The sequence below is a fragment of the Triticum urartu genome, chromosome 3 (genome assembly GCF_003073215.2).
Source record: "Triticum urartu cultivar G1812 chromosome 3, Tu2.1, whole genome shotgun sequence".
NCBI classification, from domain to species: Eukaryota; Viridiplantae; Streptophyta; class Magnoliopsida; order Poales; family Poaceae; genus Triticum; species Triticum urartu.
Window position 1 is genome coordinate 16,967,366 of NC_053024.1, and position 72,089 is coordinate 17,039,454.

Here is a 72,089-nt window from a genome sequence, read left to right on the forward strand (position 1 = left end):
TCCATATTTAATCACAAGATAATGGAGGATGGCCGTTCCTTACACAGTAAAATATCCAGATGAATGAAGTTCCCTATTTTGGGCTCAACCTAGCTACGTGGTTGAATATGCATGACATGGTTCCTGCACTATGCATATGGTGTACTAACATGGTCTCCATACAATACAGGCACGTCCGATCTGGATACATTGTCATTCTTGTAGACTCTCTTGTGATTTACTACATGCCACTTAGTAATTGAAATTGTCGACGGGAGTATTTGCTCGTCAATGTGTTGTAGGAGTACTTTCTGAAGAACTCCTTGGAAGTTCTCAATATATAGTAATTCAAATTGTTGGGTTAATTATTTTCAATATCTTTTTGTATGATGGTTACTATGAATTGACCTAACAAACATTCAAACAAAGTGATCAAATTAATCATATTTTCCTGATTAAATTTCATCTATAACCTAGTTAATTCCAAGCAAGCATTCATAAGTTTTGTGATTCTAATGTTGGACGGATGAAGTTTCTACTTTGATCACACCTCTAAATGTAACTGATAAAACACTTATTATAAATAAATAAAGAGGAGGTTAAAATAACACTAAGCCCAGCCACCGCGGGGACGCTGCCCCCTTGCCTAGCTCCCCCGTCATAGAGGAAGACCACCACCGCCCCGGCGCAACCGCCGCTGCACCCTGTCGCGACACTGCCAACCTCCGCCGCGGACTCCCCGATCCACAAGCACTCCCTGATCCACAAGCGGGCCGCCACCAGAGGCGAGAGAACAAGGGCCTGCCGCCGCCAACTCTGGCCGGGCTTTGCCCGGAGGAGAATGCCGGCAACGGCAAGGGAGGCAGTGGAGGGAGAGGGGTGGGAGGCCGGGGGCGCTGACGCCAACCGTGTCACCCACGGGAGGCAGTGACGCGGGGGCCCGGAGGGGATTTTTTTAATCTTCTCATAATTGTCTCTTTGAAAGTGCAATTTGTAGAACCCTTTTTATCTTTCGCCTATCAGCGTATTGGCTGAGAGTCAACATGGCAACTTTATATGCAAGGCATATATAGCGGCCACATCTACTGTTGTTGCATAATCTTTCTCCATATATTTTACTGTAGCAGCTTGAGCAACACTACAACATGGAAACATCTTGAACAAAGAAAATAATATGGACACGCTATATAAAAGGGCTAGAGATGATGTTAAAGATAAACCATTATATAAAGTATTGCCATCTCTATATAACAGAGGGCGTAAAGAAGGTTTTTTTTCTCTGCTATGGAGAAGCCAACCATATCAATAACTCTGAGATTACTTGCCATGCATTTTTTCCTTCAATGCGATTTCCACAAGTGACACTACATATACTCAACTCTGGATCATGACTTGGTGACATCTCTAATAACCTAGCTTGGGATTCTCAAGGAAACAGTCTGGTTTGGTGACCAGCTGCCCGTATACACGCAGGGAAAGAATTTAACCTCTGCAAGCGGACATGGCCAACAGAAATAGTTGCTGTTTAGAACCGTATCAGCTGTGACAAAGCGGTTTCTGGTTCCCTTTTAGCCTGATCTGGTGGCCTGCAAGCCAACCAACCAAAAACCACTACCTCCAAAAGAGAAATCTTTTAGCAGCATGATGCATGCCTCCCATGAGTATTTCCAACGCCCCAAAACGGGAATCTTGACAGGGTCCTCTTGAAACCACCTTCACTTTCGGACTTCCATCAGAGAGATGTTTCTGCCACTTGGATTTAGTAGCTCTAAAATTTCCACATGGATTTAGTAGCTCTAAAATTTGTAATTTCCATCAGAATGGACCCTCAGCTTTTCTGGTTCCTGTGAATGAATTAAGCCAGCAAAGAAAACAAATTTGTGTCAGCATTATTACTGGCTATTCAGTAACACAGTAACAAATGAGATTCTACATGTATAAATATAATAAATAAATAAAATTAGGAAATAGTACATAAAATACAGCGGTAACATCTTGCATATACTTACGAATTTGCCTGCGTGTCTATAAAAATAAGCACATCTAACGTTTTCTGTCTTCTTGCATTGTTCCTTTACTTATGTACTGCAGTTGCTCAGATACAGCTCCTGTAGGGAAGCTGGCAGGCCCTTTTCTGGCAATGTCGAAAATGAACAATGTCGTTGTTGGCAAAAGTTTTGTAGATGTGATAACTGCGTGTTTACTTTTAACAAAATGTTCAGTTCTCACAGAAATTTATCATACGAAAACAACATACTATAAAGAAACTTCTCTGTAGGCAACCACATGCTATAAAGTTGATAATCTGTAGACAAGCTATAAATCATCAAGATTGCTAATACAAGTATTTATAACTGACTTCTCCATAGTTTTCCTGCAAGCTCCCCTTCCTCATCACCTTCTCCACTGCTTGACGTAGTTGGACAAGGCACACTGAACATAAGTCGGTTCAAGACCGAGCATCTTTTCAACAGAACACTGCTTGACTGCTTCTAGTGTTCCCTCTCTGATGTTAATGGCAAGCATCCATGAAACCACAGGCCGGATGTCCAGTCTAGCCATGATGTAGACAACATCGTCGTCACACAAGCTCAGAGTGGGCCCACCATGAACCACCTTATCCCAGCTCAACTTCTTGCCACCCGATACCTTAGGGTAACTTGAACCCGTGACAGGCACGTTTTCAGCCTTGACAGTGAACCTCTTGTGCCACTTGTCTGGGTAGATCCCCCTGTTCCATGTGGTGACTGTCCAGCCTTGACCAATGACTCCTTTCTCATTGCAGGTCTCGCTACGCCGACAAGATTTCAGCTCAACAAACCTAATCACGCCATTGCTTATAGCGACGTCGCGGAACGGCCGTGCGTAGATATTGTCAACTCCCATGCCGAACCACGACACCAGATCGCAAGGTATCGGAACAGGCCAATGTTTTAAATAGCGGGCTATGGCATTTAGCGGCGACCCTTAAAAACAGCTATAGCTGGGCTATAGCGGCAAATTGTACATGAAATCATTTAGTGCAACACCCTCAAACAGCTATAGCGGAGCTATAGCGGGGCTATAGCCGGCTATTTAAAACTATGGAACAGGCCATTGTATCAAACGCGTTTTCGGATGCTGGTCAAGTACTTTGCATAGAAGAATGCCATGCCAATGATTAACCCAGCCGAGTGTTTCCCCTCCGGCGAAGATCACGAGGGTGCCTTCGTGCTGCATTATTACCTCGTGATTGTGGTCCTTGGACACCTGGAGGCTGTGCCACTGCCACTTGGAGGTATCCGATCGATACACATTGAGGTTGTACAACATGTTGCTAGAGTCGTTGGCGTATCGCAACGATTTTGATCGCGAGGGGAAGACCACGGCGTAGTCTTTGTTATTGGTATCGGCGCCGCCGAGGGGCATGACGCCAACCATCGTGATGTAGTCGGGGCAGAGGTAGGTGGCGGGGAGAAGATGGAGAGACGGAGCCCCTGGACCTACCCTGTAGACGAAGAAATCGTTGTACTCGCCGGGTCCGCCGAATTGAGAACCACGGGATCTCCGCCGTAGAGATGGAGCCCCTGGACCTGGCCTAGAGCCGCGGGTGAAGGGGACGACGGGAAGGACAAACGCGTCCGCTGAGCTCAGAACCACGGGATCTCCGCAGTGGCGGCTCTTCGCAAGGCTGGGGCAGTGGACGAAGCAGCGAGAGACGCCAGGCGGGTCCGCCAGTTCGAAGGTCACCTTGATGTCGCTCCCTTCGCTGGTGACACCGTGTGCAGTGGTCGCGTTGTCGCGGTCGCCGATGTGGCACTTGGCGTCGGTGAGCACCAAGGGCGTCGGCCCGAGCGCCTGGAAGCGGCGGCGGCAGGGAGGCCCGACATGGCAGTGCGCCTGGAAATGGCGGGCGGGCGGTGGCGGCAGGACGGCGATTGGAATTGGGGGTTGATAGCGACAATGCGTTTGATTCGTGACAATTGATGGTATCGTCCGCCTATCCTAGCTAGCTATATTTTAGGGCGACGTGTGTTCACCCAGAGCCCCGTTGCGACCGCAATGCTGTTCTTGAAGGACCTTACCTGGTGCGATTGACTCTGGTCTGTTTCCTTGTCGTGTTTTATTAGTTGTACTCGGAATCATGTTCGGAATCGTGTTATTTTAGCGAGTCATGTTCGGAGTCGGTTACGAGCATAGTCCCTCGTCCCCATGTGTGCGTGATTCAGGTCGACTCTTCCTTAGGTGTCCATCACCGGCAAGACGATTTTTGTAAGCACCCTCACCGGCAAGACGATTTCCCTTAAGGCCGATCCATCAGATACCATCTACATTGTCAAGGCGAAGATCCAAGATCAGTAGCGCCTCACCTTCAATGGGAGCAGCTGGACGACGGCCGCATGCTGGCCGATACGGCATCCACAGTCGATCCACTCTTGATCTCCGCCTTCACCCGCTCCATGAGAAGATGCAGATCTATGTGGTCAATACACTAACGGGGAGGGCTATGAACCTTGCGATCACGAGCTTAGATACTGTCGACAATGTTAAGGCAACGATTCAGCACGAGCACGGCTTTCCCAAGGACCAGCAATGCCTCATCTTTGCCAACAGACAGCTCGGCGACAATGAAGGCAGCAGCACCCTGATGATGTCAACATCCGCAATGATGTCACCCTCCTCCTCCTCCGAGAGGGAGGATGAACATCTACGTGAAGACGTTGCAAGGAAAATTCTATAATCTTGAGGTCGGGATCGCAGATATCATCTATAATGTCAAGGAGAAGATCTGGGCTACGGAAGGCATTCACCCAGACTTGCAGCGCGTCATATTTAATCACAAGATAATGGAGGATGGACGAAGTTCTCTATTTTGAGCTCAACCTACGGGTTGAATATGCATGATATGGTTACTGGCTTACTGCACTATGCATGTGGGGTACTGACATGGTCTTCATGCAATACATGCATGTGCGATCTGGATATTTGTCATTCTTATAGACTCTCTTGTGTTGTATTACATGCCACTTAGTAACTGAAATTGTTTGATGGGAGTATTGCTCATTAATGTGTTGTGGGAGTACTTGCTGAAGCACTCCTTGGAAGTTAATTTAAATTGTTGGGTTAATTATTTTCAATATCTTTTCCATGGCTCGATCTCAGCCAGCCATGAGTCATATACTTGCCTAACAAGCATTCAACCAAGAGATCAAATCAAGTAGTTTAAATGGTTGGGTTAATTCTGAGCAAGCCTGCAAAAGTTTTGTGATTCTAGTGTTTGGACCGATGAAGTTCCTGCTTAGATCACTCCTCTTCCTGTAACTGATGAAGCACTTACATTATAAATAAATAAAGAGGAAGTTTAAGTGTCAAAAAAAAGTCACGGACAGATAGACAAAGCTTTTAGGCCGGCCGATAGCGGTGACATGCCTGACATACTGGCAAGAAATAACACAAGCTCAGCCAAAACGTTTAGGCTGAATAACACTGGCGGGGTAGAGCACGCGGTTCACATTAGTTTATCAACTTTTGAAGGGTAACATCCAAATGTGTAGAACCTTTGAAGCCAGGCAAGGATAGTTTGCCGAATCAAACAAGATTTAAGATAGTTATGTACCACTACCAAGTTCACTGAACCATTACATACACGCAAGCTTCAAGCCAATCCTCCTAAACGTAGCAAAGTTAACAAAGGGCATCTAAATGTGCAGCGAAAAAATTTGTGTCCTCGTCATCAGCAGCACAATATGTGTTCGATTTTAGCAGCAATAATGCATCCACTTTAGTTATCTTTGGCCTATTGGCATATTGGCTACAGTCAACATGGCAACTCTTGTATGCAAGGCATACATAGCAGCCACATCTACTGCTGCTGCTTAATCTTTCTCGACATATTTTACTGTAGCAGCTTGAGCAATACTACAACATGCAAGCCTCTTCAACAAAGAAAATAGTATGGACAAGCTATATAAAAGAGCTAGAAATGATGTTAAAAGATAAACCATTATATAAAGCATTGCCATCTCTATATAACAGAGTGTGCAGAAGGTTGGCTTTCTCTGCTATGGACAAGCCCAACTTATCAGTAACTCTGAGATTTACTTGCCTTGGAAAAAAAATCTTCAAGATTTCCACAACCGACACAATCTATACTCAGCTCTGGATGATGACTTGGTGACGTCTCCAATAACCTTAGCTTGGGATTCTCAAGGAAACAATCTGGTTTGGTGACCACCTACCCATGTGCACGCAGGGAAAGAATTTAACCTTTGCAACACCTCTTCTTTTGCAGTTCTGGTTCCCTTCTAGCCAGATTTGATGGCCTGCAAGCCAACCAACCAAAAATCACTACCTCCAAAAGAGAAATCTTTTAGCAGCGTGATGCATGCCTCCCATGAGTGTTTCCAACGCCACAAAACAGGAATCTTGACAGGGTCCTCTTGAAACCACCTTCACTTCCGGACTTTCATCAGAGAGATGTTTCTGCACTTTGCATGAAACAAACAACAAATCACCACATGGATTTAGTAGCTCGAAAATTTGTCATTTCCATCAGAATGGACCCTCATCTTTTCTGATTGAATTAAGCCAGCAAACAAAAAACAAATTTGGGTCAGCATTATTACGGGCTATTAGTAAAACAGTAACAAAGATTCTATATGAATAAATACAATAAATAAATAAATAAAATTAGGAAATAGTACTCATGAATACTTATGAATTTGCCCGCATGTCTATCAACATAAACACATCTAATGTTTTTGGACTTCTTGCATTGTTCCTTTAGTTCTGTAACTGCACTTGCTCACATGCAACTCCTGTACGGAAGCTGGCAGACCATTTTCTGGCAATGATAGAATGCCTGGACAAGCCTTGATCGATAATCTCTTGACAGAGGAAAGAAGATGCAGCTCCTTAGGCAGCGATAGGAGATCTAGCTTCAAGCGAAACCTCCTAAGAGCATCTCCAACAGCCGTACAAAAATTTTCTACCCAATAAAAATTATAGCGCGCCACTGTAGCACTTTTAATGCGCCGAGACCAACATTGCTTTAGACTAGCCACAATGGGTAGTAACATAGACTAGTAACATGTATATATTACTTGTCTATGTTACTACCTCTACAGTGGGGAGTAACATACGTGTGGTAACATGCAACACTTTATTTATTAGGCTATAGACTCATCTTGCCTTGATATGTGTGATGTTACTCATACTAGTAGTAACTAGCTATGTTACCATTTTTCTTTCTTTCTTCATGTATTGCTTGTCACATTATCTATTTTATCTAGATATGTCTGATGTTACTATCTATGTTACTCCCACTGTGGGTAGTCTTAGCAGACGCACAAAAACGCGCGCCCAAAAAAGTACGTAGTGCAAATTGTGAAGCGCATGCAATCGGGAGCCCAAAATATGCTGCACGCGATAGTGTTTTTCAGCGCGTGCCCAAAACTTTTTAGCGCCCGCAATATTTTACAGCATCTGTTGGAGCTGTTCGGCGCCTAAAAAAATAATTTTTTAGCGCGCAGAGCTCTTTTTGGGCGCCTGTTGGAATGCTCTAAACATAGCAAAGTTAACAAAGGGCATCTCAATGTATTCATTCCTGTGAGAAATCTCTTTGTCTGTCCAGCAAAGAAAAATTCTGTCCACATTTGTAGGGTAAGTTAATAGCTCTAGAAAACATTCTTTGATATGTTTTACAAAGACGGTACTAGTAGAAGAGAAAGCCTTGCAGCATAAATTGGAATCCAAATTAATGTCCATAATCACTTGACCCAACTAGTAAGTAGGCTTGCATATCCACTCCTCAAACCAAATGAGTTTAAGCACATCTTTTTCTTTAATATCTATACACTTGCATTTGCAGAGGCTGGGGTAAACCCCCTTTTTGAAAGAAAAAAATCTATACACTTGCAAACCTACAACCCAACAAGGCCATGAAAGGTTATTGTGTAATAGTTTTCTTCATCCAGCAGCATAATAGGTGTCCGATTTATCAGCAACAATACATCCAGTTTACATACCTTTGGCCTATGGGCATATTGGCTATGGTCGGTGAGCAGAGTCAACACGAAACACACTCGAGGAAGGACACAGTAGGATTTTTGCGACGTGTTCAACCAACGTCATTTTTGCTTTCTTCCGTTTATACACGAATAACAACTGGCTGCCAATGATCCGTTGATCGCGCCATCCCACGGACTAATTGTGGCCAGGAAAAAAACTAATAAACAGAAAAAGGTAAAACCCTAGACCTATTCTGCCGCTGCGTGAACACAGCGTGCCTCTGGCCATTATTGAGAATATTCAGAGTAAGGAAAACAACCTGACATGTTCAGGCATATAAAATGATTTACAACAACAATAGACAGATAAGTGTCTACTCCAGTCTCCCCTTCCTTATCACCTTCTCTACTGCTTGAGGTAGTCGGACAAGGCACACTGAACGTAAGTCGATTCAAGACCGAGCATCTTTTCCGCAGAACACTGCCAAACCGCTTCCAATGTTCCCTCTCTGATGTTAATGGCAAGCAGGGGCGGAGCCAGGCTGGCCGCGTGCCGCGGGCCGCCTTCAAGCATTTCTCCTGGATTTGGGCCTCACGTATTAGGTAGCAGTACATTCACCAAAGGAGTTGGGCCTCACGCCCCGGGCCCAGGCCCTGGGGGCCTGGGGCCTGTCTCCGCCCCTGATGGCAAGCATCCATGCAACCGGGAGGGCGGATGTCCAGTCGAGCCATGATGTAGACAACATCATCGCCACACAAGCTCATGATGGGCCCTCCATGAACCACCTTGTCCCAGCTCAACCTCTTGCCACCCGATACCTTAGGGTAACTTGAACCTGTGACAGGCACGCTATCAGCCTCGACCATGAACTTCTTGTGCCACTTGTTTGAGCAGATACCCCTGTTCCAAGGATGGACCATCCTTGGCCAATGACACCTTTATCATTACGGGTATCGCTACGCAGACAAGATTTCAACTCGACAAAGCTGATCACCCCATTGCTTATAGCAATGTCACAGAACGGCCGTGCGTAGATATTGTCGACTCCCATGCCGAACCGCGACACCCGATTGCAAGGGGTAGGAACAGGCCATTCGAACAAATGCATGACTATATTCTGGTCGAGCACGTTGCATAGAAGAATGCCATGCCAATGATTGACCCAGCCGAGTGTTCCCCTTCCGGCGAAGATCACGCGGGTGCCTTCGTGCCGCATTATTACCTCGTGGTTGTGGTCCTTGGACACCTCGACTGCCGGGGAGAAGGCAGAGAGATGGTGCCCCTGGACCTGCCCTGTAGACAAAGAAATCGTTGTACTCCCCACGTCTGCCCAACTGAGGACCACAGGATCTCCGCCGTAGAGATGGTGCCCCTGGACCTGGCCTGTAGCCATCGGTGAAGGGGACGACGAGAAGGACGAACGCGTCTGCCGAGCTCAGAACCACGGGATCTCCCCCGTAGCAGCTCTCCGCGAGGCCGGGGCAGTGGACGAAGCAGCTAGAGACGCTGGGCGGGTCCGCGAGCTCGAAGGTCACCTTGATGTCGCTCCCTTCGCTGGTAGCGGCGTGGGCGGTGGTCGCGTTGTCACGGTCGCCGATGTGGCACTTGGCATCGGTGAGCACCCACTGGCGACGGCCCGAGCGCCTGGATGCGGCGGCGAGATCTGACATGGCGCTGCGCGAGACGTAATCACGTAAGGCGGGCGATATTGATAGCGGCGATGCGTTTGGTTCGTTACAATTGATGGTATCGTCCGCCGACCCTACGGCTGGTATAGTTTGGGGCGACGTGTACGTGTGGTGAAGTCGACTCCGGTCTGCTTCCTTGTCATGTTTTAGTTGTAATCGGAATAGGTTATTGTAGTGAGTCATGTTCCGAGTCGGGACTCGTACTGCGTCTGCAAGTTCCTCGTTCTCGTGTGTGCGTGATTCAGGTCGACCGAAGTTCTCGTACCCTTCCTTAAGTGTGAAGCTTGTCCGGCGAGTTATGTCTCCAGGATACAGATTTTTGTAAGCACTCTCACCGGCAAGGCGATCTTCCTTAAGGTCATCCATCAGATACCATGTACTTCCTCCTTTCCAAAATATAAGGCACAATTGACTTTTTATGGTCTTTGATACACAACTTTAACCACTAATATATATCAAAGTATATAGATGAAACATGTATAAATGATATCTTAATATTTGTCTTGCAAAACAACTTTTTTTATATTTATGTATATTAATTTTATAGACATATGATACATGATAAACATAGTCAAAGTTGGGCAACAAAAACCAAAAAGGGAAGGAGGGATACATTTTTTTTTGAGGGAAGGCCATCATGGCTAGCTTTACTAAAAATTAAACAGGGATTACATCATCCACAAGGTTTGGAACTAGGCAGCCCGGAGGCTCCCCCATCCAACAACTAGAAATCTTATTACAAAAACCATGATTAGCTAGCACATGCGCCGCTTGATTAGAAGAACGATAACAATGTTTAAATTTGACCTTCCCGATTGACGAAGACACGTCCACACATTCCGCAAAGATCGCCGCTGCAGCATCCCACCATCTTGTCTGTCCAGTACAATAATCAATTACCGTCAAGGAGTCAGACTCAGCTTCCACTCGAGGGAACCTCAGAGAATTTGCAAAGATTAGTCCATCACGCATAGTCATAGCCTCCGTTGTCACCACATCTGCTGCGTAAGGTATAAACCGACATTGTGCCGCCAAAAAATTACCATTACTATCTCTAAGAACAGCTGCAATGGCTCCTGCACCCTCATCCATATGGAAAGAGGCATCCACGTTTAGCTTCACAAACTTGGGTTCCGGCTTGCTCCATTTATGTTCATGTACAACGCGAATTTTTAAGTTGGCTTGATGAAAATTATTTGCAATTGCCAGGACCGAAATAGGCCATCTTGAGGGAGGTGGCGGTGATCCATCATGGGTGAGCTCACGGCGCACCCACCATAAGTACCAAGCCCCAACCGCTATCACCTGCTTTACATCCAAATTAGGCTTTATAGGGATCGGTCTGGAGTCTGCTAGGATCAGGTGTTCGAGTATGATTGAACCAGAGCGATCAATTAACTTCGCTTCTTCAACAATATCCAGTATACCCAGTCGAAGCCACAATTCCTTTGCATGTGTACAGTCAAAAAGCAGATGGCGTACATCTTCTGCGTCCTGGTGACAAATCGGACATGAGCCATTGGTACCCACATGTCTATTAGTGAGTATGGATCTTAGGGGGATAATTCCATGAAGTGCATGCCAGCAAAAAATCTGAATCTTACGTGGAACCTGCAGTTTCCACAGTGTAGGCCATACTTCCAGTAAGTTTGATCCAGCTGGGCGTGCCAATACATTTGCATGCGCCTGAAAAGATTGAATCCATTGTAAGCGGTACGCCGAACGAACTGAAAAAATACCCCTTCGATCTGGGTTCCAGGCAATAAAATCATTAAATGCATTATGATTAATTGGGATTTGCATAATCCTTCTGGCGTCGACAGGATTAAAAATAGAACGGATCAGGGGCTCGTCCCATGCTCCCGTATGAGGGTCAATGAGATCACTGACGACCGAGAGAATAGTTTGACCTCGGTTTGAGATAACCTTCCTATCCGGACTGGCTGGCACCCAAGGATCACTCCATATATTCACATTCTCTCCAGTTCCGATGCGCCATATATATCCCAACTTAAAAGTTTCTAACCCCTTCATAATACTTTGCCATGTAAATGATGCTCCGCTTTTCAGTGTTGCTTGGAGTAAATTTACATTTGGATAATATTTTGCTTTCAAAACTCGAGCACGAAGAGAATCTGGGTTGGTGATAAGTCGCCAACATTGTCTCGAGAGCATTGCCAAATTGAAAGAGTGGAGGTCCCTAAAGCCCATCCCACCTTCATTTTTTGGATAACAAAGTTTCCACCAAGTGTACCAATGCATCCTTTTGTGTTCCTCATCATCCCCCCACCAAAACTGAGCAATCAAATCAGTGATCTCTTTGCAAATCCCTTTAGGTATACTAAAGACTGACATGGCAAAAACTGGGATTGCTTGAGCTACAGATTTAATAAGAATTTCCTTGCCACCAGTGGACAATTGTTTCTCCATCCATCCTCGCAACCTTTCTTTAATTCTTTCACAAAAGTGCCTAAAACAGTCACTTCTATCTGCTCCCACCATCACCGGAAGCCCGAGATACTTGTTAGATAAAGCTTCAGTATCAATGTTTAACTGTTGGCAAATTTCAGTCCTAGATACGACAGGAGTGTTTGGACTGAAAAAGACACTAGATTTCGACAAACTCACCAATTGTCCCGAACTCTGACAGTAGGTCTCTAGAACATGCTGTAAGGAAGCTGCATTTAAAGTATCTGCTGGAAGGAGGGATACATTGTCAGGGCGAAGATCCAGAATCAGCAGCGCCTCACCTTCAATAGGAGCTGCTAGACGACGGCCGCACGCTGGCTGATTACGGCATGTACAGTGGATCCACTCTCGATCTCCGCCTTCACCCGCTCCATGAGAAGATGAAGATCCATGTGGTAGAGACACTAACGGGGAGGGTTATGAACCTTGCGATCACAAGCTCAGATATTGTCAACAATGTCAAGGCAAAGATTTAGCACGAGCACGGCTTTCCCACGAACCAGCAATGCCTCATCTATGGCAACAGACAACTTGATAACAGTGAAGGCAACAGCACCCTAGTGAGCGTCAACATCCGCACCGATGCCACCCTCCTCCTTGTCCTCCACGGCCGGTGTCCGAGTGGGAGGTTGAATATCTACGTGAAAAGGTTACAAGGAAAATTCTATAATCTTGAGGTCAGGAGCATCTATAATGTCAAGGAGAAGATCCGGGATACGGAAGGCATTCACCCGTACCTGCAATGCTCCATATTTAATCTCAAGATAATGAAGGATGGCCGTCCCTTGGCACACTAAAATATCCAGATGTATTTAGTTCCCTATTTTGGGCTCCACCTACGTGGTTGAATATGGTTACTGCACTATGCATGTGGTGTACTCACATGGTCTTCAGACAATACAGGCACGTGCAATCTGGATATTTTGTCATTCTTGTAGACTCTTGTGATTTACTACATGCCACTTAGTAATTGAAATTGTCAATGGGAGTATTGCTCGTTAATGTGTTGTGGGAGTACTTTTAGAAGAACTCCTTGGAAGTTCTCAATATAATTCAAATTGATGGGTTAATTATTTTTAGTATCTTTTTGTATGATGATTACTATGAATTGACCTAACAAACATTCAAACAAGAGATCAAATTAATAATATTTTCCTAATTAAATTTCATCTATAATCTAGTTAATTCCGAGCAAGCATGCAAAAGTTTTGTGATTCTAGTGTTTGGATGGTGAACTTTCTGCTTTGATCACATCTCAAAATGTAACTGATGAAACACTCATTATAAAGAAATAAAGAGGAGGTTTAAATAACACCATGCCCAGCCGCCGCAGGGGACGCCGCCCCCTTGCTTAGCTCCCCCGTCGCAAAGGAAGACCGCCGCCCGGGCGCAGCCGCCGCAGCACCCCGTCGCGACCCTGCCAACCCCCGCAACGGACTCCCCGATCCACAAGCAGGCCACCACCAGAGGTGAGAGAACAAAGTCCCGCCGCCGCCAGCTCTGGCCGGGCTTTGCCCAGAGGAAAACGCCGGCGACAACAAGGGAGGCAGTGGAGGGAGAGGGGTGGGAGGCCGGGGGCGCTGCCGCCACCCGTGTCGCCCAGGGGAGGCAGCGACGCGGGGCCCGGAGGGGATTTTTTTTAATCTTCTCATAATTGTCTCTTCGAAAGTGCAATTTGTAGAACCTTTATTACGTTTGGCCTATCAGCGTATTGGCTAGAGTCAACATGGCAACTCTTGTATGCAAGGCATAGATAGTGGCCACATCTATGTTGCATAATCTTTCTCCACATATTTTACTGTAGCAGCTTGAGCAACACTACAACATGGAAACAACTTGAACAAAGAAAATAATATGGACAAGCTATATAAAAGGGCTAAAAATGATGTTAAGGATAAACCACTATATAAAGTATTGCCATGTCTATATAACAGAGGGCGCACAGAAGGTTTTTTTTTTTTCCTCTGCTATGGACAAGCCAACCTTATCAGTAACTTAGGATTACTTGCCATGCATTTTTTTTTCTTCAATGCGATTTCCACAACCGACACCATCTATACTCAGCTCTGGATGATGACTTGGTGACGTCTCCAATAACCTTAGCTTGGGATTCTCAAGGAAACAATCTGGTTTGGTCACCACCTACCCATGTGCACGCAGGGAAAGAATTTAACCTTTGCAACACCTCATCTTTTGCAGTTCTGGTTCCCTTCTAGCCAGATTTGATGGCCTGCAAGCCAACCAACCAAAAATCAATACCTCCAAACGAGAAATCTTTTAGCAGCCTGATGCATGCCTCCCATGAGTATTTACAACGCCACAAAAAGAGGAATCTAGACAGGGTCCTCTTGAAACCACCTTCACTTCCGGACTTTTATCAGAGAGATGTTTCTGCCACCTGGCATGGAACAAACAACAAATCACCACATGGATTTAGTAGCTCGAAAAATTGTAATTTCCGTCAGAATGGACCCTCATCTTTTCTGGTTCCTATGAATGAGTTAAGCCAGCAAAAAAAAGGGTCAGCATTATTACTGGCTATTCAGTAAGACAGTAACAAATAAGATTCTACATGTATAAATAAAATAAATAAATAAAATTAGGGAATAATACCTAACATTCAGCCGAAACATCTTGCATATGAATTTGCTGCGTGTCTATCAACATAAACACATACGGTCACTTTGCTTGTAGTCAGACGTATCCTGCACTGATGTGGCATGTCAGGGTGGCTATGCCCACTGTCAATGATTGGGAACAGCTTGAAGGAGGCACGCATGTTTCTATTTTACAGAAACACCCCCCTTTCTGTATTTAATTAAGTAGCAGCCCCTCAATAATACATACACATGTGTGTACAACTTAATCGCAAAGAGAATAATAAAAAAAGATTTGAGGGGATTTGAACTCTAGACATCGTATACACACATGCACTAGCTACATACTCGTGACTGTAAAGAGATGTGCCTTCTTTAATATAGACGCAGATTCTTTTTAGATTCCATTTTTCCCCCACGTTCAGCCAGAAAACCGGTTCCAAAAAATCTCACCTTTTTGGCCAAAAAATTTCAAATGAAATTCAAATTTGAAAAATCGCAAGTTCAATTCATTGTCGTTCTGATATTGTATGCATACGAGAGATATCTATTTGACATGGTTTCTGTCATTTAAATTAAAAAATTCAGGCAATAACATATTTTTCCGGGGACCACAAAAATTTCTGGTAACCAATCTGTTATCAGAAATTCGGTCCGGGAGAAAAAACCTGAATACGAGTAATTTTCATTGCCAAATATAAAATTTATTGTTTATCTTTTAGACAATTATAGGTACTTGGTGTAGTGGTTATCTCCTGCGGTTTCACACTTGAGGTCGACGAATGGAATCCATCGGGCCCCTTTTTTCCCTGCGGAATTATCCATGCGCCCAAGTTACAAATTTTGTGTTGACGCACTGACAGGTGGGCACTGTGTAGATTAGTCTAGTGACCTGGTTAGGCTAGCCTGTTGTTAGTATCACACTGACTAGTGGCCCCACCCTTAAATTACCAGTTAGACATGTGTGTCTATTTATCTGATTAACCTGGACAAACTTGACATGTTTTTCTTTTTGAGAATAACTTGACGTGCTTTTGTGTGTAATCAAATAGATTTTAGTTGTGCATGTACAACATCAAGCAGCACTGGTGGGATGGATGATTGTTTAATTAACAGGTTGTTGGTTCGAACCCTATCTACCCCATCTTTTTTTCATTATATTTGACGTCTTTTATCGTCATTAAATAAATTACGTAGGGATTTTCTGAAATGAAAAACGGCGTGCTAGGGTCACCCAATGCCTTGCACTCCTAGTCACTGGCAGGTGGGACTCCGTCAGGCTGGCGCGCCATGTGGGCAGGCCATACGGCTAGATACAAGCGAAGTGACCGTATTTGCACGATAACGCAAGTTGGATAACCAGAAATCCGTGTTTTCAATGTTTAGCACCAAACTGAACATTGAGCGCAAGTTCTATGACTCCCGATGATATTACCTCTTTTTTTCTTTTTCTGGGATCGCAATTTTTGGTGCGGCCGGCGAGAAAGTTTGTTTCAACGAACCATTGTTTTTGCTGGAAGCATCAAGCATCTTTGCTGGAACTAGTGATTTCCATAGATGCGAGTACAAAAGCATTTTTTTTCTTTTTTGCTGGGATCGCGATTTTTGGTGCGGCCGGCGAGAAATTTTGTTCAACTAGCCATTTTTTTTGTTGGAACCATATATAGTGGTTTTCGCGAGTTACTTCATCGCCTCCATCAACGTTGCAACCGGGGGGCGCCACCGGTGGAGTGCCGTCACCGGTGAGCAGCGGTGCCGTAGCCGGTGATGGCTACCCACGACTGCAAAGGTCGAGGAGGAAGGGGGGGCTGCTACCGGCAGCTTAAAAAGGCGATCAGCGACGGCGGCTACTGACGATGACGAGGCAAGTCGGTGGGAGGCGACCGGCGAGGAACGACTGTCTGGAAGGTGGGCGGAGCTGTGTGGTGACGAGAGGAAGACAACGAAGAGGGAGGGATGCATGCGGCAGGGGATGAAGTGATTTGTGGATAAGGATCTCATGGCCCAGTTGAACGGAATCGAATGGATAAGGCGCGGCCGGCCGAAATTTTCGAATAGATGATTTTTCATATAAAAAACTTTTTCATCCGAGTTAGTATGCAAAAGTTATGCCCATTTTTACAAATTTCAGAGAGATTTTGCAAATAAAGTCAAAATTCACATTTGCAAATTTTCCCAACAACTAGACCACATATCACATGGGAAATTTATTTTCTTTTATTTTTTTGACATTTCCATCATTTTCTTTTATTTTTTTTAAAATTGAAAAGGCGATCAGGGGGGTGGGTGGGTAGAGTTTGAAAACGGGACCTTTAGTACCGGTTCGTGGCACGAACCGGGACTAAAGGTCTCAACCCCATTAGTCCCGGTTCGTGCCTCAAACCGGGACTAAAGGTCTAATCTTTAGTCCCGGTTTGAGGCACGAACCGGGACCAATGGTTGTGGGCCAGGAGCGAGGCCCATTGGTCCCGGTTCATCCCACCAACCGGGACCAAAAGATCCAGATGAACCGGGACCAATGGCCCACGTGGCCCGGCCGGCCCCCTGGGCTCACGAACCGGGACCAATGCCCCCATTGGTTCCGGTTCTGGACTAAACCGGGACTAATGGGCTGACTCGGCCTGGACCAAAGCCCTGTTTTCTACTAGTGTACTTGTGTAATGATAATAACGCCAAGCCAATAAGAGTCAGGAGTTTTGATATTCATGTTATGTTAATTTCTGGTAACTCATCTCAAGTCATAAAGAAAGATAAGAAGCACATGCAACCCTATCATTGTTGAGGAATAAACTTGTTGTTTCATCCCAATAAAACTCAGTAAGAAGCATATGCTATAAAGTTGCTAATATGTAGGGAAGCTATAAATCATCAAGATTGCGGATATAAGTATTTAGAACTGACTTCTCCGCAAGGTCGCCTTTCCCATCACCTTCTCCGTTGCTTGAGGTAGTCGGACAAGGCACACCGAACATATGTCGGTTCAAGACTGGGCATCTTTTCAGCAGAATACTTCTTGACCGCTTTCAGTGTTCCCTCTCTAATGTTAATGGCAAGCATCCATGCAACCGCGGGGCGGATATCCAGTCTAGCCATGATGTAGACAACATCGTCGTCACACAAGCTAAGAGTGGGCGCACAGTGAACCACCTTATCCCAGCTCAACCTCTTGCCACCTGATAAGCTAGGGTAACTTGAACCTGTGACAGGCATGTCATCAGCCTTGGCAATGAACCTCTTGTGCCACTTCTTTGAGCAAATCTCCCTGTTCCATGTGGTCGCCGTCCAGCATTGGCCAATGACCCCTTTCTCATTGCGGCTATCACTACGCCAAGAAGATTTCAGCTCGACGAACCTGATAAGGCCATTGCTTATAACAACGTCACGAAACGACCGTTCGGAGATATTGTCAACTCCCTTGCCAAACCGCGACACCAGATTGCAAGGGACCGGAACAGGCCATTGGATGAAATGCATGACCGGACGGTGGTCTAACACGTTGCACAAAAGAATGCCATGCCAATGATTGACCCAGCCGAGTGTTCCCCTTCCGGCGAAGATCACGCGGGTGCCTTGGTGCCGCATTATTACCTCGTGATTGTGGTACTTGGTCGTGTGCTCGGCGATGCTGACCACCTGGTTGCGCCACGGCCACCCAGAGATATCGGAGCGATACACATCGAGGCTGGTATAGTAGCTGTTGCAACGCGGGAAGACCACAACGTAGTCTTTGCTATCGAGATCGGCGCCGCCAAGGGGCACAACGCCGGCCAGCATGATGTATTCGGGGCAGCGGCAGTGGGCGGTGCCGCGGAGAAGGCGGAGAGATGGAGCCCCCGGGCCTGCCCTGTAGACAAATAAATCCTTGTGCTCCCTGCACCCGTAGCGGTCGGTGAACGGGACGACGAGAAGGACGAACGCGTCCGCGGAGCTCACAACCACGGGATCTCCGCCGTAGCGGCTCTCCGCCATGTCGGGGCAGTGGACAAAGCAGCGAGAGACGGCCGGCGGGTTCGCGAGCTCGAAGGTCACCTTGATGCCGCGCCCTTGACTCGTGACGCCGTGGGCGGTGGTCGCGTTGTCACGGTCGCCGATGTGGCATTTTGAGTCGGTGAGCACCCATGGGCGACGGGCACAGCGCCTGAGCTGGTCCGACATGGCGGCGGGACGGGGACAGAAGGCGAGCCGGCGGGCAGCAGCGGCGATTGGAATCGATCCCGAATCGGCGATGAGGGTTTTTTTTTTAGTTGCGGCGATGAGGGTAGCAAAATATGGGCCGGCTAGACAGCACGACACGGCCCATTTAATTAATTTACAAGAAGAATTATTATTAGGGCGTGTTTTAGTTGTACTCGGGACAGGTTGTTTCAGAGAGTCCAGCTCGGAATCAGACCTACCCACGTTCTCTTATTGCATCAATATAAGCGGCCGATACCCTCATGCTCTCGTGTGTTCCTGATTCAGGAAGATCGCAGGTTTTCATATAGCTTTCCTGAGCCAAACTAGTCCGGCGAATAAAGGATGCAGATTCTCGTGGACACTGTCGCCGGCGAGACGATCTCCCTCAAGGTCGATCCATCAGACACCATCTACATCGTCAAGGCGAAGATCAAGGACAAGCAGCACCTTACCTTCAAGGGGGAGCAGCTGGACGACGGCCGCACGCTGGCCGACTACGGCGTCCGTGACGGATCCACTCTTGGCCTCCATCTCCATCCGCTCCATGAGAAGATGCAAATCCATGTGGTCGAGACACTGACTGGCAGGGCCATGAACCTTGCAGTCACGACCTCAGATACAGTCGACAATGTCAAGGCCAAGATTCACAAGTGGCACGGTTTTCCCAAGGATCAACAGTGCCTCATCTTCGCCAACAGACAGCTCGACGACGACGAAGAAGAAGGCAGGACCCTGGCGGGCCTCAACATCCGCAACGACGCCACCCTCCTCCTCGTCCTACACAGCCGGTGTCCGAGAGGGATGATGAAGATCTACGTCAAGACACTACGGCAAAATTTCTATAATCTTGAGGTGAGGAGCACAGATACCGTTTATAATGTCAAGGAGAAGATTTGGGCTGCGGAAGGCATTCCCCCGTGCCAGCAGAGCCTCATATTTGACGGCAAGAAAATGAAGGATGACCGTACCTTGGCACACTATAATATCCAGATGTATGAAGTTCTCTATTTTGTGCTCAACCTACGTGGTTGAATATTCATGGCATCATTTTTGCACCATGGGGTGCACTGCCGTGGTCTTCTTCGTACAGTACAGGCTTGTGTGATCTGAATATTTTGTCAATCTTGTAGACTGTCTTGTCATATATTACATGCCACTTAGTAATTGAAGCTGTGCCCTGGCGAGTATTTGCTGAAGCACTCTTTGGAAGTTCCCTATATATAGTAATTTAAATTGTTAGGTTAATGCTTTTCAGTTTCATTTTATGTGCTGGCCACGAAGAACTGGTCTATCACTTGGCATTGTTGATAACCAATAATATATGCCTGTGTGCAGTGACGCGTGTGCATGATGCCAGTTTATTAGACTACGCATTTCGTTGTGGTAGCTGTCTTGATTGCGATCAGCTTAGTCCTTTTCTTTTTTGCGGGTGATTAGCTTACTTTCAATCCGAGCTAATTTATGACGCACGAGCATACGATAGCTCGATCGGACAATATAACAATACAATAGTGCGACAAATCACATGGCAATACATGAAAGAGAACAAAGACCATTCCGCACCTCTATCCCCGGCCATGACTCATAGACTTATCCAACAAGCATTCAAACAAGAAAAGCAATAAAAATAGTTCCATTTCCATCTAGGAGTTGCAAAAATTCTATGTCTCGAGATCTCAACGCACTCCTATATATACATGAAGCTGCTGTGGTGCGCTTTCGCCAACAAAAGCAGAGGCATCTATACAAAGCAGATTATGTACTTATAAATCGTTGGAAGTAGCTAGTCATGAAGAGCAGCAGCTGATGGTGATCATGGTCCTCCAAGCCGTTGTGGTCATGGGGATCTTCATCCTCCCGATATGTGCTATTGTGATGTGCATGCAACGTCCGGTGGTGAGGGCCAGGCAATCCACATCAACCCCGGCAAACTGCGATGCTGCACCAGCAACAACTCCTCCTTCTCGGGCCTTTACACCTGCGACATATGTGACCGACCGTGCAAGAACCACTAGATGAAAGCAGCTAAGAAGCGGCACCCTAGCTGCCACTGTGTGATTTGATATGTGCTACTGTGCACAGTTCACATGTTTGCAAGGATTGGAATTGGATGATGTAGATCGATGTTACGGGCGAAACAGTAAGTCGTTGTTCACGTGTGTGTTGACACGATAAAAGTGGTTTTAGATGCTGCTGGTTGGTTATAAAGACACAATAAAAGTGCACCCATATCACGTCAATCTCCGCAATTTTGGTTTTAAATACTGGTGGGATAATTGTCTAATTCCTTTAGGCTTGAGTCACAATGTTGTGGAAGTTAGTTGATGTGCTGAATCTCTGAAATGTTTCTTTTGCCACGCTAGGTCGATCATTTCTTGTGACTGCAACCAGTACTGACTGCAAAAAGCATCTTTTCTCCCACGACAACATTTTGCATTATTTTAGAGAGCTAGTATTAATCTGTCACAAGTCAGAGTATGAAATATTGTCTGCATATCAAACACAGATCGTTCTGCAAGTTCCTTAGCTGTTTATGCTAATTAACAAGTTCCTTAGCTGTTCCACGTATTAACTCTTTAGACAGGCATATTTTCTTTAGCATACATACAGAGAATTATATAGTGCATGTATAGTGGGCGCTTACACACAAAGCATCAACCAAACACTATGATAACACCGACGGCTTCAATGCAAGGTACTATCCAACAAAATCCACCTTCTTATACCACTCTGGCGCATTTGTTGACTCTGGATTAGCTTACAAATCTCTGATATCGGACTGCCTGTCACAAACAATATTGCACCAGTAGCTCCGATCATCTTAGTATTGTTGTTGTCGCCTTGTTGGCAGCACTCTTTCTAAGTACTCTTTTAGACAAGTCGTTCCAATCTACAGTATTCTTTCTAAGCTTGACAAGTTGCTCTGCTACTTCTGCCATCTCAGGTCAGCCATCTTGATGTTCTTTTAGACACTTCATTGCTAGCTTGCCAATTTCTTCCAAGATCAGGATGTTTTCTTCTGTTACAATCTCTTCATCAAACATTGACCTTCCACTCTGTTCTGTCTCATATATATGGCGGAACTCGATGACGAGGCTGCCACTTTGACCATATACTAATTGTTTCCTCGATATGAGTTCTAGGAGAACAACTCCAAAGCTATAGACATCACTCTTTGGTGTTAATAGGCCCGTGTTCCTGAACACCGGGTCCATGTAACCCTCGCACCCAACCACCTTCTGAGCAATTTTTTCCCCTAATTTAAGCAATTTAGATAGCCCAAAATCTGAAATTTTTGGTATTAACTTGTCATTGAGAAGTATGTTGTCTGGTTTCACATCACCATGCCGTATGTCCTGAGAATGCATATACCTTAATCCTTTGGCAGACCCAATTGCAATGTCCAATCGTGACTCCGTTGAGAGTTTTTGCCTTTTGTTGATGTGGAGTATGTCTCTTAGGCTCCCATTGGCAGCAAACTCATACACCAACATTGGAACATCCAACTGGAGGCAACAACCCATGAGCTTCAGAACATTAGGGTGGTTCATTTTCAATTGGATCATCACTTCTTCAGTAAATTCCTCTATTCTCTCTTCATCTACCTTGATAAAAGATTTAACTGCCACCACCGTTTCACTTGCATCAGGTAGAGTTCCTTTGTACACTTTACCAAAGAATCCATTACCCAAACACTTCGAATAATTCTTTGTGATTTTATTTAGGTCCTTCTCTGTGAAAATGGTCAGGTCTGTGACCCTTTTAAGTATGTTGCCCCCGTTCATTTCAAAATTTTCAGCAAGTTTCTTCTTCTGGTGCATTATGTATACCAAGAGTAGCCCAACAACCAAGAAGAACACACCCAAGCCGATGCCTGCAATAGATCATCTAGAGTTACTTGTAGAAATTTTGTAGAGTTAATTGCACTAGGAGTACATGAACTGTTGCGGTACATGAACTGTTTCTCAGCAACTTGTGTTTTGGGTTCATTTTCACCGAAAATCAGCCCGGGCATGACAACCGGGGCACAATGTTTTCTCACGAAAGATCCCTCTCCATTTTAGCATATTACAGCCATACTCCCTCCGTCTCTAAATAGATAGCGTATAACTGAGTCAAAAAGTCAAGGCTTTCTAAGTTCGACAAAATTATGAAGATAAACAATACCAAATCAATATTCATATACACACCATTAGATATGTTTTCATAATGTATTTATTTAGTATGGTAGTTGCCAATAGTTTCTTCTGTATATTTGGTCAAACATAGATTTTTTTTTCGAAAAGGAGGACACCCCCGGCCTCCATCAGGACGATGCATGCAGCCGGTCAAACTTAGAAATAGTTAACCCTTTAACAGAATTTATATGCCATCTATGTAGGAGTGAATTATAGAAAATATCGACATTGAAGACTAGGGTTGTAGGAACCACACTTCTACAGTTTTGTGCCAAAAACCACGCCTAATTTTTTACAGATAACACTAGTTCGCGGCTTAGACCGTTTTAAGCATGATTATGATAGGTGGGTCCCGTGAATGATGACGTGGCATAACTGTTCAAGCTAGACGTCGTTAGACAGGAGAAGTTAGACAGGAGATTTGTAAGAATTCATGAAACGGTCCCTGCAATTTTACAAGGACATCCTTGGTCAAAATCCGAATAAGCAATCGGCCCCGTCGTATGCATCCTCGTCTCTCCTTCCCCGAGGTTGCCGTCATTCGCCATGGGAAGATGCTTCTGTTGCTGTAGCAGAGAGAATGGGAATTGAATATTCATCTATATCTGCACGGAATCGAATCGCATACACCATTGCACGGAAATTGACGTGCACATTCATCTATATCTGTAACATTAATAAGCGAATCAACTATAAGCTAATGAATGTTCAAATTTGACCAATTATTAGCGGAAACTAGTATGTTATAAGAACATATGGTGATTATATTTGAAAGTAATTTTAAATGATACCACTTTTGTGTGCATTTTTTGTTCTAAAGGGTACTCCCTCCGCATATAAGCTTTGTCTTAAGTCGAACTTTGTAAAGGACCGAAATTATAGAAAAAAAATATCACATTCATAAATTAAACAATCACATTTATAACACCCAAAAGCAGAACGAATTAAGCAATCGCTTTCCAAACGCGCCACAAGCAGAAAGAGAATCTTACTTGTTCTCAGAAAAAAAAACTTACTTGTGCATCCATTGGCAAGATACGGGTTTCCCTCGTAGCCTAGAGTGCAGTTGCAGAAATATCCGGGGCCATTGGCGGAGTCGACGCACTCGCTGTGGTTGCTGACGCAGGTGTACTTATGCCCCGGCATGTTGCTGGCCGCCTCGGCGCACGACAAGGGACTGCCGCCGCTGTCACGGATGGCCCAGTCTAGCAGCAGCGGCCATTTGTTGCTAAGCATCATATTGAGGTCCGCCACATGGAAGGTGTAGTAGCCTTTCTCCACGATGAAAGCGTAGTCGCAGGGGCAGAACTCCTGGTTGGCGTGCAACCAATTGCCATCGTTGGCGAACCGCATCGTGTTGTCCGTCAGGTCCGGCGGAATGTCGATGTGGCAGCAGCCGACTCCGGCGCAGGCGCCGTCATGGAGGTCCATGGAGTCGTTGGCATAGGCGACACATCCGGCGTAGTAGCTGAACTGGTGACGGCCTCCCGGGCCGCTGTTGGTCATGCTGAGGGTGTTGCAGCCAAGGACGAAGAGCTCGTTCCGAGTGTTGGAGATGCGGTAGACACCGGCCTTGTTGAAGTCCACGTCACCTTCGTGCTTCTTGGTGGGTTCACCTTTGAGGTTGTAGCACTGGTATGCCATCGGCAGCATCACCTTGGCCTCCGGGCGCGGTGTCACGGCCAGGCTTAGCACCTGTATCTTTGTAGACTGGCTGCTACTTTTCCGAAGAAATGTCATATTGTTGTTGATGCAGATGATCTCGAAGCCCTCCCGGAAGCAGCCTTGGCCGATGCCAAACGGGTAGGGGACCTCGACGCCGCCACAGCTCGGTTGGCAGCCTGACTCCAAGGTCAGGCTCTTCGGCATCTCCGGCGGCTTCGGGGTGGTCGCGAGTGCCGCAAGAAGCAGCGCCAAGAATTTTCTCCACATTATGTTTATGCTTTGTTTCACAATAAGCTAATTGCAGCTGCTAGGTTAGCTTGCATCGCATGGTTGGGGTTCCAGCGTTTAAGTAAGGTGTAATGCCGTGTACGTAGGGTAATGACGTGATAGTCAAAGTGGAGGGGCCCGCAAATGTTAATTGCTTTCTCAGACTGTCTTACTAATCCCTCCATTCCGGTTTACCTATCTTATGTGGGTCCCTAAATTAGGCCACGTTGTATATCACCAAATTTATACCATTAAAGATAATATGCCATTTGAAGTTTCTAATGGTAGAACTTTTATGATATATAACTCTTAGTATTACATTGGTCAAGTTAAAGTATATACTACAAGTAATATCATGGTAAGTACCTGAAGGTTGACGCGGCAGTCCACCCAGGTCACTGTCAATGGTGAAGCCTGGCTTGTCTGTTTAGTTCACAAAATCAGGACCAGAGAGTAGAGATAGTGTTCCTCCTTTTTCATTCGTTGAACCAGATATCGCTACTGTTCAACCGAGGAGGACATATACAAGTCTATGCGTAACAATTCTGCATAGATATAACCGGAAATTGGATATTACTCTGCCGGACCGTCTATTTAACAAAAAATAACATTTTGCCAGTCACTTTGCTTCCCGTTTGTCTATCTGCACCTAACCGTGCACCGCGTCGCCGCCCCGCCCTCCCCTCAACCTCCCCCTACCGCCTTTGCTGCCCATCGCTGCGCCCATCCCTCTAAGCCCCACACCACCAGTGAAAACCTCTTGATATCCCTTGCACCCCCTCCCCCACCCTCTAAGATAGATAATGTGGTTGTGTCTTCCCCCTAAGATAGATAGTGAGGCCATGACTCCTCTTTGAAATAGATAGTTGGGCTGTTCTTGTCCGGCGAGGTTGGGAAGAAGGAAGAAGGAAGGAAGAAGCGACTGATGCAACATAAAATTTCAAGTACCTAAGAAATAGCAAAACCGTTACTCTGGTCATTTCCGAGTTGTGTGTAGTCATCATTATTATTCAAACAAATCTGCAGTGTTTCTGTCCAAGATAATTGTGTACATGACTCAGTCCCTACGGGTTAGCTAGCCTTCTAACGCCACTGATTTGGCCTCTAATCTAGCTGCGCATGACTCCCTAGTCTCCTGCGTTTGTTGCACATATATTTAGGGTTAGTACTCACGCATCGTGGACATGTATAGCTTGCTCGGCCAGGCTTCCTGGCTGCTTAGTCTCAACTAGTTGGCTTCAACTAGTTGGCTAGTTGCGTTGCGAGTTGTTCTCCAAACGGTAGCAGATAGCATAATATCTTCAGCTGGAGACAAAGAGACGAGTGGAGGAATGGTGACAACACTTGGCTCCAAAACCTGCTCAGCCCGACTTCCTGATTCACTGAACGTTCTAAGTCTCAAGCATGCATTCAAAGCTCCTCGTGTTTCGAATTTTCTGCAGCTGTATTTGTCGTCTATATATCCAGTTAGGTGCCAGTGAGCTTCCTCCCTCATCAATCTCCATCCGTGTGCGACGACGACTTCATTATTCAAAGTGTTCGGCAGCAACCGGCTCTTGTCACGGTTTGACTGTCTGCTTATGCGTGCACGGTCTTCACTTGCATGGCATGTGACGTCAAGACCGTGATGTGCATCTGCTCCCATCTCCTTGGAGAGGGAGGCCTGACCCACCTTCAGTACGTTGATGACACTATTTTGATGGTGGAGGGCTTCGAAGAGGAAATTAGGAATCTGAAGTTTCTCCTCCTCTGCTTCCGGGAGATGTCCGGTCTCACTATTAACTTTGCTAAAAGTGAGGTCATGGTAATTGGATATTCCGCAGAGGAGGCCCACCTCATAGCTCACCGTCTAAATTGTCGTTTGGGATCCTCCCAACGACCTACCTCGGCATGCCGATTAGTGATGTCCGCCTTCAAGTGAAGGATCTCCGTCCCGTAGTTTCCAAGCTCCAGCACATGGTGGAGCCTCCGCAGGGGCGGCGGCTCTCCAAGGCGGCCAGGGTGGTTCTTATGAACTCCCCTTATCAGTTTACTGATGTACCTCATGAGATTCTATAGTTTGCATGAATCCCTTCATCAGAAGATCACGAAATACCTATCCCGGTTCTTCTGGGCTGGAGAAGATGGTAAGCAGAAATACCACATGGTCAAGTGGTTTGAAATCTGCAAACCCAAGGACCAAGGGGCCTTGGGGTAATCTCCTCCAAACGGATGAACATCTCGCTCCTTGCGAAATGGCTATGGCTAGTATCATTCATGTGAAATATCTTCGTGGGCAACCGCTGGTGTTCGCTACTAGAGTGGGAGGATCCCAGTTTTTGCAGTCCATAACCCAGTTGATGCCGGTCCTTCGGATTGGAACATCGATTACCATGGGATCCGGTAACAACACTCTATTTTGGGTGGATCGATGGTCCGGAGCAAGACCGTTCGCCGAGCGGTTCTTTGCGCTATTTTCGATTTGCACTCACTCTCACCTTACGGTGAGCGCTGCTTTGGATAATTTGGGCGCTATTTCTTTCCGCGGCACCTTCGGGGCGCGTGAACAGGAGCAATGGGAGGAGTTGCTAGAGTGCATAGCCTTGCACACTCCCTCCCTTCAACCGGATTCCATTGCGTGGCACCTCGACCCACGCGGCGTATTTACCACGAAATCTCTATACCACGCCATGGTAGCTACCCCGGGCCCTACCGAGCTCATGGTGCTTTGGGATATTAAACTTTCATTGAAGATCCATATCTTCTTGTGGCAATGGATGTGTGGTCGACTGCCCTCGGGCACTGAGGTTCTTAAACGTAATGGCCCGGGTGATGGCTTATGCCCTCTATGTGGAATCCCGGAAGACACCAACCACATCTTCTTCCGATGCCCGGCAGCGAGATTCCTATGGACTTGCTTCCAGGAAGTTGTGGGAGGGACTTGGTGCCATGATAACCTCCCGGACACTTTCCGGGAAATCCTTAGTTTCCCGTGTAGTAGGCGACCCTCCCTTTGGGTCGCCATGGGTGCCCTTGCCTGGACCCTCTGGAACATGCGCAACAAGCTAGTCATAGAGCACATTATCCCCTGTCGTGTGACTGACGCCGTCTTCAAATTGTGTGGATTCTTACAGCGATGGAGACCGCTTAGCAAGCGGTGCGACCTGGTCAACGTTGACGCCATCATCACGGGTCTTCGCTCCACTGCAGCTGCGATGGCTCCACCGCCCCCACCTCCTCCTCCGGAGCCGGAGTAGTAGCTGTTTCCTTAGACTGTTTTGGGGCTTGTTCTGTTGTGCCCCCAGCAAGACCTTCCCTGTTCCCCTTGCTATGACTTGTGCTTTCTTCCCTTCTTATTTTCGAACCTTGTTGTTGTCGGATGCTTGGTGATGGTGCTTTATAATATAAACTGAGGGGCAACCCTTTTTCGGTGACAATACATGTTGACTTTGATTTGATTTCCTTCTCGAATACCTGGTCTTGAGCTCCGGGGTGAAAACTCTATGTCAGATCCTAGTTGGTTATATCTGACAATGATGATATTCTTGCATCGTCATTGCTCGAATTTGCTTCGACATAATCTTTAGGGTGAAAACCTAGGATCTGGCCTTCGGTGGTTGGATCAAGAGATGGCAACGCTTGAGCAGTGTTTCTTTTCTAAAGGCGTTGCTTCAGCAGTGTTTCTTTTCTGAAGGCGTTGTTATTGGAGAACATTTCTTGTGATGTTAAGAAATGGTTTGTGTAGATATAGTCATTCCTATAGTTTTTATCACTATTTTGATAGCTTCGATTTTCCTTTCTTTTCGTCCGCATAGGCATAACTTTGCTCTTTGCCAATACAAAAAATGTTCGCAAAATAAAAAATGTTGACGAATTTGAGAACTTGTCCATGAAATTGAATTTTTAATGATAAAAAATGTCAAATTCAAAATATATTCGTGCGTTAGAAAATGATCATCAAATTGAAAAAAGTATTCATGAATTTGAAAATAAATAAGGAAACAAAAGAAAAAAGAAAAAGAAAAGAAAATGCTAAACTAGCTAAACTAAAAGAGAAAAAAACGATAGAACCACCGAAAAACGGTCTAGGAAGGTTCTGGCCCAATCTTACCTAGCGAGGCACAGAGGGGTACACATTACTGGGAGCTCCTATTTGCCGCATTCTGCGGCAAAAGGACGACCCTTCGCACAGGAAGCGCCCGACTGGGCCGGCCCGTTGGGGCAGAACAGGACCTGGCCGTCAAACCGGAAAATGCGCAAAAAAACAACGGCGCCCGCGAGGTAGGATTCGAACCATGGATCTCCAGTTATACTGCACTAACCATGCTAGATAGTACGGCTACAGTGTTTTGTTGATGAATACATAACCAAAATTATGAAACTGGGTGCAGTTTGAATATCCCGAACAATTTTGAAAATATGAACATTTTTTGTATATATATGAAAAAAATGTAAATGGAATCATTTTTCAAAAAATTCAAAAAAAATCTAAAACACGAACAATTTTTGATACTTTGAACTTTTTAAAAAAATTGCGAACATTTTTAAAATAATGAACAAATTTCCAAAACACAAACATATTTTCTAAAGCGCCAACAATTTTTGAAAAATTGCGAACATTTTTTAAAACGTGAACAATTTTTTAACTCCTGAGAAATGAAGATTTTGAAGACAATTTTTGAAACATGAACATTTTTCTAAATTTGTGGACAATTTCTTATAATGGGAACAATTTTTAAAATTCAGGACATTTATTGAAAAGTACGAAAAATTAAAAATCCTGGAAGGTTTTCGTATTTATGAACAAAACAATAAAACACAAGGATTTTTGAAAAATTGAAGAAAAAAATTTAAAATGAAAAATTAAACAGAAAGGAAAGTGAAAAAACGAAATTAAAGCAAAAGAAAAATAAACAGAAATTTGAAGAAAGGAGAGAAGAGAAAGAAAAAACAGAATAAGAAAAAAAACGAATTAGGAACCTTCTAGAAGTTTCCCAAAACCAGAAAAAACCGGCTGGGACCTCTAGAAGGTTCCCAAACCCGGTGACGGTGAAACACTTAAACGGACTGGCCCAGCTGGAACGATCCCTCGATCTCCCTTTGCGAAACCTCACAGTTTGCCGCAAAGTGCGGTGAATAGGATATTCCCACGTTACCTGACTACCCGTCGACATGTGCGAGAAATACGATCCACGTCATGTCCTGGGCACCCAGACAGAAATGGCCCACCTAGCCACACAAGGCCGTCGCAGCCAACGATGAGGCTCAGATCGAGCAAGCCCAGTGGCGATGCTCAACTCACATCTCATTTACCCCTCAAAAAAAACTCACATCTCATTTTTAGCCCTAAAAAAATCATCTTTACCCCCTTTAAAAAAAACTTACCTCTCGTTTCCCTCTCCCCAGGCGGCCGTGGCAACCCACCATGGATCAGTGCGGTGGCCGGTGGAGGGCTCCCCGTCAAGCCCTCCCCCAATCTCCACTGCGCCACCAACGGCTCAGGCGACGCACCCCCATGTTAAGGGCGCAGGCGGAGCACCGGCAACGCTACTGTAGGTGATCTCAACACCTACATATAGAGAGTTGGTTAAAACACTCTTCCTCCCCCCCCCCCCCCCGCCCCCCCCCCGGGCGCCTCTCAGGCGGCTAGGGCGGAATCCCCAATCCAGCGTCACCGGACCCCTCCCCGCCTCCTTCCCTCACCTTGCCGTCGCCGGAGGACGCCGTCGGGCTAAGCCCGCGTGGCGGACGGCGGCGGCAGGGCTTCTCTCTGCCTGGTTATGGGGTCTCACGGCGGGGAGGCTCGGCTCCTCTCTGTTGCGCTGCGTGGCTGCTTTGGCGCTGACGTGGTCTGCCTGGGCGTCGAGTCGCGTCGGCTTCACGCGCTCCTTGACGATGCTCAGCTCCTGCCGTCTCAACTTGTTGCATGCGCTGGAGGTGGTGGCCTATGGATCTGGCCAGCTGCGGCTGGATCCGGCTCTTCTGCGTCGGTGCCTCGATATGGAGGGCTTCGAGCAGCCGTTCGGCGGCTCGGCCTGGCGGATCAAGGGCGGGGTGGCAGCCCTCCCCTCCGGCTCAGGTGATTTGCGGTGGCTGTGGGCGGCTCACGGCGGTGCAGCGGGTGTGGGTGCCAGATCTGACTAGGATTGGTCTGTTCTGGCTCGCCTGCGTTTGTCGGCGACGAGGAAGGAGGTGGCCCTGTGCAGCGTTGGCGTGCTCGCTGCGTTGGGGTGCATGGACCAGTGGAGGTACTGCGTGGGAGTGGTGGTTGTGCTACGCCGGGTGAAAGCCAGGCCGGTGCTTGCCGGCCGGCAGCGACGGCGTCTGTGGGCGCCGCTATCCTCCTTGGAGGCGTCGTCGAGGAGATCTGCGCATCCTCATCTCCCGGATCAAGATCTTCAGGCGGAAGCCAAGATTCTGCTGCAGGGTCGGGCGGTGGCGGCGTCTTCAGCGTCGTTTTCCCTCTTTAGGACGCCGTCTTGAAGATCTTGGTTCCTTTGGTGCTTCCAGCAGGCTGGACGTGCACAACGTTGCGGTCAGCTAGTGTCCGTCTGGTGATGTAGGCGGTTCGGCGTTGCGACTCATGTGGCGACGACGATGGTGGCAAGCGAAGCTGGGTCGCGGCTTGTCCTTCTGATGTCGACGGTCCAGTGCGCTAATGGGTGCGCCTATGCTGGTTTCGTGCTGTGACAAAGAAGTCGGAGCTGCGGCCGGCGATGCCATTGCGGCAACGATGACTCCATGAGAGTGGTTTTCAGCGGGCAGTGCTCTCCGGATGTTGCATTGGACTAGGTCGGTGTGAGGCGTGCAACTTTCTCATGTGATGCTCTTCAGCAAAATCGGAGCTGTCAAGTCCTCGACGCTTCGGTCGATTGTTTGGCGTTTGTGGTCAGGTCGTCTGTGTGTGCCCTGTGGGGGTTGTAATCTAGGTTTTCGCCCGGTTTTTCTCTAATTAACCAGGCAACTCTCTTCTGCTTAATCAATGAAAATTGCTTAATCAATGAAAATGGCAAATCTTTTGCCTCGTTTCAAAAAAAAAAACACCTACATATAGATACCCAGAACTGCTCCATTGCGCCTTCGCTATCAAAAGCAGAGACATCTACGAAACAGACCAAAGCTTTAGAGGGTCCAGCTCGGAGTCAGGCCTACTCTTTGACCGAGCACACGTTCCCAAAGCCTTCCCGAGTAGGTGCAGCTGGTCCGGTGAGTCGAGAATGCAGATTTTGGTGAAGGCTCTCGCCAGCAAGACGATTTCCCTCAAGGTCGACCCATCAGACACCATATACATTGTCAAGGCGCAGATCCAGGAGCACATAGCAGATCAGTTATACTTAAGCCGTTAGATAGTAGCCATGCAGGGCAGCACGCTGGCGCTGATCATGGTCCTCCAGGCCGCTCTGGTCATGGGGATCTTCGTCTTCCCGGGCATGTGCAACGGGGATGTGCCTGCGTGCAACATCCGGTAGTGAGGGCGAGGCAATCGACATCAACCCGGGCAAGCTGCCATGCTGCACCTACTACAACTCCTCCTTCTCGGGCCTTTACACCTGCGACGATGTCGTGAAGAAGTGTGAACCCATCTACAAGAGCTACGATGATGTCGATGAGACGATGAGTTCAGGTGCACCGACACTTCCTCGGCACTTGCGACCGACCGTGCAAGAACTGATGCACTATGATTTGTCATATATGCTGGTGAATACACTGTATTACTAGGACAGAAGGAACAAACTGGCTGACTGAGCCTCTTATACTGCATCCTCTGCTGCTTATTTGTAATTACATCTGTTGATACTTTTGTTACAAGTTCCAAATTTTGCAGGATCATCTTGGTAAGTGTCAAGATATTTGGCTAAAACTGTAAAACAAAAGGTGAGCAAACAGTTATACAAGCCACAGACAGATAGACAATGCTTTTAGACCGGTAGCGGTGACATGCCTGGCATACTGGCAAGAAACAACAAGAGCTCAGCCAAATGTTTAGCCTGAATAACTTTTCAAGGGTAACATCCAAATGTGTAGAAATGTTTGATCATGTTCGGGACAAAGCATGTTTAACACTAAAGTTAGCTTACAACTTTTGAAGCCAGGCAAGGATAGTTTGCCGAATCATCCAAGATTTCAGATAATTATGTACCATTACCAACTTCACTGAACCATTGCACACACACTAGCTTCAAGCCAAACCTCCTAAACGTAGCAAAGTTAACAAAGGGAACCTGTCTGTTTGTGCAGCAAAGAAAAATTGTGTCCATGTTTCACGCGCAAGTCAATGAGCAGAGTCAACATGGCAACTCTTCTTTGCAAAGCAAAGAGCAACCACATCTACTGTTGTGACTTGATCTTTGTAGACACATTTTACTGGCAGCAGCACGAGCAATACTGGAACATGCCAACCTCTTGAACAAAGAAAATAATATGGACAAGCTGTATAAAATGGCTAGAAATGACGTTAAAGATAAACTTATCAAGATAAAGTATTGACATCTCTAAATAGCAAAGTGAGCACAGAAGGTTTGCTTTCTCTGCTATGGACATGCCCAACTCATCAGTAACTCTAAGATTACTTCCCTTGCATTTTTTTTCTTCAGTGCAATTTCCACAACCGACACTATCTATACTTAGCTCTGGATCATGACTTGGTGACATCTCCAATAACCTAGCTTGGGATTCTCAAGGAAACAGTCTAGTTTGGTGACCACCTACCCGTGTGCACGCAGGGAAAGAATTTAACCTTTGCAACGCCTCATCGTCTGGCGGACATGGCCAACAGAAATAGATACTGATTAGAACCCTGTCTGCTATGAGAAAGCAGGTTTCTGGTTCCCTTTTAGCCTGATCTTTTAGAAGAGAAATCTTTTAGAAGCCTGATGCAGGCCTCCCATGAGTATTGCCGAATCTGGACAGGGTCCTCATGAAACCACCTTCACTTCCGGACTTTCATCAGAGAGATGTTTCTGCCACTTGCATGAAACAAACAACAAATCACCACATGGATTTAGTAGCTCGAAAAATTGTAATTTCCATCAGAATGGACCCTCATCTTTTCTGGTTCCTGTGAATGAATTAAGCCAGCAAAAAAAAATAAACTTGGGTCAGCATTATTACTGGTTATTCAGTAACAATAAGATTCTGCGTGTATAAATACAGTAAATAAATAAATAAAATTAGGAAATAGTACCTAAAATACAGCCGTAACATCTTGCGTATACTTATGAATTTTCCTGCATGTCTATCAACATAAACACATCTAACGTTTTTCGTCTTCCTGCATTGTTCCTTTAGGTCTGTACTGCAGTTGCTCACATACAACTCCTGTAGGGAACCTGGCAGGCCCTTTTCTGGTAATGAGAGAATTCCTGGACAAGCCTTAATCGATAATCTCTTGATGGAGGAAAGAAGATGCAGCTCCTTAGGCAGCGATAGGAGATCAGTGCAATAGCAAAAATCAAGAGTATGAAGAGATGTTAGGTGACAAAGTGCTTTGTCTTGTTCTTCTGTGAAGCATCTCACATTCTTTGCCTGCAGAGAATGAGGGCATGAGAAACCATTGCATATTGAGTAGGTTTGAAACATCAATGCAAATATTATTCGTTATTACCATGAAAAACACTACATGTTGGAGAGAGGGGAGGCTCTTGCAAATTGCCGTGTTAAAGAATGAAGTGTTACCGATCTCAAGCTTTTCCAGATGCAGTAAAAAGTACAGATCCTGGTCCTGCCCATGTGATGAAGTAGGGCCGCAATTTATGGCCAAACTAGGGCATTCAAATATCCGCATGTGCTTGATACTGCAGAGGGACCCCGTACCGTCCAGAGCAGATAACCTAGAACATTTCTCGACAATCAATGTTTCTAAAGATGTGCAAGGATGAAGAGCAACAGATGTTAGCTCTGGACTCCGTGATACCGACAAGATGGACAACGAGGTGAGATTAGAAAGCATGGAGGTCAGCAACTTGTTATCCATGTGAGTAACCAGAAGGTCTTGTAGCTATGGTGGTAGGAGGGGGCAGCTGCCACTAGATTTCTCCTTTTCTGTCATTATGGAGATGAAAAACTCAGGGCATCCTGTTATGTGTAGTGTTTTGAGTGACATAAATCCAAAAAAACTTTCACTGCCCCGGAGAACCAGATCTGGGAAGTCCTCTATGCACAAATACTGAAGTCCATTTAAGAGAGCAGATGGGATTTGCAACAAGCCATCAGTTGTCCAGTGGTGGTTGTCAGATGTTGTGGAGCTCACATTCCCAGCAATCAGACCACCAATTGCCAAGGATGCTATTTTTGGACACTTTTCTAATAGTCAAGAAATAAAGGAGGGGCAATTGCAACAGCACGTCAGATAACTGCTTCCCAGTGATACCACATGCTTGGATGACAAGCTTCTTGAGCAATGGTGAGAAGATATTTTCACCTTGTTGGCCATACGGATATACAGGCAGGAAAAACCTTGGGCAGTCCATAATTACCAGCATTTCTAAGGAGATAAGCTGACAGAAAATTTCCCATGGCAGATATTCAAAATCCAGGAAGCTTGAAATTGTTAATTTCTCAAGAGCATTAAGTCTGCAGCCAGTCAAAACTAATACTAATACCTCATCCAAGGTTCTCACACTAGCACCCCCCTTGATATGCAATGCTCGCACAAGCAATCTGATGTGAGGAAATGCTCCTACTCCCTCAATAGACATTGTGAATAGAGATTTCATCTCACCAAACTGAGGTAAGTGAATAAGCTGAGGACAATTGTAGATGTTGACACGACGGAGACAACCGAAATGAAAGCCTTTGCCACTGGAAGAAGATTGTGGTGATGCAAATGACCTTAGTTTAGGGCAATCTCTTACTACAAGTTCTTCTAGACATGGAAAAAGGACATGCTTTTCAGATTCAGCCCAACCATCGCAGGACATAATTGGTACTTCTGTTGAAGCAGACAACTGAACCAAATGCAGTGTTTTAAGGAGCGGAAATTGCCCAAATGGCGGAAGTAGCTCCCATTTTGTGCAATTCTCCAGATAGATAGACTCTAAGCTGGTGAGCGGAAAATTGGAGCTCAGCCATGTTGGGGAATAAATACCTCCATAACTAGTTATATGAAGGCGCTTAAGCCCGCAATGTGGATGAAGACCCTCAAGCACCTGTGCCTCAGTTATAGAACTCACATCAAACCGGTTCTTACACCATGATAGCAGCAAATCATGGATGTATATTTTGTCTCTTAATCCAGCATTCATAGACTCCTCCCTGCTTCCCACATTCTCCAGATTGTAAATTGCAAGTGATCCTCCCAATTGTCTTAACCCGTTTAACTGTTCAATCTGAAAGTCTTTAGTCTTTCCCACTCGGAATTCCTTCAGCTCTTGGAGCAACTTTAGCCTCCCAACTCCAGCAATCTTTGCATGCAATTCACCTCGAGCAACAAAATGCCTCAGATTTACAAGATTACTCATCCCATGTGGTAAAGTAGAAAGGTGCACCCAGTATTCTACATCAAGAACCTGGAGGTGATAAAGTTGGCATATAACCTCTGGCAAGGGTGCACCGGGAACACTGGATATTAGTTCGAGGTAGCGAAGATGGATTAACTTGCTGAAGTTACAGATGAGAGAGTCTATGCTATAACTTAGTGTGGGCAACCTCAAAACGCGAAGATACCGCACTTCTTTGAATACCTTGGAAAAAGTTTCAGAAAACTCTTTGTCATACTTTCCAAATAGCATTAAGGTGCTCAAATTTTTGGTCTGCACTTTTTCACCAATGTAAGCCAGCTTTCTCTGAAAGTTATCACTGGGAGAAAAATTGCAGGCATGTGGGTTCCACTTATAGGCAGATCTTGTATTGATAGATAGGTGTCGAATAGCTGCGTGACCTGTTCCACTTCCTGAATCAAAATTGTCCATCATATGGCATTCTTCTAAAGAAACTATATGTGCCAGGTCATGAATCAGATCATGCATAGAATAGTATGTACTTTTTTGGAAAAAGCCTCGGTCCACTAAATCATTCAGGTAATGATAAGCAGTCTCCTCCATTATCTTACTTCCAGAAGAAATAAAACCTTGTGATATCCAAATGCGAACCAAGTCCAACCCATCAAACATGTGACCCTTGGGAAATAGTGCACAATAAGAAAAACACCTTTGGAGACGGAAAGGCAAGTGTGTGAAACTAAGTTTCAATGCTGGGATGATATCATCCGGCCCTTGCTGTAGCTTCCATTCATCACTTTGCAAAATTGACATCCAGTGGCCACCATCAAGGTCTCTTCTCAACAGGGCACCAACACTTTTTGCAGCTAAGGGGTAACCCTTCAACTTGTTGGCTATCCTCTTCCCAATAACCTGTAAGCTCGGATGTCCTTCATATTTCTCATCACCAAATGCACATGATTTGAACATAAGCCAAAAGTCGTCATCTTTCAGGCCATCTAAATGGATAGGGTCCATAGTAGAAATCATTTTTACAACCGAGTGATTTCTTGTTGTGACCAGGATGACATTGCCATTCATCGAACATCTTAGTGGTGCTAACAGCTTGTCCCAGCGGCTTTTATCACTGTCTTCCCACATATCATCCAAAACAAGGAGTAGCCGCTTCGACTTCAAATCCTCGTCAAGAATCTCTTGGAGTTTATTCAGGTTTGTGATTCCTTCATGCTTGCTTGCACCAGTTGATAGGCAGTCCAGCATCTCACGAGTGAGCCTTACTTCATCAAAGTCGGCAGACACCGAGATCCATATCCGCTTGCTGAAGCAACCTTGCACTCTTGCATCGCTATAAACGAGCTGCGCCAGAGTAGTTTTCCCAACACCGCCATTACCCACAATTGGAAGGACTGACAAGTTGACACCACAAGCCTCAGCGCTGACGAGCGTCTGCACAATGTGCTCCTTTACAGCGTCTCTCCCAAATATCTTTGGCTCGGTAACGTAAGCTGTTGTCCAGCCACGGCGATCCATACCAGCAGCCTGGCCACTGCAAGTGACAGCAGCGTCCAACCTCTCCATCTTGATTGCCTCACGGACATCGTCTCCAGCTTCACACATCCGCTTCAAGATGTCATCAATTCGGACGGTAGCATCCTCATCTCCACCAAGTCGCGCCCTCTTAGCGCCACGAATCTTGGAGACCACTGACTGGACGGCGGAGAGCGAGGAGGAAGTGCCATTAGCCTCGTCCGGATGGAGCTGGCGGTGGATCTGGTGGTAGAGCATTTCGTCGAGCAGGTTGTCTGCGTCGCAGGCGAGTCGGCGGAGACGGCGGAGGGAGCCGAGCAGGGCCTCGCTGCGCGCCCTGGGCACGCGCTCCTGAGCCGCGGAGAGGACGAGATGGAGGCTTTGCAGGCGGGAGCGGAGGCGGTGGACGTCGCCTCCGGGATCCGGACCGGGGCCGGCGGAGCGCGCGACGGCCCAAGCGGCGTCGATGCCGTCGCTGACGAGCTTCTCCAGGACGACCTGGACTAGCCAGGACGCTGCGCCCACGACATCCATGGGCGCGGCGGCGGCGGCGGACGAGAGAGATCCGAGGATGTAGGGATGGCGTGCAGAGCTTCAGCACCAGAGCTTATCAGTAGCAGTAGCCGAATTCGCCGTCTGGTCTGACTGTGTGAGGTACTGGGTGAAAAACTGAAAATTTCAAGGAACGGCACCGCGTTCTTTTTATCCAAACGCAGTGCATCTCCTTCCTCTGTTTAATCCCATCACCTCCTGCTCCCTTCCTTCATTAATCTGGACAGCCGGTGAGAGCCCTCCGCCACACCGTCTCTTCTATCCATGCCGGCAGGCGAGGTCGTCGGCGTCGAAGACGGCTGAGCCTATGTGCTGCAACCGGCCACGACGGGCAGCCCCGCGCACGCCCGAGGCGACGGCCTGGCCGTGCACCACCCATGCGTCCTTTGTCCTCCGGTGTTGCGCTACACCCTCCGACGAGGCTGAGCTACGAGCGGCGACCGGTCACCGGAGAAGATGTGAACCACGGTGAGATGTGCTGCAACAAACGTCGATGGAAACTGGGACCGCGTCGTGGCGTGCTGCAACCGGGGGCATTGAAGGTGCTGCGACGACGCCGACGGTGCTGGAACCGACCAGCCTTTTTGCTAGAACCGGCGACAGGAGGTGCTACAATCGTGGCAGCAAAATGTTGGAACCAGCAGGGTTTTTTTTTCTTCAACTAGCCATTGTTTTTGCTGAAACCATTAAACATTTTTGTTGGAACCAGGGATTTCCATGAATGCGTACACAAGCATTTTTTTTCGAGGTAATATCACCTGCAGTCATACAACTTACGCTCAATGTTCAGTTTGGTGCTAAAACTTTAAAAATACGAATTTGTGGTCATCTAACTTGCGTCCTTGTGCACATACGGTCACTTTGCTTGTATTCAGACGTATCCTGCGCTGATGTGGCATGTCAGGGTGGCTATGCCCACTGTCAATGACTGGGAACAGCTTGAAGGAGGCACGCATGTTTTTATTTTACAGAAACACCCCCCTTTCTGTATTTAATTAAGTAGCAGCCCCTCAATAATACATACACATGTGTGTACAACTTAATCGCAAAGAGAATAATAAAAAAAGATTTGAGGGGATTTGAACTCTAGACATAGTATACACACATGCACTAGCTACATACTCGTGACTGTAAAGAGATGTGCCTTCTTTAATATAGACGCAGATTCTTTTTAGATTCCATTTTCCCCCCACGTTCAGCCAGAAAACCGGTTCCAAAAAATCTCACCTTTTTGGCCAAAAAATTTCAAATGAAATTCAAATTTGAAAAATCGCAAGTTCAATTCATTGTCGTTCTGATATTGTATGCATACGAGAGATATCTATTTGACATGGTTTCTGTCATTTAAATTAAAAAATTCAGGCAATAACATATTTTTCCGGGGACCACAAAAATTTCTGGTAACCAATCTGTTATCAGAAATTCGGTCCGGGAGAAAAAACCTGAATACGAGTAATTTTCATTGCCAAATATAAAATTTATTGTTTATCTTTTAGACAATTATAGGTACTTGGTGTAGTGGTTAGCTCCTGCGGTTTCACACTTAAGGTCGACGACCGGAATCCATCGGGCCCCTTTTTTCCCTGCGGAATTATCCATGCGCCCAAGTTACAAATTTTGTGTTGACGCACTGACAGGTGGGCACTGTGTAGATTAGTCTAGTGACCTGGTTAGGCTAGCCTGATGTTAGTATCACACTGACTAGTGGCCCCACCCTTAAATTACCAGTTAGACATGTGTGTCTATTTATCTGATTAACCTGGACAAACTTGACATGTTTTTCTTTTTGAGAATAACTTGACGTGCTTTTGTGTGTAATCAAATAGATTTTAGTTGTGCATGTACAACATCAAGCAGCACTGGTGGGATGGATGATTGTTTAATTAACAGGTTGTTGGTTCGAACCCTATCTACCCCATCTTTTTTTCATTATATTTGACGTCTTTTATCATCATTAAATAAATTACGTAGGGATTTTCTGAAATGAAAAATGGCGTGCTAGGGTCACCCAACACCTTGCACTCCTAGTCACTGACAGGTGGGACTCCGTCAGGCTGGCGCGCCACGTGGGCAGGCCATACGGCTAGATACAAGCGAAGTGACCGTATTTGCACGATAACGCAAGTTGGATAACCACAAATCTGTATTTTCAATGTTTTAGCATCAAACCGAACATTGAGCGCAAGTTCTATGACTCCCGATGATATTACCTCTTTTTTTTCTTTTTCTGGGATTGCAATTTTTGGTGCGGCCGGCGAGAAAGTTTGTTTCAACGAACCATTGTTTTTGCTGGAAGCATCAAGCATCTTTGCTGGAACTAGTGATTTCCATAAATGCGAGTACAAAAGCATTTTTTTTTCTTTTTTGCTGGGATCGCGATTTTTGGTGAGGTCGGCGAGAAATTTTGTTCAACTAGCCATTTTTTTTGTTGGAACCATATATAGTGGTTTTCGCGAGTTACTTCGTCGCCTCCATCAACGTTGCAACCGGGGGGCCCCACCGGTGGAGTGCCGTCACCGGTGAGCAGCGGTGCCGTAGCCGGTGATGGCTACCCACGACTGCAAAGGTCGAGGAGGAAGAGGGGGGCGGGCTGCTACCGGCTGCTTAAAAAGGCGATCGGCGACGGCGGCTACGGACGATGACGAGGCAAGTCGGCAGGAGGCGACCGGCAAGGAACGACTGTCTGGAAGGTGGGCGGAGCTGTGTGGTGACGAGAGGAAGACAACGAAGAGGGAGGGACGCAATGCGGCAAGGGATGAAGTGATTTGTGAATAAGGATCTCATGGCCCAGCTGAACGGAATCGAATGGATAAGGCGCGGCCCAAATGGGCCGGCGCGCCGGTGCTTATCACTAGCCTAATGGAAAATGGAGTTGCTGGTCTCCGCCGACTGAGCCGCTGACTCTTGGTAAATGAAAGATGACCTTTTTATTTGGGTTAATTATTTATGAAGGGCTCTTTATTTAAATTATTTTTATATAAAAGTAGAGGATCGGAAAACTTAGGATGTTTTTCTATTCCTTTATGGATTGTTTGATTTTTAGGAAATCCTATATGAGAATTTCCCTAAAGATTCTTTTGCACTTCATTCGTGGAAAATTTAGCATCCACTTAAAAATAATACTTCGTTTTTGCGTTTCGTATGACATAATGAAACAAACCGAAATACTACTATAATTTGGATAAGCAATACTCAATCCGTCTGGAATTACTTGTCATAGAAATGGATCAAAATGAATGTATTTCTACTATCTCTACTACCTAAAAAGAACGTAAGGTTCCCATGTCACCTTTCTTTCCACCACCCCTTCGTCCAACCTTCCATGCATATGATAATCAATCACCTTAATTTACTTACGTTCTGAAACAATTCAATTTTAATTTACTTACCAAACTTCTAATCAAAATGTAAGGTAACTCACGATCAGAATAGTCCAATGCCACCGTGGATCCGTCGAGAACAAACAATCACATGGCATGAGCAAACAACACCAAGATGTGTTAACAAGGTTCATCGAACATGGCTATATTCTTAGGGCATTGACTATAGGCGCACCTTCCCGAATACCAAATCATACTCTCTCCATCCTAAAATAAGTTTCTCAACTTTGTGCTAACTTTAATACAAAGTTGTACTGAAATTAAGACAATTATTTTGGGACTAAAGAAGTATGATACAACGACGATAAGCCTCCAAGGTTGCACCAGTGTTGCACCATCTTCCTTGGGAAGGCTGCTGAACTGGGTAGCAAGTAGCATCAACATAAATATGCTCACGTATTTTTATGGACAGCAGCAAGTTGGCCCTGGAGAGATTAAGCGATCGATACGTACTTACGAGAGGATGCACAAGCTGTGTACGTAGGTGTGTACTACGTGTGTGCCCGGCCGGCTGGATCGATCTGCATGCATGCTACGTGCGTGCCTCTGTCGGAAAGAACTCGTGACGCTGTAAGCAGTGGACACCCAATCGATCCGTACGTACGAACGCAGCTGCCACGGCATGGTCTCGTCGGGAAGTATATGTACTTGTAGATATAAAGATAAACTTGGCCACTTCCATAACTACTAGCTACCTGCGTTATTCGAGCCATGAATGTTAAGATTTCTTTGATTTATAGGATAAGAAAATTATAGGAATAGAGAACGAGATGACATGCATCTCAAATTTTATGAATACGAAAGAAAAAAGGGATATTCTTTGGTTCACGTCATAAGACTTTTTTTATTAAATCTAGGCTAATGTTTATTCTCCTATGAAGTATGCAGGATAAAAAAAATTCTCCACAGAAATAGGATTCTATTTTTACAAACCAAAAAGCTCTGAAATTTCTTTTCAACAGATATCCTATCCTATGGAATTTCTATAAAATTCCTCTAAACCAAAAAAGGCCTAAGAAGCCAACTTGAATAAATTTGCAGGATGCTTTGGGTTTCGATTGCGCTGATTCTTGTCTTAATTAACAGGTTGTGGTCTGATGGGCACTTCGGCGGCTGCCAACCGATGAAGCGAACGTGCGTTTTCGAGTCTTGGAGTTTGGCATCTGCAATGTGACACGTCCAACTGACATTGACGCCGACACCGGATGTATATATAACTTAAGTACACGTTTCAACAAGTGATAATTCCATGATAATCATGTAATGTAATTTCATGCATAAATACATGTATAATTTCATAATGAGGTATTTTGAATATTAGTAATTTCTAGTCATTTGAATATAGTTGCAAGACACATAATTCCAAAACTTTCTCTAGGTCATAACCCGCTCCTCCTAAGCTTCGACTGCGCCGCCCTTTTTGATTTCCCTCTGCGCCGCATGGAAGGTCCAGCTGGGCTGCATCACCTCCACATGTGCAGCGTTGGAGGTCTAGCGGGACTGCCCCAAGTTCAACTGGCGGATGGGCCCCAAGAGATTCAGTATTTGGCCAGTAGCATAAAAAGATCTATTTGTTCATTCGCAAACTCCACGTTGAGAGGCATGACATTTTACAACATTTAAGGTTCCTACATATGTCTAGTAGTGCAGCAAACAAATAGCCAGCTTTTGATTTTTCAGAATCCACAGCCACAACTGATTTTTCAGGAATCCACAGGTAAAGTGATTCTTGGGAATCCGTAGCCCAACCAAAGAGGGCCTAACTGGCTGAGCGAGAACAGAAACAAGTGGCTATACAAGCTGCTTCTGAATCCCAACTCTCGGTTTGAGCAATGGCAACCAGAGGGGCCCCAGCTTGGATCTCCAAAACAAAGAACATGAAGGTGCAATGCGATGCGTCCGTCCTACAGAGCACTTGGCCCCCGAGCAGGTATCGTCACCTCCGCTGAATGCGATGCGCACAACTGCACAAGATCAATCTATCGTGTCAAAATGCAATGCTTTGTTATCGTTTTTTTTTTGCAACTTTGCAAAAGCTGGCTCAGCAGGCTACAATGTGGTTTCATTCTGGTTAATGAAACCGGGGATCACTCCATGTTTTTCTAAAAAAAAAACAATGATATACGTCACTCCGGAGCTTAGCATTAAACATGTTTATCACCTTCCATTAATTAATATCAAGCTTAATATCAATGTCGCCACTAACTAAGTGAAAGTCTTATTTTGATCCCAAACTCAAATGCACCCTGATGAACAGCAAAATTGAAATAATAGTAAAATAATTCAAAAAATCTTCATATTTTTTTGGTAAACTTTGACAAATGTTTTGTGCGCTTCACAAATTTCAGCATGAAATGAAATTCATGGAAGTTGTGGCAGAAAAAACAAAACCAGCACCCCAAAATATTTTCAAAACTAGCATTTTGGAGCATCAATTTTTTTTTGCCACGACTTCCACGAATGCATTTCATGTTGACATTTTGCAAGCATACAAAAAGTTTATCAAATTTTCAAAACTAGCATTTTTTTAGCATCAATTTTTTTGCCACGACTTTCACGAATGCATTTCATGTTGACATTTTGCAAGCATACAAAAAGTTTGTCAAATTTTATCATAATTTGTTTGAATTTAAAGTTTTTCACTATTTTTTCTATTTTTCTGCTCATTAGGGAGCATTTGAGCTCAGAAGAAGATACTCCACATCCCTAACTAACTAATTATATCCTACATAATATTATATCCTACATAATATTAGCACACAATCTATATCGTACCTGATATTAATTGCAATACAATTAGGACTCCACTACAAATCATACATGAGATTCTTTTACCATCGTAAATCAAACGGTTTCATGGCAAAATATGTTCTTCGAGGATGACAAGTTTAGTTGTCTAGCATGGCAAACTCCGTCACGGTTCTTCGTCTTTTTTTTGTCAAAAAAACTGGCGTGCTTGCAAACTAAATTTGTTATCATCGCGTAAACAAAAGTGTAAACAAATTTGCCATAGTGCTTCCATACAATTCATATCTTGACTAATATTAACAGCGTAAACAAAGTGTCACTTCAACTGGATTTAGTATTTTATATCCTTTATTTATTGTTTCAACATAGAGCCCTGGTACGCACAGCATGCAACAAACGATGTGGATCACTAGGCGGCCTTGGTGAAATTGAAGTTGCTGCAGGAGAAGCCCATGCCCGGGAGGTTCTGGGTGAAGCTGAGCGTCTTCTTGCTGTTGTCCAGCACCACCAGCTTGTTCTCCATCTGGAACCCTCCGATCACAACCGCCGGCGTCGCGCTCCCCGTGCTGCCTCCCGACCGGACGAACGCGAAGCACGCCGTGCCGCTATTCACCTGCGCCATGGAGTTGCCGCCCACCACCGTCCAGTTCGTCCCGCCCTCCAGCATCACGTCCACGTTCGGCACCAGGTACCCGAACCGCGTCGGCGCCAGCTTCGACGAGTCGTAGCACAGCTCGAATGGCGCCACCGCCGCCACCTTGGCGCTGGCACCCATGGCGCGGTCGAAGGCCGCGATGACGGGGCGGTACACGTCGCTCCGGAGCTGCGCGTAGGGGATCGTGGTGGAGAGGCCGACCACGAGCGCGCCGGAGCCGGACACGGCCACGCGCGTACCGTCTATGGCGATGCCGTTGGTGGCTGAGACGAAGTAACCAGGGTTCCCGGAGAAGGGCTGGCGGAGTGGGATGCCGTCGGAGAGGAGCGTCGTGATGGACGGCCGGTCAGCCGGGGGCGCGAGGAAGAACGGACCGCCGCCGAAGATGGCCGCGCCCACGCCGTTGCCGCTGAACCCGGTCCTGCCGTCGCTCGGGAGGCAGAGCGCGAACGAGTTGGCCACCTTCTGCGTACTGGCAACCTGCGCCGGGAACGAGGCGCTGGAGCGCGCGAGCCCCGCCACGCCGACGGCGCCGGACGGGGCCGCCGCGCAGGTGGCGGTGGCGGCGAAGGAGACTGAGGACAGAGGGTTGCTGCCGTTGGTGGAGTTGGCGGAGAGCGTGACGGTCGTCGTCTGCCCGCTGCACGGCGTCGTGATGGCCGGGGCGGAGAGGTCGAGGACCAGCGGCCGGCCGGCGCTGAGAGGCGCGGTGTAGAGCGCCGTGGACGCGCCCTTGGTAATCTTCGTGAGCAGCGGCTTGCCGCTGGTCGCCACTGTGGAGACGGCGAGCAGGAGGAGCATCAGGACTGGCTTGGACTGCCACATTTTGGCCGGTGATGTCGCCTTGGGCGCAGCTCAAGCTCGGGAGGATGGATGCTGTGATGGAAGGCATAGGTGCGTCCTATATATACCCTCGATCTCGAGAATAATCAGTTTGGCCAATGCATGTCTGGTCAACGTTTGGGGCGATCAGAGTTGCTTGGCGTATCAGAATTGCATTTTTCTACATTATCGATCACAATCATCACAGTCACAGATGATTCTCCTCTAATCCAAGATTTTGCATGCGCGCACTAATTGGTAGCATGCGTTTTTTCCTGTGTTTACATATGTGTTCTTATTCGGGTCAAATTCTTCTAGTATGATTCAGCTATAGCATTGCAAAGTGCAAACTTCCCGCCTTCCTGAGTTCGGCCGATGTGGAGATCAGATCGATGCATGCGTGTTCGGGTGAGGAATGTTGCCATGTTGCTTGAGGAATGAGGACTCTGAATTTTCTCTCCTTTGTCTATGTTATCCGGCCATGATTCGTGTTTAAAGTCGCATTCAAAGTCTAAGCTCCATGCACAGTGTCATGACATGCCTAACAATCTTGCGTGTGCGTGCACTATAACTACGAGTATGTTCCATCACATGACATGCACAAGTCGTTAAGATAGGATGCACCCGATACGATATGTATCACTCGATGTCGGTGTCGGTGTGAGTGTACGTGCCACGTCCCATTACATTGCAGTGTACATGTGGACGAGCGGCCGCTGCCGCTGGTTACCTGCGGAGCCCGACGAGGACGAGCGGCTCCTTACATGGATGTACCGCCGGTCGCTTACGACGGTGGAGATAGACGCTCGGCGGCTCCACCAAAAGTATGCGAAGGCTCTCAAGGGTATCTATCGAGCAGTCCGAGCGTAAGGCTAGGAAGAAGACGACAGAGACGGCTCAGCTCAAGCGGTAACAAGACCATGCCATCCGGCGCCTCAAGGGCCTCATCATCGTCTCCTCCTCGCTCAGCTCAAGCGATAACAGGACCAGGCCGTCCGGCGCTTCAAGGGCCTCATCATCGTTCCTCCTCCGACGACGACTCCTTGTCCGACGACTTGGACGGTCCTCCACCAGCCGCCAACGGCTACTTCATATATCCCCTAAATTCTTGGTGTGTGTCAAGATAATATAACAAAAATAAACGACCTGAATTATAGGCTAGTCAAGATAATATAACAAAAATAAACGACCTGAATGTTAAATGATCAACTATCTTGGAAATCTTGGTGTGTGTCAATTTGATTAACTAACCTACTTCATATATCCCCTAAAAAAAAGTTGATTGATGAATTGATGCATATGCGCACAATATACTGACTAATATAATTATTCAGCAGCACACAATATAGTCTAAATTTAATGGAGTCAATTTGAGCACACCTGTTAGACATATCGGTGATGCCCTCACCTTTGGTCTTGGCCACCCGCTGCTTCAACTTGTGTGTTTTGATTTGCCGCGACTTTCCGAGCGACCGGCGGCTAGTTCTTGAAGGGCTATGAACTGAGCTGTGTCTCCGGGCAGGAAATGAAGCAATTACTAAAGCAAAAAAACAAAGGAAACGAAGCAATCAAAAATGAGACAACACCACTAGCCTAGGTCTCCCTGCGGCGGCGGCGCAGATCTGTCAGTTCGTCTCGGGAAACATGGTAGATTGATCGATGGATCGGTAAGCTGTGTAGATCGGGACTAGGGCTCGGTTCAGGACATATTGAAGCAGGCCCGGCCCAGTTTGAGGGAGCCCGCGACTAGCTGCGAAAAAAGGGCCCAAAACAAATAATATACAAACATTGGCCGAAAACAGGGGGCCCCTCGAATTTGGGGCCCTGTGCAGTCGCACAACCCGCACATGCCCTTGGACGGGCCTGGCTCTAAGTACATGCTATAGTATGATTCAGTTGTAGCATAGCAAACTGTGCCCGCCTTTCAGAGTTGGACCGATGTGGCGATCAGATCGATGCATGCGTGTTCGGGTGTTCAGGGAAAGAGGAGGAGGAGGAGCTGGCTCTGATGGAGGTGGAGGAGGCGAAGCAGCCAGAGCAGCAGCTGCCAGGCTTCAACATGGAACAGGTGGAGATGGAGTTAGCCGGCGCCTAGTCCGACGAGATGGCGGAGCAGCAGGTCATCCTGGATTCCTGGAGTCCATCCAGGATGAGGTCTATATGGAGGCCAACCAGACGTTCCTCCAACAGAAGCAGGCGGCGTTCAACACGCTCTTCGCCGAACTGGACGTGGAAATAGAGGTGGAGGAGACCGGTGTGGAGCAGTCAGAGGCGCCGAATGAGCCAGAGCTACAGCTGTCGCCAATGCTGCCGGAGCCAGGCACGGGGATCGTGGACATCTCCGATGGTGAGTAGCTAGGTGATCGACTTACTACGTAGCTTATTTCATTTGCATGTCTTTGTATGGACTTAAGAATTTAATATGAAATGTCCGGATACAACAAGTAAAATTTAAGACGTGTCGAGTCATTTTCCGCGGACGCGCCCAGAAGTGTCGCGAGCATTTGAGGATCATACTAAACATATCCGGCTATAGATGTTCTAAGTATACGTGCTATTGTATGATTCAGCTGTAGCATGGCAAACTGTGCCCGACTTCATGAGCTGGACCGATGTGTCGATCAGATCGTTGCATGCGTATTCGGGTGATCACTGTTGTGATGTTGCTTGAGGAATGAAGACTCTGAATGTTCTCCCCTTTTTCCATGTTATTATCCGGCCATGATTCGCGTGGAAAGTCGCATTCAAAGCCTAAGCTCCATGCACAGTGTCATGACATAATAATCTTGCGTGTGGGTGCACTATAACTACTACGAATATGTTCAATCACATGACATGCAGCATGGGTTAAGTCGTTAAGATAGGATGCAGGAGGTGACCCGATATGTATCACTCGATGTCGGTGTCGGTGTCGATGTGAGTTGTACGTGCCACGTCCATTGCATTGCAGTGTACATGTGGAACTCGAAGACTCGAAAACGTACGTCGGCTTGGCAGCTGCTGAACCGCACACCATGCAATTGTTGAAGGAGGCATTGAAGGAGGGTCCCTCTGTTTCTGCCTACCCAGCAGGGTTGTGTTCCGGGTAGTGTTCACACAGAGCATACAAGTTTATACTGTATTGTATATTATGCGTGTGTAGTTACACTACACCTGTTTGTGTCCGTCAGTCAGATGGTTTGACTAGATCTCTCCCGGTTTGGCAGGAACGCGAGATCCATGCGTCAATCGCGCCAAGCCATTATGAACGAGCTACAGCGTCGGCGCGGCATGCCGGAGCTAGACCGCGACAGTGGCAACGTGCCATGCACGTAGTAGGTTCCTCCACCCTCGCGTTAAATCGCACGGCAGAGCAGTCGCCATCTGAGTCCGATAAGAGCGTGGTCCATGCAAGCGATGGCGGCTCAATTTCCTCGAGAGAGTTGGCCTGTTCTGCTATTATGGCGCGACGACACGGAGGTTCCCTGGCCGGTGCGGTGCGGTGCATCGATCGTGTGATCCAAGCCTGCAACTGGGGGATTCGGTTGTGCGCTCTCAGCGCTGCTTCACGAAACTCCCTCTCAGGGTACAGTGAGTTGGGCTGACTCGACTCGGCTCCGTACCGGTACAACTCATCAACCTAAGAGATCGACTGATATATTCTGATATGAGAATGTAAACATATCAGTGGTTAGAGCATCTCCAACAGGCGCTTAAAAAGAGATCCACGCACTAAATATTTTTTTAGGCGCCGCACAGCTTCAGCAGATGCTGTAGCGCTAAAAGTTTTTAGGCGCGTGCTGAAAAACGCTATTGCGCGCAGCATATTTTGGGCTTCGGAGCTTCACAATTTGCATTGTGTGCTTTTTGTGCGCGCGTTTTTGGGCGTCTGCAAAAACGATGTTAGTCTCAGCGCACTAAAAATGCTAAAGTGACACGCTATAATTTTTATTGGGCGTCAAATTTTTATGCGCCGTTGGAGATGCTTTTAGTTAGCAAAAGAGAATTAAACACACCAGAACTCGACTAGAAGTATCAAGAATGTAAACACACACAAAAATACTCTGAAACGCATGCATGCATGCATGCAAAGTCTAGCTACCAGTTAATGCACGCGTGCAAGATCTTGGATAATCTCGAATGGACTTTGAACGAGCGAGAATCATCTGTGGATGTGATCGATACCGTAGAAAATTGAAACTCTAGTTCGTTAAGCAACATTGATGGCGACAAATGTTGACTAGGCATGCGTTGGTGAATCTGATTCCTGATCGAGGGTATATATAGGACGCACGTACGTGCCATCCTTCACAGCATCGATTCCAACACAACACAGCACGAGCCGAAAATGTGGCAGTCCAAGCCAGTCCTGGTCCTCCTCCTGCTCGCCGTCTCCACGGCGGCGACCGTCGGCAAGCCGCTGCTCACGAAGGTCACCAAGGGCGTAACGTCCACCGCGCTCTACACGGCGCCGCTCAGCGCCGGCCGCCCGCTGGTCCTCGACCTCTCCGCTCCGGCCATCACGACGCCGTGCAGCGGCCAGACGACGACCGTGACACTCTCCGCCAACTCTACCGACGGCAGCAACCCGATATCCCCGGTCTCCTTCGCTGCCACCGCGACATGCGCGGCGGCCCCGTCCGGCGCCGTCGGCGTGGCGGGGCTCGCACGCTCCAGCGCATCGTTCCCGGCCCAGGTAGCGAGCACGCAGAAGGTGGCCAACTCGTTCGCGCTCTGCCTCCCGAGCAGCGGCGTGGGCGCGGCCATCTTCGGCGGCGGTCCATTCTTCCTAGCTCCCCCGGCGGACCGGCCGGCCATCACGACGCTCCTCTCCGACGGGGTCCCGCTCCGCCAGCCCTTCTCCGGGAACCCCGGCTACTTCGTCTCAGCCACCAACGGCATCGCCATCGACGGGACGCGCGTGGCCGTCTCCGGCTCCGGCGCGCTCATCGTCGGCCTCTCCACCACGATCCCCTACGCGCAACTCCGCAGCGACGTGTACCGCCCCTTCATCACGGCCTTCGACCGCGCCATGGGCTCGAGCGCGAAGGTGGCGGCCGTGGCGCCGTTCGAGCTGTGCTACGACTCGTCCAAGCTGTCGCCGACGCTGTCGGGCTACTCCGTCCCGCAGGTGGACGTGATGCTGGAGGGCGGGACGAACTTCACGGTGGTGGGCGGCAACTCCATGGCGCAGGTGAACAGCGGCACGGCGTGCTTCGCGTTCGTGCAGGCCGGAGGCGGCACTGGGGGCGCGACGCCGGCGGTGGTGATCGGGGGGTTCCAGATGGAGAACAAGCTGGTGGTGCTCGACAACGACAAGCAGACGCTCAGCTTCACCCCGTACCTCCCAGCCAGGGGGTTCTCCTGCAGCAACTTCAACTTCACCAGGGCGGGCTAGTGATCGACAATTCCACATCGGTGCATGGTTCCATGGTGTGCGTGCGTGTAAGAACTTCCATGATAGCTCGGAGTGTTGAAATGAAATAAATAAAATCGGTGGAATATTAATTAATCACCTCCGATATCACGCTGGACCAGAAGTGTAAGTTTTTGTTTTTTCGAAAAATATATTCTGTCCATCAACCATGAGTGTGACTGACTGACACGGACCGATCTCTCTTGAAAATGAGTGGAAGATGCCCATATAGTATTAGAGCACGACGCCACGGTAATTAGTTAGGCTGACAAGTGACACTGACACCTCCGCCTGATCGATCCGGGGTAACTTGCGCTCAGTTTTCAGGTTGGCGGCGACAAAACTGAGCTCGAAAGCGAGATACTAGAGCACGAACGATATTGATATGGGTGTAATTAGGTCTCAGTCGATTGAGATTTAACTAAGTTCCAGTCAAATGACATAACATGCAATAGAGAAAAAAAACTGAAGAAAAAATTTACATAAATCTCAATGTAAAATCTTATGGATATAATATCGACTGAGACTACTTTAAGTTTTAGTCGACTGAGACTTAATATGACTGTACTGATACCTTCTCCGGGCGATACTGATGTGGGAAGAATCGCGTGATAGTCTCATGTTCAAACTCGGAAGTCAACTCATTTGACTGCAGCACGTGAGTGCGTACATTCTTGTTTGGCGATGTTTACCGGTGGTGGTTTCGGTCATTCCATCGCATGTGGCCACTCACCGGTCACCGAAGGCGGCTATGACTCGCAATCTTGCTGTAAACACTGTAAGCAGACCAAAACAGGTGGAGATAAATGTGCTGGCGATTATACTCATGTGCCAGTGTCTGTTTTTTTCGGCAGAAGGAAAATGTAGCTTCTTTATTTCAGTGTCAAGGGGAAATGTACCTTTTTTTAAGTTAATAAGTGGCAAACTTTATGCTTAGAAACAACGCATCCGGACGAAATGGGCTTTTAGCTAGCTATAACTCTTTTGAGTCTTTCTTGTGGGCCTCAGGGCATCAGACAACATCGTCTTGCGAAACATGCATTAGCGCTGGGGAAGGCCCCATGTCTGGCTAGGGCTACCTGGCAATCTTAACTTCGTCTCTGTAACCGTGGTGTCTCTCTTAGTAATAAAGCATGTGTTGCCCAAAAAAATCAGACATCATATCTGTCAGTGGATTGGTGAGACCAGACCATCGATAGTGATCTGGGAGCCAGCCATCCATCCCCGTCGCCCAAACTTTCGTCTCTTTTTTTCTTCAAGTCCGCAAGCTCAAAATAACCACATGTCAAATCATTGATGATTCAAAATGTTCAAATACAAAAGTAGTTCTAATTTAAACATTACGATTCAACAAAGTTTTTAAATTAAAGTAGTTCAAACTTGAATTCAACTAGCACATATGTTGTAGTTGTCCTCTTTAACCGTCCACAAATGCTCAATCATTCTTCCTTGAGTTGTTCATGAGTTGCTCAATGCCGAATTTATTGATGCATTTAAACAAATTCATCAAACGTAGTGGGATTCTGATCTGGCAGTTGGATAGGATCGTCCATCTTCTCAAATTCAAGAGTTGTGGCAGCATCTTCATCCTCATCCTTCATGACCATATTGTGCATGATCACGCAACATGTCATCATCTCCCACAAGGTTTCTGGATCCCATTATTTAGTAGTTCCTTGAAGAATTACAAAACGGGTCTGGAGCACTCCAAATGCCCTCTCCATATCATTTCTAGATCCTCACTAGTAGAAAAAGGGCCTTTTGTCCCGATTCATAAGGGCCTTTAGTCCCGGTTCTGAAACCGGGACTAAAGGGTACTAAAGCCTCCCCCTTTAGTCCCGGTTCCTATACGAACCGGGACTAAAGGCCCTCCACGTGGCCGCTGCCTGGAGGTCCACCTTTAGTCCCGGTTGGTAACACCAACCGGTACTAAAGGAAATTTTATGATTTATTTATTTATTCAAATTTTTTATTTTCAAATTTCTGAATTATTTTAACCTAGCTCTAATCTCTAATCACCCCTCATCACTGCTCAATTTAACCTTTAATCTCTAATCACCCCTCATCATTCCAAATCATCTAACTTCCCGAACGGTCACCCATCCTCTCACTACTCCAGCCTGAGCACGCTTAACTTTCGGGTTCTATTCTCCCTCGTTTTCAAGTCTGCACTTGTTGTTTTCCTGACAATAGTAAAATGTCAATCCTATTAACTCTCAGGAATTTAGCTTGACCATGAAGTCACACATTTCACTGTTTGAGTTTGAAACTATTGTTCTAAAAAACAATAATTATTTAGTAAAACTAATATTTCTTGAATAAGTAGTTTGACCACAGTTTGACCACAGTTTGACCATAGTTTGACCAGATTTGACCAAAATTCAAAAAAAACTAAAATAATTATTTAGTAACACTAATATTTCTTGAATAAGTAGTTTGACCATTGTTTGACCATAGTTTGACCATATTTGACCAACATTCAAAAAAACTGAAATAATTATTTAGTAACACTAATATTATTGAATAATTATTTAGTAACACTAATACTTCTTGAATAAGTAGTTTGACCATAGTTTAACCAGATTTAACAAAAATTAAAAAAAAAACTAAAATTTGAGCATAACTTTTTTTCCTTTTAGAATTTGAGGATTCTAAAAATTTGCAAACAGGCCGTAGGCGATGAAAATCGGGAGCGGATTTTCGTTCTGAACATTTTGATATATTATACGTTTTTTCCGACATCGTATGCAAAAGTTATAGCCGTTTTACATTTTCCCTACATTTTTTGCAAAACATGTCCAAATTTAAGTTTTTAAATTTTCCTAACTAGTAGATGTAGTAATATAACTACCTCTCGAACGATTTTATTTTTTGAAGTTTTTATCATTTTCTTTTGATTTTTTTGAAACAAAAAAGGCAATCCACGCGGGGGGGGGGGGGGGGGGGGGGGGGGTAGAGTTTGAAAATGGGATCTTTAGTCCCGGTTTGAGACACAAACCGGGACTAAAGAGCATTGCATCCTTTAGTCCCAGTTTGTGTCTCAAACCAGGACTAAAGGTCTAATTTTTAGTCCCGGTTTGAGACACAAACCGGGACTAAAGGGCATCGCACCCTTTAGTCTCGGTTCGTGCCTCAAACCGGGACTAAAGGGCTCAGGTGAATCGGGACTAATGCCTTAGTCGCACGAACCGGGACCAATGCTCACATTAGTCCCGGTTCGTGACTGAACCGGGACTAATGGGCTGACCCGGCCTGGACCTTTGCCCCCTTTTCTACTAGTGCCTTCTCGTCTTTGGGTAAAGTGAGACCTTGTCTGGCCAATTGGCTCAGAGATGGTCTTGACAAATGTAACCCTGGAAAATATATGTCGTCAACTAGATAGTAGCTCATGTTCTATTCATGCTCATTGACAGTATATGTTGCTAGACAAAAGTTGCAGCACTTTATTGTTGCAAGGAGGAGCTTTCCCCTAAATCAGCCTAGCAAACAATGGAGAACGCTGCAGCACATTATTGTCATTATGAGACCCGGGCATGCCAATGAAAGCGTGCCAAATCCAGAGATCATGTGATGCAACTGCTTCAAGAATGATGGCTATCTTCTTCACATGGCTTTGATATTGCCCTTGTTGAGATTTTGGACAGTTCTTCCATCTCCAGTGCATGCAGTTAAGAGATTCGAGCAAACCTGGCCAGCCTCTTGCTTCGAACATTGCCAAGAGCCTCTCGGTGTCTGCGGTAGTTGGTTCTCTCAAGTACTGAGGTCCAAACACCTCGACCACAGTAGTAGAAAATCTGACCGTGGCGTCTCCGCATGTGCTCTCACACATCTGAAGGTGTTCGTCCCACGAATCTGCGGCCATGCCATATGCAAGCATCCGCAATACGGTCCTACACTTCTGGTAACCAGAGAATCCAATCCTTCCTACAACATCCTTCTTCAAGATGAAGTAGTCATCAAAGCACCAGATGCCATGATAGAGGCGATCGAAGATATTTTTTTTGCATGTGAAAGCGCCGGCAAAAATTGTTAGCAAAGAGGACATTAGGGGCAATGTAGTTGTCCATCAGCGTCTAGTGGCCCTGTGAACTATTCCAATTGAGCACTCGATACCCTTGATCGATAACTTAAAATTTAGAACATGCTCGTCCGCATGCTCCGCATCTGCAAGGCCAGCCTACATCATCATTGTTTCATCCGTGTAGTCCAACTTGTCGGATGACTCAACATAGATCTATCAAAATCCGGACTCCTCTATGCGGTACCCCTTGTGTGGCCCTTTTCTCCTAGCTCTGGAGTCCTATTGGGGTCATCCATATATGTTCCGGAAAGCTCTTGATGAGTCTGCAACTTTTGTAGCCTGACCTTTCTCATTTGAGACCGCCTTACACTTCGAAAATGTGTTGCAATGAAGTTTTGTTTTTGGACTACGCGAATAGAACTTCCCTTCAGGATAAACCTTCTAGAAAGCCTTAGACATATTGGGCTTGCATGTTGGGCTTCATGGACGTCCAGAGAATCTTCTAAGTAACAAGGGCCTATTGGTGGCATCTCTTTTATTTGAATCAGGTTTCATATCCGTCTTTCTGATAAATGAGCCTTTGTGTCGTATTTTCACCTATTTGTGCAACATAGCACTCAAACGACACTAAATGTGGAAATCGTCAAGGTTATAGGTAATAACCTAGACCCCCTTTCTAATTTGAGACCGTCTTAAACTCCGAAAATGCGTTGCAATGAAGTTTTGTTTTTGGACTGCACGAATAGAACCTCCCTTCTAGATAAACCTTCTAGAAAGCCTTAGACATATATGGTTTGCATGTTGGGCTTCATGACATCTAGAGAATCTTCTAAGTGCCATGGGCCTATTGCTGGCCTCTCTTGTATTGGAATTTGGGTTTCATCCTTCTGCTAAATGAGCCTTTTGTGTCACATTTTCACTTGTTTCTGCAACATAGCACTCAAACGACACTACATGTGGAAATAGTCAAGGTTAGAGTTAATAACACACAATTATGATGAGAATAAGGTTGTTATTGGCACATAAAATTGTTTGACGACATAGTAGGAAAAAAATTGTCCTACGATCACCCAAGAACAATAGTGCCCAAGTGGAAGGAGGGGCGCCACACAAGGGCAAGGAACCCTCTCCCCTTGCGCCGACCCTAGGGGAAGGAGGATCCCCCCTTTCCAATTCGGCCTCCGCATAGTGGGAAAGGGGGCGCCTCCCCTGCATGGGCCTATGTGGCCCAATTCTCTTTTCACCTCTTAGCCTTTTAAGGCCTATTGATATTAAATTAAATATAAAAGTCTCCTAACAATTACTAAAGCCTTTTAATATTAATTTATCATCACCAGAAACATTTTCCACCTATATATTATTTACTGGGAATACCCAGTATTTCCCAATAAACTTTGAAACCCTTTCGATGACCTCGAAACGCTTTCGGTTCCCCTCGAAACTATTTCGAATATTGACGAAAAAATTCCACAAATAAATCATCGATACTCTCATCCTACTAACACTCAACATATCGTGGTTACCTTAATCTTGTGACCCCATTGGTTCGGTAAAACATAGACATGGAAGAAACACCTTCGTTCAATAACCGATAGCAGAGCCGTAGATGTCTATATCGATCCCTATGATTATACGAATGACATTCAAGTGAATTTTTGGTCATTATGAGATGTTCCCTTCGCTTCATGTTACTTTACAAAAACTGAAGGGCAAAGACTAGGAACCTATTCTTTATCGTTTATTATTCCACACATGCATATAAGTTTTCCACTGAATCGCATATTCCAGGATCATGGTAGTTATAGAATGAAATATAAACTCTTAATTATGAAAATGGAAATATAATAATATTATATTATTGCCTCTAGGACATATTTCCAAAAAAATGGGTACTATAAACGGTGCCAACAATTGCTCGAACCTTCAGTGGAATCTATGATCGCCACCATGAATGTGTTTGTTTCTAATTGATGCGTTGGTGGGCACGATGCATTTCCACTGTTGTAGTGCCTAGTTATTGTCAAATTGTTAATATTTCATTCATGTTTATATTGCACCATCTTGAATTGTTTGGGGTAGTAAACTGAGCCATGATTTTGTTTGGGTGTAAAATAGACAAAGTGAATTGTTCGAGGGAGTAAAGTGAACCTTTTCCTTTAAATTATCAAACCTTGTTGTAAGAATAAGAGCAAACTTTTACTTTGATTTTTTACCATGCCCTGTGTTGAACCATGTGTGTATTCGTTTATCGACACGGCCAAGACCCTGAAGGATGCTATGCCAGAACTTCTACAGAGTCTTGAGAATAATTTTACTTTTAAAGACCATGGCGGTCTTCACTACTTTCTTCGGATAGAGGTCAAACATTCAGGACCTGCACTCCCTCACGAAAGGTATTCACGTGAGATTCTTGAGCGTGTCAATATGGTTAATTGCAAGTATATCAGTACTCCTATGTCTACAACTGATAAACTGTCGATTATAGATTGAGGAGAAGGACTTGGGTGAGGTGATTTTATTGGATGTAGAAGCATATGATAGATGTCCTACACTACAAAACTCGTTTCCATTTATATGGTAATGTTGACCACTTTTTGAGATTACATATACTTGGCACTTCATGCTTTTCGAGAAATAAGTTTTAGATTCCTCATCCAAAAGAAGAACAGAGTGATGAGGTAGAAAACGAGCATTATGATGCAGGAGAACTAAACCTGAAACTAGACAGAGATTCCAGAAAAAATCAGCTACTGGTGGACACTTTGGAAGAGACGATGCCATTTCTTTGAAGCTTGAAAGAACAATCCTGTGATGGCGAGCGTGGGTTGGTATGGGAAATGCATAGAAGTGTATGTTGACGAAGAAAATATGGGATCGTGCATTAGCATTATTACAGTCCGATCCTATGCTTATTTGAACAGCCTTGTCGCTTCATAACCGTGGGTAGCCTTTCCTTAAATAGTTGTGAACAAGTAGCCGGTGGCGGCAACAACTACCAGTTCACAACTTTAGTTCATACAATAATTTAGTATATATCACTAGGAGTTTCTTCACATATCTCTTATGTTTATTTATACTAAACTTCTTTATCTCACTACACCTAAACTAGTTGTTTATGTATGTTATTTTTTTCGGTGTACATTATTCAACATATCATATGGATCACTATTTTTTGATGTAGCTAAAAATATTAACGGCTCAAAAACTCGAAGGAACAATGTTTTCATATAGTTCCCTTTGTCATTGCAAATACAATTCTAGTGTGAGTTACACCAATATTTTATTTAAAATTTATCAATATCTTTTTTACTTTGGGGAATATAGGTAAAAAATCTTTTGTTACATGGGTTTCAACATAAATATGAACAAACAAATACTTTTTACATCATTTCCCTGATATCTTATAATGTGTTTCTATATAACATTTTTCCGGGGTAGGTGCCACCAATGTGTTTGTATACTTGGTATGGATGCTAATAACTTCATAAGATATATGGAGTCTACGACTACGAAGTATAGGGTGTAACAAAATAGATATTTCCAGAATGTATAAAGTGTCAATTGATACTTTGTCCTCACATCCAAGCGTATAAAGTTTCAACTACCTCCGTTCCAAAATAAGTGTCTCGACTCTAATACAACTTTATACTGAAATTATTATAAAGTCGAGGCACTTGTTTTGGGACGAAGGGAGTAGTAATTTGTCGTGCAATTTTCTCTTATGTTGTCGCTTGTTGGTGGCCCCCAGTCTTAGGATAATCTTAAGTTCAAAACGAATTTTGGCATGTATGGACAAGTGGCACTGGGAGGTCAGCCTTTTTTTACCCATGGAGAGCACCCTTACGGCAACTCTAGACGAACCCTCAAAAGGGTATAAATACTGGAAAAAAAATCTCCTTTTGATAGTTAAACCGAACCTAGCTGAACCCTCAACCAATTTAACTCCTCAAAAAATTTAAGCAGCGCGTCGGTTGCGGCCTCAAATATGAGCGGTCGCGTCCAGTTCTCGCATACAAAGAATGTTTTGCCCAGCTCGCCCGCGGCCACTTCTCAATGATATAATTCTTTCAATCAAAGCGCGTTCGTACCTCATTGCCACCAATCAGATGCGGAGCCAGAACTTTTGTGGAGCCTGGGAAAATTGAGCCTAAGTGTATAATCTAATAATCAAAATTCAGGTATTCGGATAAACAACATATAATATAGCACCAAAGTTCCGAACCACAAATACATAATAATAATTAAGTGAAACATAAACATAAAAGTCACACAAAATGTAATTTGAAAGTGAACTAATATATAATATACCAATATCAATTTCATAGACCAGATAAAATTGGGACATGACAACAAAAGTAAAGCTATCCATACCAGATGTCACCGGATGTCATTGTGCAATTTCTTCCACCATAGCCAAAAGCATCTCTCACTTGTTCATTTTTTCCAAAAAGACGTATAACTAGCCTTGAATAGAGGCAAACTCGCCATGTTGGCAAACTCCTATAAGGCACTACAAGATAAAAAATGGATTTATAATTAAAAGAAATTTAGTTGTGGATGTGAATATATTAAATTATAAAACTCGTAATAATAGAGATGGTCAGATGGAACATACCGACAGTTTGAAAATCATGAGGCAAATGCCCTTTCCGAGACTTCATTGCAGTAAATATCGAATTATATCTTTATCATCAACTGGCTTGAATAACTCCCACTCAATACATATCCCTTCTCACTAGGTCTTGAATATTAGGAGGTTACTAACAAATTTGTTTCCTCTTTCTTGGATCACGCTCAATCTTATTTGGGTTAAATTCATTGGCAATGGTAGGCGGTAGTTGTGCCTCAACTTCTATTTTCGGTTGCACACCATTGATATTTTCAGTGTTTACTCTACTAACTAAAAACCTCCTCATCTCTGAAATTTAATGATAAATTTGAAGTTAGTTGTTACACAAATAATTAAGTAAGAAAATGAGCTACAACAAGTAACAAGTTTATAGTACATAACTACTTGCATCAACTACATGTATCGTATTATCAAATATTCAGTCATACAATTTTTCATCAACTACTTGCATCAATTTTGCACACTACAGGACTGCTTGCATCAACTTTGCATATTACAGAACTACATGCATCAATTTTGCATCAACTACAAGGTCATACAATTTTTCTTTAGTCATGAATTCATGATCACCCCCAACGATTTTCCCCAAATTTCAGCCCTATCCCCTAAGCCTGGCCTTGAAGTCTCATACTATACACTGCAATGTATAATTAGCGGGGTGTGTATGTACCTCGATCCGTTCCTCCCATCCAGTACTGCTCGCATCAAGCCATCAACTAATCAACCCCTACCTTCCTGGCCTAGACCAATTATTGAGGCCTCCTTTGGTTCATAGGGTAGGAATATCATAGGAATAGGAAAATCATAGGAAGTGAGGTGGCATGCATCTCACTTCCTATAGGGAAAGAGATGTCACTTGATTCATAGGATAGGATTTTTTCCACTGAGTCTAGGCTAATGTTTTTTCCCTTTGAAATGTGAAGGATTGATTCCTATCCTACATATGAATAGGAATTTATTCCTACAAACCAAAGGGCTTCATAGGAATTTTTCCTACAAAAATCCTATCCTTTAGAACTCTTACAAGATTCCTCCAAACCAAAGGAGGCCTGAGAGTTTCAGGCTTTAGAGATGAGGAATCCCTATCCCTAATTTTGACAGAGATTTCTAACTGAAGGAAGCCGAAGCCGAAGCCGGAACAGAGGAAGGAGGAGCTGATTGGACCACCAGACGAGCCTCGGAGCCTCGCATCCGCTCGCCGCCGGCCATGCGTCTAGCCATCTAGGGATCAGTTTCAAGGCCATCCATCAGCCCCGCCCAGTCCCTGCGCTCGCTTATCAGAAACGAAGAGACAGGAGGGAGTTGCAGGTTGCAGCGATCGATTCCCACGCGCTGTTTACTTTTTTTGGTTTCGGTCCAGGCTGCAGAGTACTGACTACGTAGTTGGGCTGTGAGTCTCTGAGAAACGAAGGCCCAACCTTTTTTTGCCCAGGTAAATCAAGTTAGCAATCGGTTTTACCCTTTATTTAATCTGTCGATTGCTGCTGTTTGGAGCCAGCGAGCCCGGGCAAATGCCCAGGGTCGCGGGGCGCTACCAATCGTCCTAGCATATGAAACTATCTATGGAGGAAGATGATGGTGAGCTGGGCAGCCTTAGAGGTGGCCCAACGAAGGCATCCTCAACCTTCTTTGATGGGCAGTGATGGGCGCCAGTCGACCGGCCCAAATTTGGGCCGGTCAACGCACAGCCACCCGATCAATTCATCTGTAACTGTTGGATTTGGCCCCTCTGTGTCGTCTTCTTTCTTCCACTGCTCGATAGAAAAACAAGGGGATCACACACACACACACCACGGGCACACCACCACCACCCCTCCTCGTTGCCGTTCTAGCCGTGCCCGACGAGCTCTGGCGAGGTCCAGCTCCATGGCCGCCGGGATTACATAACCGCCGCCATTGATTCCAGGCGCAATTCATCAAGGATGAAGCTCTAAAAAGCCAGATCCAGCTCGCAGGCGCCATGATTGCAGCACCCCCAGCGTAGCCCCACCTCCGTCTCGCTGCGGTCCTTCTGCTCGCCATGGTCGTCGGCGTGCACCATTGTGCCCAGCAAAAAAATCTAAAAAAATAACAAAAATCTTCAGTGGTCGGTTGAAGCAAAATCATTATAAGGTTCCAGCAAAAAAACATCAGTTCTAGCAAAATTAACCTCAACAGAGAGAACTTCAGTGGTTGATTGTAGCAAAAAAAAGTTGCTAGTTCCAACAAAAAAACCACTGATTCCAGCAAAATAACTCGGCAGGGAGACTCGAATTGGTTCTCTTGTAGCAAACAAAAAAGAGATTGTAGCAAAAAGGAAAGCTAGTTCCAGCAAAATTCGCGCATCGGTTGTGAGGGCACGTCTGGTTCCAGCAAATCGCTGGCCGATGGCAGCAAAAACGGATGTCGGTTCCAGCAAATCGCTGGCCGATGGCAGCAAAAACGGATGTCGGTTCCAGCAAATTGATGGCCGGTTGCAGAAAAAAAACGCCCGTAGCTCACCTCCCACGGTGCGAAGACCTTTTACCGGTTGAAGCAGCGGGGTGCACCGGTTCCAGCGCTTGGATGCCCGGTTGCAGCAGAAAAGTCACCGCTGCAATGACCATGGCAGCTCGTCAGACGCGGTCCAGCAAAAACCACGGCCACCTCTGGAGCATCCAGCGGTTACTTTTTAGCTCGCCGCACCGCCCGTTGCAGCCCACATCATTTGTGGTTGAAGAACCGCGCAAGGAGGAAAGGGTGCGAGCTAAGATGCCGTCCATGGTAGACGAGAAAGAAAAGGAAGAGGATGAAAGGATAAGGCTGGGCGGTTGAGAAGGAAAAGGAGAGGGGGAATCGGTGGCTGGGACCCACCATCCTAACACATCACATGTGAAGCAGTTTAGCAGATAGTGGGCAAGCTAGGAACGTTTGATTGCCTCGATCCAACGTGTCACGCGTGACCGGCCGAAAGACTTGGCCGGTCAGCCGTCAGTAAACGTTTACCTTCTTTGATTCTCCTAGGTTTATGCAACAATGACCTTCTTCACATGTGTGATACAACTATGCTCATCATTGGCTACCTCATTTAATTTATTATGAACTAGGCTCATCAAAAAATTATTATCGCTACCATGCGTGCATCGTGTTGCGGGAATCGAGTTCAAGTTAATGTTACATGGCCTTTTGGAAGAATACATCTTTGCTTGGCAGTGCACTGCTAATGCTCTGGTGTACGTGTCAATACTCGAGCCTGTTAATGACACGTTACCTGCTTCTAGAGTTTTCTTCCTAGGCGTGGCAGTTGCATTGTTCTCCAAGTGTCGCCAAGAGTGTTCTCTATCCGCTGAAAGGATACATAAGGGACCGCTCATGCAGAGGACAGTTGTGACAAAGAGCAATGACTCTTATGTGCAAAGAAAAGATGAAGAGAAGAACGGGCGACTGGCTGCTCTACTGTGAGAGGGACAACTGCTTGACGCACATTCAAATTAGGGACTCGTAGAGACTAGTAGCTGCTAGCAACAATGAAGAGCAGGATGTAGCAGCGGCGATATTTGCGGAATGCATAGATTTGGCAACGTTGGTAGGAAAGGTCATCTTCAAGCATTGTTTTCGTGATGCAAATTATGTAGCACAAGAGCTAGCTAAGTTCAGTTTTCATAATAAGTGTGATGATAGTTAGACTAATGAGCCTCCTGGGTTCTTAATTAGCCAACTAGTAAACGATGTAAAAAAGAGCAGTACCAAGCCGATGGTGATCGTGGTTTTCTAGGCCATCCTGATCATGGGGATCTTCGCAATTGCAGCCGTGGCTAGAGGAAATGGCATTTCTTTGGTGCCAAAAAAAAGTCTATGTAGAATGCCAGTGGTCGATGTCATATCCTTTGATGCTGCGAACTGAGATAAAACCCTGGATGTTGCATTTTTCGGTTCACTTGACCACTGTGGCATCAAGAAACTAGGCACTGTGGCACCAAGAAACTAGGCAGGCGACCGACCACTGGCCAATTTCATTTCACCTGATCTTTGAAGTCCGTGTCAGGCAGATAACCAGATCTCACAACTTCACTGTATCCTTGCTCTGTCGTAGATTTGCCCAGAATACACTACGTATCGAGCTACCTATCCACTTGGCATGCACAAATACACCCCGGCAGGGCTCTCCACCATGCCCAACTTATCCGACAGTTAAGTTGAAAATGAGCAAGCAAATCTATGGTGTAAATATATTACCTATAAGCTGATAATAACATGTGAATCGCCTCCGCGTGAAGCCAGGCAGAGTGACATAAGCCCACAGGACAACCCCGGGCACCATGCAGTGTTGCAGCAGGCACGACACCTCCAACACACCCCTCTACGGTGCAACGATGTCCAACCCAAGTGATATTCACTGCTTGATCAATAATAAGCTATATATATCCTGCCACGGATCTATTAATAAAGGGAAAGCTTTGTTTTTGCCACTCTAGTTTTTGCCCACTTTATTTATGCCACTCTAGAATTTGACATTTCACTTTCGCCACTCTTAGCTTTCGACAATATAGCACTTTTGCCATTCCATGGCAAAAGCAAAATTTCCGAAGTGACAATTGTGATACATGTCAAAAGCTAAGAGTGGCAAAAGTGAAATGAAAAATTATCATTTTTGCCACGGAATGGCATTTGTGATGTATTGTCAAAAGCTAAGAGTGGCAAAAGTGAAATGTCAAATTCTAGAGTGACATAAGCAAAGTTGGCAAAAACTAGAGTAGCAAAAACAAAGTTTTCCCATTAATAAACCCAGTGATACAAGTAGCACCCCACAAAGATAAAAGTTACAACGAAGTCCCTGAGGGGCCGCAGAACCACCCCATCCACCGGAATGGGTCGACAACGCGCCGCTGCCGTCGTCTCTATGCATGATCACCGGTGAATCTCCGTAGCAGACGGGGAGTCTCTGAACATTGGTCTTGAGGTTGAGGACCAACACCCCGATGAAATAGCCGTCTCTGGCAAAGTCTCCAATAGATCTGAATGCCATGAGCTCCTGTACGGGCAGCAACAACGGCCGTCGTAGACCGTCGGAGCACCACCGCACGACCCTGAGACACTGCATGATGAGAGCAGAGCACATCTCGCTGCGACGAAAAAAGAGACAGGGGACAAAAGAACGAACAACGGGTCACCACCATCGCTGCGGTGACCACGCCCTGGCCACCAAAGCCCACCATATCGAAAGATCAAAGATTCGAGAGCATAGGTTCTTCTCTGAACAACCAAATCTGGGTAAGCACTTGGTGACCGAAGGACCTCCAGGTACTCCAGAAGTTCTGCCAGCCAACAAAGAGGTGGGCATTTCCCCCGGACAGGGCAGCATTAATCAAGTAGCTCTGAAAGTACATGGCTTGTTGACCACTGTTGTCCCTGGCCGCACAACCAAGAACAACCCAGTAGATAACACTGTCAGACACCCATATAGGCACCCTCATTATGGCCAGCAACAACAATTGGTGGTGCATCCCCAGAAGCAGGACAATCAGGTGTACCTAAGTGAGGAAGAAGGAGGTGAACAGGGGACCAAACACATAAGAAACGGAAGCACCAGTCCACATGATGCAAGGAGAGGATTCGTCAGTGTTAAACCAGCCAAGCTGAATATACTTGAATTCTCTGGAGACGATACTGAACACTGGATTCAGACCATTGAACAGTACTTTGACACATCAAGAACACCCGTGGAACAGAGAACAGAATTTGCAGTCTCGTACCTCAAGGGCACGGATGTTCAGTGGTGGAGAGGCACTGGTTTCCATGCTAATACCCTCCCCTGGCATAGATTCTGCAGATACATTGGAGATCGATTTGTAGAAAGCTCAGTTTGTGACAATGTTAAACAATTTCATGCACTATCTCAAAGTTGAACTGTGGGACAGTATATTGAACAGTTTGAAAGATCCCTCAATCTCATGAGAAGAGACAACCCAGGCCTTCCAGATGACTACTATACTAATAGTTTTATTGCTGGGCTGTCTGATTACATACAAGCACATCTGCAATGCAACAAGCCCAAAGACTTGCAAGATGCAATGTGGATGACCAGAAGGTTGGAACAAGCAGCTAATATCAAGAAACCTGCCTTCACACCACTCTCTATTAGAAGACAAGTTAACTTCGGCATACCAAAAACAATAGTTGTCCCTGCACTTAATCTTCCCCCCAACCAGGTCCTCATCCAACAAGCAAGACAAAAGGCATCTGTTTCAGATGTAAAGAACCATGGGTACCTGCCACAGGCAGATTTGCAAACTAAGTCAGAATCAGGTGCAAGCGCTTCAGGCACAAACTGAAGAGCAACCTGAAATTGTCTACATCATTGAGAGTGATGAAGATCTGGCTAAGTTCCAAGCATAGCAAGGAGAAGAGGAGCTCAAGATATCTATGCATGCCCTCATGGGTATTGCTGCAACTAGCAACACCTTCACTGTCACCCTGAAGATTGGATATGTTCATGCAACTACACTGATTGACAGTGGCAGCACATCCACCTTCATGTCACCTGACTGAAGGAAATATGCCCTAGAGGCAATAATAAAGTTATTATTTATTTCCTTATATCATGATAAATGTTTATTATTCATGCTAGAATTGTATTAACCGGAAACATAATACATGTGTGAATACATAGACAAACAGAGTGTCACTAGTATGCCTCTACTTGACTAGCTCGTTAATCAAAGATGGTTATGTTTCCTAACCATGAACAAAGAGTTGTTATTTGATTAACGAGGTCACATCATTAGTTGAATGATCTGATTGACATGACCCATTCCATTAGCTTAGCACCCGATCATTTAGTATGTTGCTATTGCTTTCTTCATGACTTATACATGTTCCTATGACTATGAGATTATGTATTATTCATGCTAGAATTGTATTAACCGGAAACATAATACATGTGAATACATAGACAAACAGTGTCACTAGTATGCCTCTACTTGACTAGCTCGTTAATCAAAGATGGTTATGTTTCCTAACCATGAACAAAGAGTTGTTATTTGATTAACGGATCACATCATTAGTGAATGATCTGATTGACCATGACCCATTCCATTAGCTTAGCACCCGATCGTTTAGTATGTTGCTATTGCTTTCTTCATGACTTATACATGTTCCTATGACTATGAGATTATGCAACTCCCGTTTGCCGGAGGAACACTTTGTGTGCTACCAAACGTCACAACGTAACTGGGTGATTATAAAGGAGCATCTACAGGTGTCTCCAAAGGTACATGTTGGGTTGGCGTATTTCGAGATTAGGATTTGTCACTCCGATTGTCGAGAGGTATCTCTGGGCCCTCTCGGTAATACACATCACATAAGCCTTGCAAGCATTACAACTAATATGTTAGTTGTGAGATGATGTATTACGGAACGAGTAAAGAGACTTGCCGGTAACGAGATTGAACTAGGTATTGGATACCGACGATCGAATCTCGAGCAAGTAACATACCGATGACAAAGGGAACAACGTATGTTGTTATGCGGTCTGACCGATAAAGATCTTCGTAGAATATGTAGGAGCCAATATGGGCATCCAGGTCCCGCTATTGGTTATTGACCGGAGACGTGTCTCGTTCATGTCTACATTGTTCTCGAACCCGTAGGGTCCGCACGCTTAAGGTTACGATGACAGTTATTATGAGTTTATGCATTTTGATGTACCGAAGGTTGTTCGGAGTCCCGGATGTGATCACGGACATGACGAGGAGTCTCGAAATGGTCGAGACTAAAGATTGATATATTGGAAGCCTATGTTTGGACATCGGAAGTGTTCCGGGTGAAATCGGGATTTTACCGGAGTACCGGGAAGGTTACCGGAACCCCCCGGAGCTAAATGGGCCATGATGGGCCTTAGTGGAAAAGAGAAGAGGCAGCCCTACATGGGCTGCGCGCCTCCCCCTTCCCCTAGTCCTATTAGGACTAGGAGAGGTGGCCGGCCCCCTCTCTCTCTTTTCCCCCTCCGCGAATCCTATTCCAACTAGGATTGGGGGGAATCCTACTCCCAGAGGGAGTAGGACTCTCCTGGCGCGCCTCCTATGGCCGGCCAGCCTCCCCCCTCTAGTCCTTTATATACTGAGGCAGAGGCACCCTAGAACACACAAGTTGATCCACGTGATCTATTCCTTAGCCGTGTGCGGTGCCCCCAGCCACCATAGTCCTCGATAATACTGTAGCGGAGTTTAGGCGAAGCCCTGCTGCTGTAGTACATCAAGATCGTCACCACGCCGTCGTGCTGACGGAACTCTTCCCCGACACTTTGCTGGATCGGAGTCCGGGGATCGTCATCGAGCTGAACGTGTGCTCGAACTCGGAGGTGCCGTAGTTTCGGTGCTTGATCGGTTGGATCGTGAAGACGTACGACTACTTCCTCTACGTCGTGTCATCGCTTCCGCAGTCGGTCTGCGTTGGGTACGTAGACAACACTCTCCCCTCTCGTTGCTATGCATCACATGATCTTGCGTGTGCGTAGGAAATTTTTTTGAAATTACTACGAAACCCAACAGTGGCATCCGAGCCTAGGTTATTTATGTTGATGTTATATGCACGAGTAGAACACAAGTGAGTTGTGGGCGATATAAGTCATACTGCCTACCAGCATGTCATACTTTGGTTCGGCGGCATTGTTGGACGAGACGACCCGGACCAACATTACGCGTACGCTTACGCGAGACCGGTTCCCCCGACGTGCTTTGCACATAGGTGGCTTGCGGGCGACTGTCTCTCCAACTTTAGTTGAACCAAGTATGGCTACGCCCGGTCCTTGCGAAGGTTGAAACGAGTCTATTTGACAAACTATCGTTGTGGTTTTGATGCGTAGGTGAGATTGGTTCTTGCTTAAGCCCGTAGCAGCCACGTAAAACTTGCAACAACAAAGTAGAGGACGTCTAACTTGTTTTTGCAGGGCATGTTGTGATGTGATATGGTCAAGACATGATGCTGAATTTTATTGTATGAGATGATCATGTTTTGTAACCGAGTTATCGGCAACTGGCAGGAGCCATATGGTTGTCGCTTTATTGTATGCAATGCAATCGCGATGTAATGCTTTACTTTATCACTAAGCGGTAGCGATAGTCGTGAAGCAACTTGGCGAGACGACAATGATGCTACGATGGAGATCAAGGTGTCACGCCGGTGACGATGGTGATCATGACGGTGCTTCGGAGATGGAGATCACAAGCACAAGATGATGATGGCCATATCATATCACTTATATTGATTGCATGTGATGTTTATCCTTTTATGCATCTTATCTTGCTTTGATTGACGGTAGCATTATAAGATGATCTCTCACTAAATTATCAAGAAGTGTTCTCCCTGAGTATGCACCGTTGCAAAGTTCTTCGTGCTGAGACACCACGTGATGATCGGGTGTGATAGGCTCTACGTTCAAATACAACGGGTGCAAAACAGTTGCACACGCGAATACTCAGGTTATACTTGACGAGCCAAGCATATACAGATATGGCCTCGGAACACGGAGACCGAAAGGTCGAGCGTGAATCATATAGTAGATATGATCAACATAGATGTTCACCAATGAAACTACTCCATCTCACGTGATGATCGGACATGGTTTAGTTGATTTGGATCACGTATCACTTAGATGATTAGAGGGATGTCTATCTAAGTGGGAGTTCTTAAGTAATATGATTAATTTGAACTTTAATTTATCATGAACTTAGTCCTGGTAGTATTGCAAATCTATGTTGTAGATCAATAGCTCGCGTTGTTGCTTTTTATTTTGATATGTTCCTAGAGAAAACTATGTTGAAAGATGTTAGTAGCAATGATGCGGATTGGATCCGTGATCTGAGGTTTATCCTCATTGCTGCACAGAAGAATTATGTCCTTGATGCACCGCTAGGTGACAACCTATTGCAGGAGCAGATGCAGACGTTATGAACGTTTGGCTAGCTCAATATGATGACTACTTGATAGTTTAGTGCACCATGCTTAACGGCTTAGAATCGGGACTTCAAAGACGTTTTGAACGTCATGGACCATATGAGATGATCCAGGAGTTGAAGTTAATATTTCAAGCAAAATACCCGAGTTGAGAGATATGAAGTCTCCAACAAGTTCTATAGCTAAAAGATGGAGGAGAATAGCTCAACTAGTGAGCATGTGCTCAGAATGTCTGAGTACTACAATCACTTGAATCAAGTGGGAGTTAATCTTCCAGATAAGATAGTGATTGACAGAGTTCTCTAGTCACTATCACCAAGTTACTAGAACTTCATGATGAACTATAATATGCAAGGGATAACGAAAACGATTCCCAAGCTCTTCGTGATGCTGAAATGACGAAGGTAGAAATCAAGAAAAACATCAAGTGTTGATGGTTGACAAGACCACTAGTTTCAAGAAAAAAAGGGAAAGAAGAGGAACTTCAAGAAGAACTGGCAAGCAAGTTGCTGCTCAAGTGAAGAAGCCCAAGTCTGATCCTAAGCCTGAACTAAGTGCTTCTACTACAAAGGGACTGGTCACTGGAAGCGGAACTACCCCAAGTGATTGGCGGATAAGAAGGATGGCAAAGTGAACATAAGTATATTTGATATACATGTTATTGATGTGTACTTTACTAGTGTTTATAGCAACCCTCAGTATTTGATACTAGTTCAGTTGCTAAGATTAGTAACTCGAAACGGGAGTTGCAGAATAAACAGAGACTAGTTAAGGGTGAAGTGACGATGTGTGTTGGAAGTGGTTCCAAGATTGATATGATCATCATCGCACACTCCCTATAATTTCGGGATTAGTGTTGAACCTAAATAAGTGTTATTTGGTGTTTGCGTTGAGCATGAATATGATTTGATCATGTTTATTGTAATACGGTTATTCATTTAAGTAAGAGAATAAATTGTTGTTCTGTTTACATGAATAAAACCTTATATGGTCACACCCAATGAAAATAGTTCGTTGGATCTCGATCGTAGTGATACACATAATCATAATATTGAAACCAAAAGATGCAAAGTTAATAATGATAGTGCAACTTATTTGTGGCACTGCCGTTTAGGTCATATTGGTGTAAAGCACATGAAGAAACTCCATGCTGATGGGCTTTTGGAATCACTTGATTATGAATCGTTGATGCTTGCAACCATGCCTCATGGGCAAGATGACTAAGACTCCGTCTTCGAACAATGGAGCGAGCAACAGATTTGTTGGAAATCATACATACTGATGTATGTGGTCCGATGAATATTGAGGCTCGCGGTATCATTATTTTCCTTCACAGATGATTTGAGCAGATATGGGTATATCTACTTGATGAAACATAAGTCTGAAACATTTGAAAAGTTCAAAGAATTTCAGAGTGAAGTGGAAAATCATCTTAACAAGAAAATAAAGTTTCTACGATCTGATCGTGGAGAGTATTTGAGTTACGAGTTTGGTCTTCATTTGAAAACAATGTGGAAATAGTTTCGCAACTCATGCCACCTGGAACACCACAGCGTAATGGTGTGTCCGAACGTCGTAACCGTACTTTATTAGATATGGTGCGATCTATGATGTCTCTTACCGATTTACCACTATCGTTTTGGGGTTATGCATTAGAGACACTGCATTCACGTTAAATAGGGCACCATCTAAAATCCGTTGAGACGACGCCTATGAACTATGGTTTGGCAAGAAACCAAGTTGTCGTTTCTAAAGTTTGGGGCTGCGATGCTTATGTGAAAAAGCTTCAACCTGATAAGCTCGAACCCAAATCGGAGAAATGTGTCTTCATAGGATATCCAAAGGAAACTATTGGATACACCTTCTATCACAGATCCGAAGGCAAGACTTTTGTTGCTAAATCGGAAACTTTCTAGAGAAGGAGTTTCTCTCGAAAGAAGTGAGTGGGAGGAAAGTAGAACTTGACGAGGTAACTGTACCTGCTCCCTTATTGGAAAGTAGTTCATCACAAAACTGTTCTCT

General features: G+C 45.6%; 3 protein-coding genes, 1 long non-coding RNA gene and 2 pseudogenes across 5 annotated transcripts; 3 read left to right on the top strand and 3 right to left on the bottom strand.

Annotated features, from left to right (window-relative positions):
- The first annotated feature begins 19,165 nt into the window (after window positions 1-19,165).
- On the top strand, window positions 19,166-20,067 carry LOC125542428 (polyubiquitin-like). Its single transcript, XM_048705471.1, has one exon. It carries the CDS (start codon window positions 19,241-19,243, stop codon window positions 19,928-19,930), a length of 690 nt encoding a protein of 229 aa, XP_048561428.1. The 5' UTR covers window positions 19,166-19,240; the 3' UTR covers window positions 19,931-20,067.
- A 1,244-nt stretch (window positions 20,068-21,311) lies between these two features.
- Window positions 21,312-25,008, bottom strand: LOC125542427 (annotated as a pseudogene).
- Window positions 24,554-25,159, top strand: LOC125542430. Of its 2 annotated transcripts, none has more exons than XR_007297916.1 (2): window positions 24,554-24,682; window positions 24,833-25,159. It is a non-coding gene; the product is annotated as an uncharacterized LOC125542430 (long non-coding RNA). The 2 variants fall into 2 exon arrangements; XR_007297917.1 differs by having other exon boundaries at window positions 24,596-24,711.
- An 8,295-nt stretch (window positions 25,160-33,454) lies between these two features.
- On the bottom strand, window positions 33,455-39,114 carry LOC125542429 (annotated as a pseudogene).
- Window positions 39,115-44,879: 5,765 nt separating this feature from the next.
- LOC125542431 (chitinase CLP-like) lies at window positions 44,880-46,170 on the bottom strand. The gene has a single exon (XM_048705473.1). It carries the CDS (start codon window positions 46,110-46,112, stop codon window positions 45,042-45,044), a length of 1,071 nt encoding a protein of 356 aa, XP_048561430.1. The 5' UTR covers window positions 46,113-46,170; the 3' UTR covers window positions 44,880-45,041.
- A 4,218-nt stretch (window positions 46,171-50,388) lies between these two features.
- On the top strand, window positions 50,389-51,600 carry LOC125542432 (chitinase CLP-like). Its single transcript, XM_048705474.1, has one exon. It carries the CDS (start codon window positions 50,437-50,439, stop codon window positions 51,484-51,486), a length of 1,050 nt encoding a protein of 349 aa, XP_048561431.1. The 5' UTR covers window positions 50,389-50,436; the 3' UTR covers window positions 51,487-51,600.
- The last annotated feature ends 20,489 nt before the right edge of the window (window positions 51,601-72,089 follow it).

Excerpts from the sequence above, each read along its gene's own strand:
- LOC125542428 (XM_048705471.1), top strand. The coding sequence starts at position 19,241 with ATGCAGATTCTCGTGGACACTGTCGCCGGCGAGACGATCTCCCTCAAG.
- LOC125542431 (XM_048705473.1), bottom strand. The coding sequence starts at position 46,112 with ATGTGGCAGTCCAAGCCAGTCCTGATGCTCCTCCTGCTCGCCGTCTCC.
- LOC125542432 (XM_048705474.1), top strand. The coding sequence starts at position 50,437 with ATGTGGCAGTCCAAGCCAGTCCTGGTCCTCCTCCTGCTCGCCGTCTCC.